General features: G+C 38.0%; 2 protein-coding genes across 3 annotated transcripts; one reads left to right on the top strand and one right to left on the bottom strand.

Annotated features, from left to right (window-relative positions):
* The first annotated feature begins 20,020 nt into the window (after window positions 1-20,020).
* LOC145778405 (centromere protein K-like) lies at window positions 20,021-27,052 on the top strand. Its single transcript, XM_082589885.1, has 4 exons — window positions 20,021-20,188; window positions 24,247-24,425; window positions 25,475-25,995; window positions 26,914-27,052. Exons 1-3 carry the CDS (start codon window positions 20,089-20,091, stop codon window positions 25,973-25,975), a joined length of 780 nt encoding a protein of 259 aa, XP_082446011.1. The 5' UTR covers window positions 20,021-20,088; the 3' UTR covers window positions 25,976-25,995; window positions 26,914-27,052.
* LOC145778404 (protein adenylyltransferase SelO, mitochondrial-like) lies at window positions 27,019-34,720 on the bottom strand. Of its 2 annotated transcripts, none has more exons than XM_082589883.1 (13): window positions 34,555-34,720; window positions 33,909-34,025; window positions 32,538-32,737; window positions 31,867-32,070; window positions 31,326-31,506; window positions 30,883-31,013; window positions 30,537-30,648; window positions 29,973-30,134; window positions 28,988-29,136; window positions 28,249-28,387; window positions 27,687-27,821; window positions 27,299-27,388; window positions 27,019-27,159 (listed from the first exon to the last, which is right to left on the bottom strand). In XM_082589883.1, the coding sequence occupies exons 1-13, from the start codon at window positions 34,660-34,662 to the stop codon at window positions 27,019-27,021; spliced, it is 1,869 nt and encodes a 622-aa protein (XP_082446009.1). In that variant the 5' UTR covers window positions 34,663-34,720. The 2 variants fall into 2 exon arrangements, with proteins under 2 accessions (XP_082446009.1, XP_082446010.1); XM_082589884.1 differs by having other exon boundaries at window positions 27,028-27,159.
* Window positions 34,721-60,782: the final 26,062 nt, after the last annotated feature.

Genomic DNA, 60,782 nt, shown 5'->3' on the forward strand with positions numbered 1-60,782 from the left:
ATAGATGATTCAACTAAAACGTTCAAACAGTTTTGAGATTACTGTGGCTAGAGCAATAAGTCTATAGTTACCTGAATCTTGAATGTCGCCATTCAAATTCTTTACAATCGAGACTAAGACAGTGTTCAAGCAAAAATTTGGTACAGTGCCATGACTAAGACACATATTAAAAAGTACACTAATATAAAAACAAATAATCAGCATAAACAATATGTTTAGCTGAAATTTTGTCAGCACCAGCAGCGCGGTTTAATGGCAGTTTGACAAGCAAGGAACCAATTGTGTCCATGTTGCAACAAAAATTGTAATATTTATCCCTAGAAGAAATACATGAGTTAACAAATTCTTTTTCAGTGTTGGTTTGGCTAGAGTTTAGCAAGGAGCAGTAATGATGTTTTCACATCTCAGCAATTGTTTCAGGACCTTTTGCTCCACCAACATTTACAGGAAGAGAACTCTTGTTGCACGTAGACTTTTTTACTTTCTGCCAAAATGACTTATGTGAGCTGTCCAAGTTGAGTGCTGAGGCAAGCACATTTGCTCTATGTTATTCAGAGGCATGATTGCAACGGTGAAAGGCTTTTTTAAACTCCTTTCGTTTGCTCTGCATCAACTCATATAGGTAACCATTTCGCTGTTTCCCATTTCTCACCTACATGATGTAACTTTCTCTGGCAGTAGCATGAGCTTGCTTAACATGATTATTCCAACCAGGAACAGAAAATATGTTACATTTCTTCTTTACATCAACAAAGATTTTATCAGAAGCTGCTTTGAGAGCATCAGTTATAATATTATAGAAAGAGTCTATTGAGGCAACATGAGAAGCATCTGAACAATGAGAATTATTGCATTTAATACTTTCAGTTGGCAAGGGAATTTTGGATAGATATTTTTAAATACAGCAATACACATGAACAGCAATTTTTAAGCATTACCTCAACCATAAATTAAAGGTAGCCTACTGTTTGTGAGATACTGTTGTTACACTGTAAATGGCTAGAGCCAGATTAGGACAAATAAAAAAGTATCAAAATTGTAGCCCTATGAAACTGCAATTTCAATTGAATTGAGATGCTGTTTGATAAAAATAAACTCAACCTATTTGATCAAAACCTGGTAGTAATAGTAAGTTCACTTTTCTATTTCGGTAATTCTTAATTTGCACATGCTTTAGACCAACAGAGCCCCACACATTCACGTTTTGCAGTAGCCGTACTAGACCTAACCAAGTCACCACAGATTGTATCCTTCCAGCTTACGGTGACGTCACAGCGATGTTGCCGTTTTTATTTTCGCAATAGAATGAGTGTCAGATTCGCCGATGTCAACGAAAGTTTGCAAGCGTGTAACTTAGTAGCCTGTTGATATTTTTTACAATTTTCTGGTCAGGAAAGTTTGTTAGTGTCACCTTTTCGGTATCTTAGGTAAATGTCGCAAATTTTTTTACCTGTCAGAGGCACTTTAAGAAGATTTGTTCTCTTTTTTTTAAACATTGATGGTCCTCCGACGACACTCCGAAATGGTCAAAAGTGTTATGCCTATGTTTTGGATCTCTTATAGGCCTATTCATGCTCTGCACTTCCAATGCCCATACTTAGCATCTTTTATGATTATGCCCATGTTTTGAATGCCTTATGCCCATGTTTTGAATGCCTTATACCCAGGTTTTGGATTTTCCATTCCCATGTTGTGTAGGGTTACCATATGTCCTCTTTAAAGACGATTTGTCTTCTTGTTTCCAGAAAAAATGAATGGTCCTCCAAAGACACTCAAAAATGCTCAAATGTCATATTTTTTGGCATTTTGAGCTTTCTTGCTGAATTTTTCAACAAGACTTATTGTCATGTGACTTTTCAGCGATGGTTTAAAAGTTATTTGATTTCCAAACGTTTTCTGCACCAATGTAAAATGCTAATTCTTAAATTTTTCAAGAAATTGGCATATTTTGTTGAACTGTTGTCGTAAACAATCTAAGGCGTTCATTGCAACATATTGCACGCCATTGTTTTGTCGTTATTGTAAATGATGGTCATCAGTGGTGAATGTTTAGGTTTATTGTCAATGGCAAATGTAAGCAGAACAGCGAGTGTACTAGTGAAGAAATTTCCTCGTTTGAGAAAAATGATCAACAAACTTTTGAGAAAGGCAATTTGTGACAAAATCAAAAAAATTGAGAAACCAAAAAATAAATATGACCAGAACAGAAAAAATTGCAAAAGAGTTTATCGTATTTATTTTACGGTCTTCACACTTTTACAAAAATTACTTTTGTACCCAATTCTATTTTACATTGATTCAACGCTTGTAGACTTTGCTGATTACCAGTTTGGCTTTGAGGCCACTCTATTTTTTTTCTGTAACTACCAAATAAAGTAAAAACAGAGAGAGACTGTTCACCAGGCATTTTATAATAAAAGTAATTTGCGTTCTTCTGGTGACTATTTACTATTTACTATTTACAAAAAATTACTTTAACTTTAACTTCACCTTTTCCATTCTCAGTGCGTCTTCTCTATCATTGTTATTGCCAATTCCCTTGGTTTCTGTCTTGTCTGATGACTTTTCAATGTTTCTTGACGGTGGCCCAATAGATAGATAAATTTACGCTGTTGGAAAGCAGCCTACTGGTTTTAGGCATTCACTGCATTCAGTTTAACCTCTAGGTGTCTTGTTGCGTGTTTTAATTCTGATTCTTGCTGCTTACTTTATTCATTTTATCAGTACGTTTTTGTGTTGTGCCATCGTTGCTGAACAGGTTGTGTTAACCTGTTTTAGCCACCTTGATAAAGTCAGTCGTGCTGACTGACGAAACGTCGGAAATACAAAAGCTAGTTATCATCTTTAACATCAGGAGGTAACCTAGTAAATAGTCACCAGAAGAACGCAAATTACTTTTATTACCAAATAAAGCTTAAAAAAAGAATTAGCTCTCTGGCTGAAAGCTAGAAGGGTCACAATTGGATGGTAGCCTCTCATAACATGTTCTGATTGGTTCGAGGCTTCAGTAGCAATGGCTGAATTTCTTCATGTTAAAGTGGCTTCCGATTGAAACGGTAGGGATTGAAACTTCAAATCAACTTTTCTTGGACACATATCATATTAACCTTAGCTTAATGTTAGTTATTGCCACTAATTATTTTGTACAGCACAAGATCTTAAAAAAATTCCTCTATCTAGTAAGGAAACTTCAGTTTTGAAGTGATCTTGATCTTATTGTTCTTCAAGATCAAGATCACACGAAAAAAGTGATCTTAGATCAAGATCACCAAAATAAAAGGGATCTTAAAAATCAAGTTCAAGCCCACCTCTGCCCACAAGCAATGGAGCGTTAACTCGCTTTGCCACATTGATGCGCAGCTGTTGACGCAAAAGTTCTCATTCCGTCCTACGCTCCATGGATCTGCCTTTATATTTTTTAAAATGAAAGGTTTCTCAAATTCCATAGAATGAAATTGTTTATTCGAATTCGTGCATAAAAGAACCTGTATAATCCTTTGCCCATTGATTAAAATCAGAATTTTCCAACCAAAGTTTCTGTGTTAAAGCGAAATTTTATCCAAGTTTGCCGTTTACCTGATGTTAAAAGTGTGGATGATGACACAACAAAGCTAATCTGAACGCTCACTTTAAAGCATGTGATTAAGTGCCTTCCCAAGATATCTGTGTGCCCTTTGTGTGTCAAACCGAGGCCATTTACAACATCAATATTCAATAAGTCAAAATGTCGTGGACTAATTTCAAACTTGTGATGTATCCACCACATAGCAATGGAAGTCAATAAGTTACCACCAGACTAGATTCGTTCATCCCCGACCTCGTCCCGGTCCCATCGACCTGACGATACAAAGGCAGGCATGGATGCGCCTCAACTGTCTTCGTACGAGTGGACTTTACCGCTCAACTGTGCACCAATGGGGAATGGCCTCTTCTTGTGAATGTGGTGATGAAGAACAGAACGTAGACCACATTATCAACGATTGTACCATCTTCAATCCACCCAGCGAAGTGGAAGATCTGCGTGTCTTGAATGATACTGGTCACAGCGGTAAATCATAATCTCTTCGTGGGAAAATTGTAGCTAACATAAAGTTCCCGGATCCGTTCGTCTGTATGTAATGACCGAAAGAAACACTCTTCTGAAAACGTCTATTCAAGAATTATATTTCTGTAAAATTAGCCTCAAGGCTGTCGAAATTGGGACGCAACACCGTACGCCACTAAAACTTGTCACTACAATACAAATTACTGAGATAAAGACGAAATTTCGTCCAGCTGGCAAGCACTAAGCAAAACAGTTAAATATGCGACCAACCTTTTAAGCAACAATTTTAAAATGACGAGAATAGATTGCAATATTTCAAACGCACGTAAGCAGCTTCTGTGACGTAATAATGATCAGCATTATGAAGCTATTCCAACATCTGTTGAATTTGGCTTACACCATATCTCGTAATTCAAGATTTAACGATTATGTAATGTTTCGCAGGTGTGACAAAGGTGATGCAATCTGTGCTTATTTCTAGCAATAGTCCATTACGTCAGACGCCAAGATTCAGTAGACCTGAACGGTTTTATGTGGCGTTTGATTTGAAAATTGTCCGTAACAGATACAACCGAAGACTGGCTGCTCTCCAGTAGCCTCCCAGTGTAGTCCGAGAGCATCATGGATCTGGCGTAGTAAAAGTATAGACTTTCGGCCCTACAGACTCACATGACGACCACATAAGTGTGTGCCTGGAAAGCAGATTTAGCTGAAGTGGCGAACTGGTCATTCTTTTTATGCAAAGTACAAACAAAAAGAGCTCTTTTATTACTTATGGCTCTGTCTGTGGGCCATCTTTTGGAAGTCCTTGTTCTGGGAAAAGCATGGAATATTGTTGATATGCTAGCTATCAGTAATTATTATCATTAACAGTCATCATTTACAAATGAAAATAGAAAAAAATGTTTTATTGCTTTTTTGCAAAACATCTGCAGCAATAATTTTACTAAATATTTTACAGAATCACCTAAAGCAGTCCCAACAAGAAGTGATGAAGGTTTGTTGCACTTTCTTGTACATAAATCGTTGTGAAAATATTTATCCTCAGATGAAGTAACCTTGTTTCGTTGATTGTTGATTGTTTATCCGTTGTTGTTGATTGTTGATCTGTTGTTGTTGATTGTTAATCCGTTGCTGTTGATTGTTGATCCGTTGTTGTTTATGGTTAATTCATTGTTGTTAATTGTTGATTCATTGTTGTTAATCGTTGATTCATTGTTGTTAATCGTTGATTCGTTGCTGTTAATTGTTGATCAGTTGTTGTTGATTCCTATCATAAACTGAATGAAATGGATCGATCAATCACTTTAGACACCTGTGCTAAGATTTTTCTTTTGAGTTTGGAATTGATTAAAAACAGGTACTTAGAAATTTTCTGAAGGTCATCTGTGCAATGAAGCATAGTAGAGGCCACAAATAATTAATTGGTGTGCGCTCCGTCCATGGCTGAAAATTTGAAATATCTTGTTTCTTGTATTTCGTTTGCACAGAAATTATTCCATCCAATAGATATCGCTAATCTAAAAGACTGAACCTTGGATTCAAAACAAAAACACTCCCCAGTTTTTTAAGGGGAGTGACATTCTGGAAGTCGCAAAACTGTTTTCGACTCTAGTTTTCTTGCCTTATAAAAACTTGTTTGAAATTCGTCACAATTAACAGTTTTTTTTTTTATAAATTGACTAAGCTTAGTGCCCCGCTTAACTTGGTGAGTTGGCTAACACACAGAAACAACAGAAACACAGAATTAATTCTTCGTAAAACAATTCTTCCTAAAGCATTTTTTTGCTTTATATGCATGCAGTTAAAATTTGATGTATACGAAGAAATGCTTTACGAAGAATTGTTTTACGGATTTCATTTTACGAAAAACAGTTTACCAACAATTGTTTTACGAACAATTGCTTACGAACAATTGCTTACGAACAATTTGCCTATAACCAATACAAATAGTGATTGGATGAAAAGGATCGATTCATCACTTCAGGAACCTGTGCTTAGCTTTTCCCTTTGAATTTGAAACTTATTAAGGACAAAATTTGCTCCCAATTTGCCTCTACTTCGCATGTCACTTTTTTCCGCTTCTACCTTTTTCTCGACCTTTGCTATGTTGATTCGTTGATTGTTTTTGCTGTGATGGTCAGAAATAAAAACAACTGAACTGAACTTCCCAAAGTGTTTACAATTCATAGACTGTTGTCAATTACATGGAGATTTCACTTTTTACAGATGCAAGAATAAAAAAGGCTGTTGAAAGAGTAAGAGAAGCCCAACTGGACAAATGTGACTGCAATTTGGTGCTGAGAGGACTTAGTACTCCCAAGCAGGAAATTCCTGAGGTTCATCCCCCGATTGTGGTAGTGGACATGTACGAAGGAAATGAGCTCTTATCGGAGGATACTTACAAACCAACGGCAGGAAATGAAAAGAGTCTCTATGACAAAAAAGAAGAAAACTTTATTTATGGAAGTGAACTATCTTTCAACGAATTTCTTCAACGTACCAAAGAAAACTCATTTATAACTTTAAGTGGATTTCCAGGTTCAGGAAAGACTACTCTGGCTAAGCGTCTTACGAGAGCCTTTTGCAAGGAGACTAATGGATTGTGTTTCTTTATAGAATTTTCTAATATAAACTATCCAAAAAATTACTTATTGACACTCAAACAACTTTTACTCGACAACGCGTATCCTGATCTGGAAGAGCAAGTCCACGAGGATGTGATGAAATGGGTTTTAAAGAACCAAAGAAGATGTTTGATCATCTTAGATGGGTACGACAGAGCAGAATGGTCTTTGAGCGAAGTTGAACATCCAACAAATCAAAACTGGAACGATCCTCAAACTATCAGAAATCTTGTGGCAAATCTGTGTAGGAATCACTTTCTAAACAAAGTGTGTGTGATTGTAACATCTCGTCCTCACAAAGTGATATCAATTCCTATTGCTTTGCGTCCTAATCTTTCCCTAATGCTTCTAGATCTTTCATTAAAATCTGCAAAGAAACTCTTTTTTGCTTTAGCTCAAGAAAAAGCAAAAGATTTTTGGAAGACTCTCAACAACACAGCTTCCCAGCTAATAGCATTTTGTTTAAATCCACTTATTCTGCAGCTGTATATTCGTGTTTGTAACAATCCAAAGAACAATGTCAGTCAAATATTAACTTTGACCCAAATATATACGACAGTGTTGCTTGAAATGAGGAGTTATACCCGCCACCATAACATAGAAGAAATCACTGACCAACTCAGCAATTTGGCTTTTGCTGCAGTTCGAAAGTGTAAGGTTGTCATAACTATGGATGAGCTAAACAAAGCGCGACTTGACATCGAAGACGCACAGGACTTTATGACTGCAATCGACGATTATAAGAGCAGCTCTAAAACGCTGAAGGGAAGTACCCGGTTGTATTTTCTGCATCAGTCTCTGTTGGAATACTTTGCAGCGCACCATATCGCCTACAGAATGAGCCTTACAGACTACAAAGAGTTCATTAAGATCCACATCTTCACAGACCAATGGTCGATGGTTCGAAGGTTCCTGTGTGGGCTACTCATAGACAACAAAAGTAAGATCTTGTTACTCAAATCGCTTTTTTATATCTTGATTTACTTAAAGTTCAGTTCGTTAAGCGCCTTGCTTTGTTCACAAAGAAACAACAAAATCAAGCAGCACTGGTTTGACTCTTGGTGTGTGCGCTTGAGCAACGCAATACGTGAAAGTAGCCTACTGGTTATTAAAACAATGAACTCTTTTAGGACGCAAACATCAAAAGACTAGTTGAACCAAACAATATGGCAGCTCACATTATTGCCCACTACCACAGCAAGGACGACACAAATTGTAATTTAAAGTAGCAGTTGCAACTTAGCAGTCCCCAAATGTAGCAGCCCCCAACGTTTTCGGTTTTGGGCTCAGAAGCGGATTTAACGAGTAGCCTTAGATTGGGGAGATTTCAACAAAACACAACGATGTTTATATTAATCTGACCTTGCAAAATATAGTTATTGTTTTGTGTTTTATGGAAGGCAATCGCCCCAATAGCCCCCTCCCTGGATTCGTCACTGACTAGACCAAACTAGTGATTTTATCAGCCTCGATGGGCTGGGTTAGGGTTAATTCAATTAAAATTAGTTAATCCGCTAGTAAAATTAGTGAAATAGTTCAGAACATTCCTAAGCACCAGTTCACAGAGTTTAAAGTAAATACTTAATAATTACCCACTATAATTGTAATCACTGTAAATTGCTGCATGGTAGCCTACTGCTGTCACTAAATTAGATTTCATATATTAATTTATTTGTATGAATTTATTATAATACCAGCTGAGAAACGGCTCGTGGGCAAAAACGAAACCGTTGCAGCCCTACTTAGGAAACCTTCATTAACTCCTCAAAGCATTATGACAACTCTTTTCTCATCACACCAATTACCAAAATAAGAATGGATTTAAATGCTTCAGTTTATCGTCAAATACGATTAGAAAGTTTCAAGTTTTCTGTGGTTTCAGTTATTGTAAAAATCGATTTTGCTACAAAGGTATATTTATATTTCCAGGCTTTCCAATATCTTCTGTTTCCTTCCTAAAAAATGAGCTGGGCGCTTCAAATCCCGAAGGTAAAATACCAAAGTGCAAGTCATCTGCGTCAGATGATATTGCTGAGTGCTCAGTGTGATATTTTCTAAAGGTTTAATGAAACATGTTTTCAGCAAACACTTGTCGTGCTTTTGAACAAAAAGATGCGAAATCTATACCGTACAGTATGTTAGCTCAGTGGTTAATCGCTCGACTTAAGATCAAACGACGCTGCTGGTTCGACTCTCGGGGTGTCCGCTTGAGCAACGAATTTCAGAACTGTTCCCCATTCAGCGGCACCTAGTGGATGGAATAATTTCCTGCAACAAAACTTCAACAATCGGAAACTTCACTCTGTCAATCTCGGTGACCGGCCCTGCGTCAAGAGCCTCCACAAGTATGCGAAACTACCAGGAATAACCTATGAAGGATTTGTCAGTCCGAGGATAAAGATTTAAAACCGACTAATTATTATTAAAATTCGTTAAAAAAAATGGACGCTGATGTGTCTTAACATCTGTTCTGGTTCCTCGATGGAATTGAGGATGAAAAGTTATAAAAAGGATCCTTCCTTGAAGATGCAACCGAGCAATTACACATCATAAGTAAACAAAATCTATCAGATTCAGAAACGTGTATGATTTATTGATGAAACTTTCACCACGTAAAGGCTTAACTCGTTATTGATGTTTTATTTTGTAAATCTTTCACCTCACTATTTTTACTTCGATAGCATAAATCGATGTTGTGAAGTCACATAAGTCATTACAATACCAAATCTTCATTGTACCGTAGTTTATCAGTAAGCTGTTAGTGATGACCACTGATTGTGTCACAATGATGCAAGCTGGAAACAAAAATTTCTCATCAGTTGAGATGTTCACAGATAGCGATAGGCGATAGCTACAACATCATGAATCTGATGACAGCTGCAACCAGGGTATGAGATGGAATGGACGACGTTTTTTTTCCATCTTTTATCCTGAGATTTCTCTTCCATTCAATCCTAAAAACTTCCATTTTCCATTGTATCTACACGTTTTGTGACTAGAAGCCGGAGGAAACTCAGGTGGAGTGTAGTAGCGATCCTACTATGTTCAGACATATAAGTTTGAGCAAGCTGTTTGGTGAAGCAGACTTTTTTCGTGAAAAGTAGGATACGAAATTCTTCCTCGCAGTTAATTGGAAATAGTTTTAAAACATACCATTTGCCTGTGCAAATGCTCTACAAAGCTTAATCTTCAAATTGTCTTTAGAAATTCTTGAGATGAAAAAGCAAGAACTTCAAGATTCAATTTGTGCTCATTTCGAAACCGCAAGTATGATAAATAAATTACGTAACAGAGTAGCCCAGCCGTTGTGCGTGGCAGCCAATAGCATGAACTAGTCAAAACAAACCGGCTATAAATAGTGGTGTACTTTGCCTAGTATTTTTAGTAGTTAATATTATTAGTATTGGAGTTGTACGGTAGATGATTGTAATGTAGAGTTGTAGCCGATATTATTTATGCTTGGGGCCGATTGGACAAAAAAGAGGTCATTGCTGTTTACAGTTTTGATTAGGCCTATAGCCTATACGTTGGAAGTGCTAAACCATTCGTTAAGTCCTTCAAGAATTTCTATCTACAGTCTCACAAATATTAGACGATTTAAATTGACTGTTTTACCTTTGATATCCCGATAAACTACATCATCAATCTTTCCAAAGCCTCTGTACGTGGAAGAGATAGAGAAAAGTGTCATAACAACACAACCTCGATGTAGCCCAGCAGTGGTTCGTGCACTTTTTCTTTGTTGGCACAAACTTTGAAACCACCAACTAGTTCTCGCACCCGCTTTTAGAATGACTCAAATTTAATTTTGTTTGCATATGTCAACAACAAAACCATTGTGCTTAACCTTTATTCATATTACTGACAGCAAAATACCACAATACGCGAGCTTTCTTCATGCAGAGATCTGAACATTTTTTTTTTATCTTGATGTTTTTTATCTCTATCCATCTATACGAGTTGTCTTCTCCTGCTTCCCGTATTGCGAGGGTTGGTGGCCATCAATCGTTTATTCTGTTTGATGACATTTATACCACGGGTCCTAAGGGTTGACCGAGACGAGATCTGACAATGCTTCATACAAAGTCTTCGAGGGTTATTTCCATGCACGAAAAGGACTGAATATTCTTCGTCCACGCGACTTCTTCCATGCGTTGCACGTGTCCGCACCAACGCAACCTTCTCCATCTCATGACATTTCCATTCTCCAAGCTGATGGATGCCAAACCTGGATCTCAGCTCTTCTATCGTCACCCAGTCAGAAACGCACTTGGAACGCATTCATCGGACCATGGCATTATTGCAAGATAGTCGATTTCGTTCTTCGATAGTGATGGGCCAAGTCTCACTTGCATGCAGTGGAACATTCCTCACACGCATATTATACACTATACAGGTGATCGCCGATCTACATCCTTATGCGCCATGCCTGTTCCAGGCTTACGAGTTTTTGCATCGTTCTTTCCATTTCTCTTGGTACTGTACTTGACTGTGTTAAGATTTTTTACGGTTGTAACGTGAAGATGATTCTTGAGGAAAGTGAGACGCTGTTTTCCACGTTTCTTTTTGATCTTTCTACAACTGCGGTTATCAAAGCGAATATCTTTGTCCATAAGGATAGGGATGAGTTCACGGAAACTCTTCCAGGCCAATTGCACCCTCACTGCGATGGCATCCTTACAGCCTCCCGATTGTCCAATTGCCAATCATGTCACCAAAATTGCAGCAAAATCCTAATTAGTAGGAAAATATAAATTCAAATCCAAAACAGCAGGAAAATCTTAATTTTCTAAGTATTCCTTTGTAATTAAACTTACTAGTTCAGCCTCCTCACACCCCTTAGGAACAGTACTTGCACCCCTAAGGGGTGCGAGTACCCCAATTAAGAACTCTTGTTGTAGCTAGAGTTTTCAACCCTCTCTGGCTACATCAATTACTTAATGATGACATTGTAGGTCAACGGAAGCTGGCGTTGCTTTGCAATGAACTGTGGGAATGTGATCATCCTGAGCTGACCAGGCGAGTGGTAGCTGCTTTCCCAAACCGGGTTTTATTTCAAAACATACCCATCTCTTCCAATGACGCACACGTCGTTTGTTACATTATGACGAAAGTGGATCGAGATCTGAAAGAAATTGTGTTGAAGAATTCTTCACAAGATAGCTTTTCTTTTGCGCATTTTCACAAAGCAATTAAAAGAATGAGAGGATCGGTGAGTTGTGCTTTGCTAAAGTAGCGAGCCCATTCTAAAATATTTTCAGTTTTCTGATGAAGGCTAAGGTTAAGCCGAAAACGTTTGACTGTTCAATTTATTCCTACACAACCTACATGAAAAATATTTTTTTACTCTCAACTTTGTTTTTTTTTGGTTTTTGCTTGTCCTCGACACAGAAATACGATTTATCGCCCAAAACTAAACTTTATCAATTTTCAATCTTACCAGATTGGCCGATTGGACATCAGATACAACAGCTTGAGCTCTGAGGACAATGATAAAATATGTGACATTCTTCTTAAAATTACTGACGTTTTGCTGATGAGGGAATGTTTTGCCGGTGAAGAAGGCAGAAGAAATGCCAATCAGGAAGAGAGAAGGAAACTGCAAAAGTGTTTGAATCAACTTCCAAATTCTGTAAGTTTCTTATTCTTTTTCTTCGCATGAATCATTCTCTTGGCCATTTCAAGGGTCGAGGAGCTCTGCTTTTCATCACCCTTTAGCAGTGGCGGCGACTCGATCTAACTTGGGCACGTATCGAAGCAGAACACATATCATTAAGCGCAGGGTAGATGGAACAATTGCAGATGGTGTGATTTGCAGTTTTGTCTTTCTTGCCACAGTCACAGATCGCTAATGGAGCCATTCCTCATTTGTGCAATGTGCATGCTGGAGCGGGATAGTGAGACGCCATTGCGCAAGCGATTAAGCCGTACCCAGGTCTTCATCGGCAAAAGCATTCCGGTTGGGTGGGGACCAGTGTAGAAGATGAAACTTTGAAGTCTTGAAGAGTTTCTTCCATTTCGATCCCCATTGGTGGTCCGCCCAAGTTGCCACACTGCTGGTTTGGTTTACAGCAATATCCATCAAGAGTTGCGCGGCTTGTACAAAAGGGTTTCTCGATTTCTGTCTGTGCAAAAAGGTTTGTTGGCTTGCAGACTGTTCGCTTCGAATTGTTGTTGTCGGGGAATTATTCCATTCACTAGGTGCAGCTGAATAGAGAGCAGTCATGAAGTGCGTTGCTCATCAGTGGCATATTCTCCGTGAAGGCAAGGCAATGCTCAAATTCAGTACAAACGAACAAAATATATTCATTGACAAAAAGACAATCTTATCCTTAAACGTCGGTTCAGTTTCAGCACGTTATTCAGTTTCATGTTTTATTTTCGATCATCAAAGCGAAAATTGAACTTGCCATAACATAGTAGGTAGAAGCGATAAAACGCAAACATTAAAGCGTGCTTGGGACCGAAATGATGTTGGCTAATAAATTACAATGTTACAAGCACGGTTGCTTCGTTAGAACTTTGTTTGTTGTTTTAGAAATTAGCTATCGTTGTACCCAGAGAAGATGGAAAAACAATCACTATTACAAAACAGCCTGTGACATCATGATGGGCTCAGGTTTTCAGCAGTTTTGGAGAAGTCTTGAATCCATCGACGCGTTGAAGTCAATGACGTTGAAGCTGGAAATTAAACAGCGGAAAGAGTCGAACTTGATTTTGGTGAGATACCTTCATCTCCTCATCAACCACAGCAACACTAATGTGCAGAAAAGTTCTATCCAACTGAGGAATGAAATCAAGTTTCATCTCACTGGAGTGTTTACGATGAGGAATGTCCTTCAAAATGGACCAAATATGGCCACTTTTCAAATTACGCAATGAAATAAGCTGTTTGAAGTTGATGGTTAAATTTTGAAGAAATGCAAAAATAGGCCTACCAAATAGCCTACTTTGCTTCTGATATCACTGTAGGCTAATTCTCAACACATTTATTTCTGAATAATTTTGTAATTCTTTTTATCAAGAACGTATTTTAATAAAAAACGGTATTATTTTTTCTTATTAGGCTACTGTATATTTAATTCAATTTATTTCTCTTTGTCGGAATGCAAAACTAGCTATACTGTGGAAACAAAATACACCAACAAAACGAAAAAATAGCAAAATCGAAATGAATGTCAAAATGTCTTACAACAACCAACTGCCAACTTTAGATCCCACAATGGTGAAGAAATATCTAAACACAACAATAAGATGCAATAAACTTCATAAATGGTTACGTTTGGATTTTCACTGTGAAAATAATCTAGTAATACTGATTTGCTCTGATAAAAAAAACTAGAATTTTTTATTTATTAGATTAGGCCTAATACATCCGCTTTTAGCTTATGCGCCCCACTAAAAGTGTCACATTTTTTCTGATTTGCAAAATGTTGTATGCTACCTTTTATTGATTAGATTAATAAGAGTAGCCTACGGTGATCTATCATAGTGTGGTTGATTTTTATATGACTTATGTTTGTTGTTTAAAGAAAGCTTGTAGCAAAGCGTAGGGCTATAATATTTTCAAATTAACAGTTGACCCTTTTTATGTGGTCGAAAAAGTGGAGCTGAACATCCCGTAATGTAATGTCCTTGGAAAAACGGACACGCAAGAAGAAACAGCCGATGCAAAGGGTGAAACTCGATGTCCATAGTTATAAGAAATTTAAGCATTAGTAGTGAGGAAAGAAAAGTGTGGTTAAAATAAGGGACTTTATATTATAATATAATGTCAAAGTTAAAGGTTAAAATTAGTTAGAGTGTGATGGAAAAACTGTTGGTTGATCAGTTAAAGCTTTAAATTAACTTCGAAATATGAAAGTTAAAGTAAACAAATATTTTGATGTTTTTTTTCTGATTGGCTCAAATAGGCTAAAAACAAACTGAACGTTTATAAACGAAACCTAAACTGTTCAATAAGTGATTCTCGGCAGTCGAGTGTAGCAAAAATTGACAGCGATTGATTCATGTTTCGTCCATGAGGCTGCTGGGATCAAAAAATCTTTATTCTCGGACTGTAAAAGCTTCTTTGAGAGCTTAATCCTAGAAATTTGGCATAGCCTACCTTTGAAAACTTTGAACCATTGATGCAGGCCCGGTCACCGAGGTTGAAAGATTGAAGTTTTCCGATTGTTGAACTGTTGTTGCCGGGGAATTATTCCATCCATTTGATGCCGCTGAATGGAGAGCAGTCCTTAACGTGCGTTGCTCAAGTGCACACCCCGAGAATTTAACCAGCGCCGCTTGATCCTGAAGCTTAGCATCGCACCACTAATTTATGCCACATAGTTCTCAACCGCTGCTTTTGTCAGTCAATTAAATCCTTACCTTTGTGAAAAGAAAACAACTAAACTAACTGCCAACTGTCGAAAAGCACATGTTTTTGGAAAAGAACCTAGGGAAAGTAGAAGTAGGAGATTGCTCACTCAAAAAGAAGGTGGACAACTGGAGGGTCATAGTGTTATGACAAAATTTGGTGCAACTACAGATTGAGGTCTACCGCCAGTGTTGTACGTTGACGCTGTGGCTAGGGCCGTCATTTTTTTTTTTAATTGACGGAAGTGATAGCGCCATCAACTATTTTGCCGATTTTAAGCGTCAAGCGCTATGCGTCATTTTTTGTTATCTCGTTTCACAATGAGAGTTGCACAATGTATTTTGGCCAGCGCGACTCAACCAAATTACCGTCTTTCACGTTGGTTGGAATGGCTACCTGGAATACAAGCAAAAGAAGTTCGCCAAATGGTGATCTGATGAGTTGAGTTGTTTTTTTATTTCTGACTATCGAGAACGAGGGATCAGACCGAGAAAGCGAAAAAGCAATGAATGCCATCGCGGTGGTTGAAGATACTTTATTTCAAGAGCTCTATGCCCCTGAAAAGAACGATTTTGTTGCAGTGGACCTCGTTAAAAGATTTGTATATGCTAAGCCATCACATTCACAGCACGCTTGGAACAGTGATGCATTTCCGAGTGAACGTTTTCAAGGCTTGTTTTTGAAATAGGCTACAACACACCAATACCGTCCAGCGCTGCTGTGCAACACATGTTTTCACTTGGAAAGGATTTTATGCGTCCCAAACGCAGCAGATTGTCAGACAAACGTTTTGAAATGCTTGTGTTTCTACAGGGAAATAACTAATAACTTAAGCTAAGCAGCTAATTACAATACAGTCTCAAAACATAACACCTTCTCTTTATTCATAGCTATTGCTAGCCTAAACTTGGTTGAAATACTTCCGTTTCGTCAAACCCTGGGTAAAATAGTGCTAGAAATTAGTGCTGACAATTTCTTTAAGAGCTTACGCAATACTTTACGCCGTAAAGTTTTTAGGCAATTCGCGCTGACGCCGTAAATTTATTTCATTGTCGCGTACAACACTGTCTACCGCCATATGTCGCATACCCAGGTGCAACGTGTTTGACCTGTGTACGAGTGTACAAAGTGTGTATTGCCAAAATAAATGTATGAAAATATGTGATATCATGCTTATGTAATGCTATACTAGTCATAATAATGCAGCAATAGATTTCATGCTACAGTGGTAACAGTAGTTAACCTCACACTGCTGTGGCAAGGTTCTGTCGATGTTCTAGCATCATAAACCTCGCGCGAAATATAGCATATCATTTGTTAAAAATGAATTTGCGTAAAAGCAAACAAAACTTTTTGCAGTTCTGCCAATTTTTAAATTTTGCAGTGACCTTCCAGCTGTCCATATCGCAAGAAAAATCAATAAAACGAGTCGTCCCGTTATTCCACTGTCCTAAAAGAACCGTAGTATTGATGGCTAATGTGGAGGCTAAACCGGTATGGTTAGCTTAACGCAATGCTCGCGTCGCGGTCAGAAATAAAAAGAAACTGAACTGAACTGATAGTGGGTGGTCAGGTATTGCTGACGCTAGAAAATCGCTCCTTCTCAATGGTTTAATAAATCGAAATGTCACAGGTCATGAAAATTGCACGCCCCAATGATTTTCGCGGTAATCTCCAAGAAAACTTCAGCAATCAGCTTCACAACTTCTTAGCACAGCTTCTTAGCTTCACAAGTTCTAAGCAGAGTTGCCAATTTGGCTTTTTTGAAGCCAGATTTTGAGAATCAGGCTGGTTTTCAACTCCCTAGGCTTCATTCAATTCAATTTATTTTTCATTGCTGGCGCAAGCATGTAGAAATGTGGAATGAAGAAGCTTCAAATGTGGATGTGGAATGAAGAAGCTTCAAGATCAAGCGGCGCTGGTTCGACTCTCGGGGTGTGCGCTTGAGCAACGCACGTTGAGGACTGCTCTCCATTCAGCGGCATGTAATGGATGGAATAGTTCCCCGGCAACAAGACTTCAACAATCGGAAACTTCACTCTGTCAATCTCGGTGACCGGGCCTGCGTCAGTGATTCAAAGCCTCTACAAGTATGCGAAACTGCCAGGATTAAGCTCTTCAAGAAGCTTTCCCAGTCCGAGGATAAAGATTCAATCAATCAAAGTAAAATCACAAATTTAGCACCAACAAAAGGGAAAGATGGCAAAATCAAAAGGTTTAAAATATGCAAAAACCATGTTGGGATGTCACTATCTTTAATTTGCACAGCCACAAAACCTGGAAATGAGATAGAAAAGATAAAAAAAAAACTATGTGAAAACGGTACAAAAATAGGGCTACAATTACAATGAACACTTGCCAGTGCAACAAGGGCGATTTTAAACACGCTTTAAACATTTTAAACAGCTTCAACAAAAGAAACAATAGGCCAAATATTGGCTTATTTTTTTTAATAAAAAAAAGCCAGAAAAATGAGGCTTTTTCTGGCTTTTTTCGTGCTTCATCGATTTTTTGTCAAATTAATAAAAAGCCAACATAATTTTGGCTTTTTTTGGCTTAATTTTATCTTTCCCGATTTTTGTTTAGAAAAAAAACTCAGTCTGCGACCGAATGTCGTTTTGAAGCCGAAACTAGAAAATTTTCTAGTTGCTTGTCTTTTCATCAGTAGCGTAGCCAGGAATTTTGGAAGGGGGGGTTTTGACCACCCAACAGCGGGGGGTCTGGGGGGGCTTCCCCCAGAAAATTTTGAAAAATTACTTTGAATTTGGTGCATTCTGAGAGCATTTTCAACAAAAATGCGGGTACGAATATTCCTGTAAAATGGTGCTGTCCGGTAGCATAGCAAAAGGATAAGATCATGTTTTCTTCGGCATTTTTTGGAAAAAAAGCAAAGTCTTTGTGTTTTCTTGTTGCTAATTCCTGGCTGAGATGTTTGAATGTTTGGTATTGGCAAAACTCGCTCTTTTAATGCAATTTTGTTTAAAACTAGTCACGCACGTGCCAAAGGGGGGGGGGGGGGGGTTGTAACCCCCAAAACCCCCCCCTTGGCTACGCCACTGCTTTTCATTAACTATGTTTCTGCATTGTCGCTGAAGTCAAAGTTCGGTGGGACACTATTTGGTTGTGCACTTTTTATATGTATGTTTAATGAATACTAATTGGCTTTTTCAGTTATTTTCTGCTGGCTTGTTTTAGGCTTTTTTTGTGACGAGGTCTGGCTTTTTTTTTGTGAAGACAGGTTGGCAACCTTGGTTCTAAATTTCTAACTTCAAATTTTCGTAATCTCGTTTAAGTTCTTTTTTTTTTTTTCTCCCTATGATAGCGAAAAAGAAAACAATACTTACGTAGCAACTTAGGAAAGTTCTAGAAAAAGATAGAAGATGTTACAACGTACGAGGCATTCCATTATAATTCAACAAATCCAAATAACCACTAAGTCTTCAATTTTGATGACTAAAACATATGTTATAGTATGTGAAAAATGAATCTCGGCAAAAAAAAAAATTTGAAAATCGGGCAAGTGGTTTTGGAGATATCGCGTTCTGAAGTTTTGTGGCTGCCACAAGGTGGCGCTGTTGATGTGCCCAATGTTTTTTGATTTTAGGGTTATATTTGAGGTAGAAAGTCGGTTGAAGTGTCTATTCCACCATTTTTCATGATGCAGAATTCAAAAATGATGTCAATTTTAGTCTACAAGCATTAGCTAAGGAGTTGTGTGGCATTTAAAAAAAATTGGGCGACCAAATGTCAACCCCCAAATTGTCATGTGGGTAACAAGATATCCCAAAAAATATTTTTGTTCTTGAAAGTTTCTTGCATATACTTCATGATAATATAACGTTTATTTATGAGACTTTTGTCCATTTTGCACAATGCAACCTTTTATCAAAGACTTGCATGAGAAGTTATATGATCTGTTAATGCAATATTTGAATGATGCGTGCTTATGATGTCACAATAACAAATTACAGATTTCTCCAAAAAAATGTTTTCATTGTGAAATTTGTCCAGGTAAACCAGCCCTTGTTTCAAAATTGCAGTCAAATTTTGTTTTCCTGGGTAATTTTCACAATGAAAAAAATTTTTTTTTGGGAAATCTGTAATTTGCTATTGTGACATCATAAGCAAGCATTATTCAAATACTGCATTAATAGATCATTGATATAAGGTTGCATTGTGCAAAAAGGACAAAAGTCTCATAAAAAATATTGTACTATCATAAAGTATATGCAAGAAACTTTCAAGAACAGAAATTTTTTTTGGGATATCTTGTTACCCACATGACAATTTGAGGGTTGGCATTTGGTCCCCCAATTTTTTTTAAATGCCCCATAACTCCTTAGCTAATGCTTGTAGACTAAAATTGAGACCATTTTTGAATTCTGCATCATGAGAAATGGTGGAATAGACACTTCAACCAACTTTCTACCCCAAATATAACCCTAAAATCAAGAAATATTGGGAACATCAACAGCGCCACCTAGTGACAACCACAAAATTTCAAAACGCGATATCTCAAAAACCGCTTGTCCGATTTTCAAAATTTTTTTTTTGCCCAAGTTCAAATTTTGAAAACAACAAAATCTATCAAAACCAACACCTTTTGAAACCTAGTGGTTACATTTCTTTCTAAAATTTGTTGAATTATAATGGAATGCCTCGTACTTGAAACGTAAATAAGTTGTTTAAGTCAAAAAACTAGCACAGTAATAGGCTAACGCCTCCAAAACTTTTTACAATCATCACGTTAAGTTTAATTGTTTGAGTTTTTCAATTGTGTTGGTATTTAAAAAATTTTTAAATGGATTTTTTTTGCCAAAAGGGAACATGGCTATGTATGTCAAACAAAATTGCATTTGGCTTTTACTGCACAAACATTTGTTTTAGTTCACTCAAGTCCAACTAAACTTTGTATCTGTGTAGGAGCTAGAAGGTGGTGGCTGACTTGGTAACCCTTTGTGATGTACTGTCTTCATTTCATTCAGTATGAATTGTTACTAGGGTCTAGGAAACTATGCTTGATTGATTCTCCTACAGACTAGTTGTAATTTAAAAATATGGATCTTACTGACTGCATACTGGAGACACAACAGGACTGCATTACCTTACAAGACAAAATAAAAGAGTTGAACTTGAATCGATTCAGCAAAGAGTCAGGTATCTTCAATGTTTATTTTTTGATGACGGTTTATTGATTGTTTAGGCTTCTTCGGTGTTTTTTTGTTATCAGCTGATTGTTCTTTTGAACCACCTCCTTTCTCGCTGACCCTAAATAAGTGGTAGTAGTAGTTTCGTTTGGCGTTTTCACACTTGAAGCTTGTTGTTTTGATGGGTCAGAAAGAAATAATCGTTTCTAGCACTAGTTGCAACGTTCATCTGATGAAATTGAAAGTAAAGTTAACAACAAACAAGATGGTTTATTGCTTCACTGACGTTTTGCGCACCATGACAATGCGCATCCTCAGAGCGAATAACATACAAAATAAAATTTCACCAGGTTATATACTGCAGTGCGAGTGAAGGCAAGAAAAAATAAAACCCGCAATATTTTAAAAATTGGCCAATGATGTGTGAGCGGTTACTTTCCACGTTAAATTACGTAAAAACTTCCAACAATAAATATAAAAATTCGAAGCAGTGACGACCAACAGAAAAAAAAGTGCGATTGAAACCAAGAGAAATAGAACACAATGTTTTAAAGATTGGTTAATGATGTGTGGTTACTTACGATGTTAAATTATGTAAAAAACTTCCAACAATAAACATAAATTCGAAGCACTGAAGACCACTAGAAATTCGAGACAAAATTAGATTGCAATAACTTTTCCAACTGTGTTTAAGTAGGCTTGAAGCCTGCATGTCGAGACAATAATGATTTATAAGGTTTTGGTAAAAGGTTTCCGTCGTTCCAGTTGAGTACATTGCAATGTTTGGATGTGATTTTGATGTTAAAGCAACTTTCTGCGGTGGTGCGTTGATAATAATTATTCGTTTTCAACTACACTTTTTGCTGATGACTCAAACTTTCATATGTCAGATAAATGCCTGTCATCTCTCCAAAAAAATGTCAATAGAGAAATAGAAAAAATTGATGTGTGGATGAAATCCAATAAACTTTCATTAAATTATAGTAAAACTACTTACCGTATATGATCCTCTGCAACAAAAAAAGTGCAGCAGAAAATTTTAGTCTGTCCATCAGTGGCCAATCCATCGAAAGGAAGAAATGTATAAACTATCTAGGTGTAACTTTGGATGAGCGATTGACATGGGATAGTCATATTATTAATCTTAGAAAGCAGCTTACAAAGGTCTGCAGCATAGCATAAGCTGAGATACATTGCCCCTTTAACAGTATTGGCTTTATATTATGCTTTGTTTCAATCCAAGATCCAATACTCGATTATAAATTGGGGAAGAGCAAACTCTACATTGCTTGCTCCACTACAAGTGTTACAAAACAAGTTCATTCAATCCTGCTTATTTTTGCCGAGGTCAACAAATACAACTGTTCTTTATCACCAATTTAATGTGCTCAGAATTGACGATATTATTAAATTAGAAACTGCAAAATTTATGTACAAATATGTGCACAAAATGCTGCCCCGGGCCTTTGCTGGCTGCTTTGTTTTTGTAAATGAAATTCACCATCATAAAACCCGTCAGAACCAAAAAAATGATTTATATTTGCCTTTTACAACGTCAAACTCTGGTAAGAAGATGCTATGTTTTAATGGAGTGAAACTATGGAATCAAGTACCAAAAGAAATAAAAGAAAAGTCTTACAATGTTTTTAAATTTAAATATAAATGTTTATTAAAGAATTTGTACAATGATCACTCCTGTACAACGTATCATCCGCTTATTTCTCTACACAATGTTTTTTTATGTTGCCTTGTGTTATTCCATTGTTAATGTATTGTTAATTCCAATGTTAATTTTTACAAATTAAAGTGCTGGTATTGTGCTACATATTATATATATACCGTATGTGTTAATGTTCTTAATTTTGGGTCTTTTGTTTAAATGTTTGGGTGGCAGGGCAGCTGACTTTGGTGACCTTTTGGTCTTTCGCTGCCATCCTTGTTGTGCGAATTATTTGTGTTTATTGTCTTTTTGCTTTTTGTGTCTTTCTTTTTCGCCAACAAAACAAAAAATAAACTGAACTAATTACTTTCATTTTTCAAAATTTTTGTTTCTGACCAGTTAATTTTGTGATCCTCTTCTAGCATGTGTGAACAAAGGGCTGACTTTTCATGTTCCATATTTTTGACAGCAGAAAGAAATAAAGTAGTTAAAATGATGTATATATCTAAGGGAACGTTCAAATATTACGTAACGCCTTCGAGGGGGAGGGGGGGGTTTATGCAAAGCGTTACGTTAGCGTCACATCGGGGGGAGGGGGTTCAAGCAAAACGTTATGTAACGCTTTCGAGTACGGAATGGTAGTTTTTTGTGCTGAATTCGTAGTGAAAAAGCATTACATGGGGGAGGGGGGATTGAAAAAAGCGTTACGTTGGCGTTACATGGGGGAGGGGGGGGTCAAAAATTCGGAAAAAAAGCGTTACGTAATATTTGAACGTTCCCTAATACTAACTAGTTCCAACCATGTTTGTTGTGTAGGACTGAATGGGCTTATCAATTTTGAAGTTGAATGCATGATTGATGATGCTAAACCAGTGGTTCCCAACCTTTTTTGGTATCGGGGCCAAATTTCAAACTTCAGAGCACGTATAGAGCCGCATGAAAACACTCAAGTATTTAACGCGTGATTTATGCAATTGGTTGCAAATTATTGGACTTGTTTTTGTGTTGATTTGCCTGTTTTGGGCTTGGTTTTTAGATTCACTTTCTTGTTTTCAAAAAACAACCTGACATCACTGTGTAAGATGTAAAATTTCACTGACAGTGCAACCTCTATGACACAACGACAATGCTGTTTGTAAACAATTTTGACTTCGTAAACAATTTTGACAAGTCAAAAAGTAATCGCCCTAATAATTATAAATAGATTTTTTATATTTTTTTGTGGGATTTTCAGGAGTCAATGAGAGCCACAAGAAGGTTAGCTTGGAGCCGCATGCGGCTCTTAGAGCCGCGGTTGGGAATCACTGTGCTAAACTGTTTGATTTACAAAAGTGCTTGTGCAAACGCACCTTGAAACTGATGCATTTGCTTTTTTTTAAATAATGGCACTTGAAAAATAGACCGGATTGCAAAATCGTGGATTTTTTTATTGAATTGTTAAAAATTGTGCAATTCTTTGTCTGCAATTAGTTTTGGGTTATAATGCAAATGTAGCCTATAACACATTTTTTTCTATGATGCAACCACAATGGCGCAAGAAAAAAGACAACAGCTTTTAGTTGAGTTTGTTTCTAGTTGTGTATAATTTTCTATCATATTTCATGTAAGAAATTGTATGATCTGATCATTCTCTATTGAAAAAAGTGAAATGAATAGAAAAATATTCACTGACACAATCTGAAAAATAAATTTGTTTTGTTTTTTAGTTGTCACTTTTGCTGCACAGGCCTATAATTATCCAAGAAAATATAAACAATTCTTTAACCGTAAAATTCCACTTACATTTTACTGCTTACGAAACACATCCTCTTATTGGATGGTAAAAATAGAGTAGGCTCATAGTAAGACATCTTAGTTTTTGAGGTGCTCTAAAGAACTTTACTAGTAAGCTCCTTGAATCTGTTGCCGAAATCATGCATTCCCAATGCTACTGGTAGTTCTGGCAATGTAATAGGGGATTGAGAAAATGAAGCGAGTAAGATGATTTTGCAAATATGTAGAAATTCATGTGTTTTTTATTTCTTTTGGAAAGCATGTGACTAAGTGGCCCTCTTTGGATCCGCTACTGCTTTGATAAATAATTAAATATACAGCAGGTTATAGGTGAGATTCATACGTCTTAAGTGTATGATTGCAATTACTTTCACTGTAATCAATTTATTTTATGGCCAAGGACACGCTTTTAACTCACTCTCTTGACTACCATTGAGCCCTGATCACTCAAAGCTGTCATCAGTTTGTTTTTGCAAAAACTTTTAACCCTGCTTTGGCTGCTAAAAACATCTTATTATATAATATCATCGTTATGTTACCACTCCCATCTGTGTCCACATATTTGCAAAATTAGCACTTTTTGTTCAGCAATTTGTAACCTAATCATACACAAACATTGCTTTGTGCATGCTCAGGTCAACCACCCTCAGGACACCGTGAAATTTTAATCGGAAAGTTGTCCCAGCTTAACATTGAGACTGATGTGCAGAAGAAGACGAGGTTTGTACCTCCAGTAAAGCATCCGCTTGCTGCTAGAGCTTTATTGCTGCAGGAAATGGACGAAACCATCAAGCAATCAAAGAAGATATTGCAGGTATGGGAAGTTAACTCTCTAGCAAAGAGGATTTTGTGTTGAAAGCAGTCTTATACTCAGAGTTACCAGTTGTGCGATTTTGGGCTAGTTTTAAGTTGTAAATAATTGGGATATTTTTTGTCTACTTTTTATTGCAATTGGGCTGGAAATTTAGAAAGCATCTGGCAACCATTTTCACCGTTTAAATTAATTTCAATTTTTTATGGATTTATTGAAATCTGTTTTCAGTGAGATGGTTGGTGCTGCATATTTTTAATAATTAAGCTTGTCAATGCGTGCACCTGTTGCTGAAAGAACTTTCAAACAAAATAGCCTACACTATATTTTTTCAATGCCATTGGAAACAATACTGAGAAATCTATATTTATTTTGCATAGGATTTCAAATAATCTTACTTTTCTGCCATAGCGTGGTTACTGGTCAACTTTAGTCTGCACAAACTGACGTACAAGAACTTGGTAAAGGATGTCGAATGTTTTCTTATTATTAAAGCCTTGCAACGCCTAAAAGCTTAAACAATAGAATAACCTCAGGTCGAGGAATGATCGATTGCGAAAAAACACGGTTTTTAATCTTTTCTGGCAAAAAATGAAAATAACGCACTGGATTTTCAGGCGCCTCACGACCCTCCGAAAAACAATTTGCGACACCCAAAGGTTTCCGACCCCTGGTCCAACCTAACAAATAGATGCCATGCAAGATAACCATGGTTGTCGAAACTGTAGCCCACACGCAACCCCGAACTAAACTATCTTACTTCATCATCAACATGGCAGTGATGACTTCAAACAGCATCACTGTTTCTACATAACCCGGTTAATATCATCATGTATTATGTTGTCAAACCCACGTCCTCTCGAACGCCGCGCAGATGATCGCTTGGCCACGCAACCGAAATTTGACAGCATTAAGGGGCAAATGCTGTTTGGACCACAGTAATGCTTGCGCATTACTTCCTTGCCCTTCCGGCCACTTAATCCAAATCTTCAACAACCAGGCGTAAGCTTGGATGCGAAAAAAATCAGTATAATATGCTTCTGTTCCTGCAGGTTGTCATAGCACGATGCGTGACTCTTAACAAGAAAATCGAAGAAAAGGAAAATTTGATTCTCCAACAAAATCAACTTCATGATGCTATGTCTGTCAGACTGGAAGACCTCCAATCTCATCGTTCGTCCGGAACTGATGAAGATACATTTGTAAAGAGCTTTGATGCTGAACTGTCGGCAAAGAAGAAAGCGTGTGAGAAACAGAGGAAGCAAGTAAAGAAAAAGTTGAGCGTTTTTGCAAACAAGCACTTTCCGTATCCCACTTTCAATGGTGACCAGCAGGGACACTTCAGAGGTACGATGCCACAGGAAACGTTACCTACTCTGGATGAACTAATCAACACTCTCATTTTGCTGGCAGTCGACCAGCCTGAAAATCCCTACCTAACGCTTGGTGAGCAGCATTGGAATCAATACATTGAGCTACTTTTGAGCTATGGACTAGCCACTCGCCATACAAGCGACATCAACAAAATCAAGCTATCGGAGATGCACTTATGATGACGTGGGCCTACTTTAAGGTAACTCACTATCTACTTGCATGTGGCATTATCTCACTGTGGTAACTGCTATAATGTGAATGGACAGTTTGTCTTTCACAAAATTTTGTCGAATTATTACAACTTTTCACGTGCTGCAAACCCCCTCCGCTGATGATTATATTTTCACTGGGTATTGTTACAGACTTACAGTTGTGACTATGCGATGAATATGTTCTCTTATTGCCTTGCTAATCAAGATGAGCTTGTAGTTAATTGATTAACTATATACGTGAAATATAGCGGTTGTGGCATGACTACTGTTGATACTCGCCTGTCAGAATGCAACAAATCAGGCTGCATAATTCATAAAAACTTTTTCTCGCTTATACCTATAAAATTATGTGGTAGCCACTTTTGTCCGCCCCGTTAGCTCAGTGGTTACGCGCCCGGGTGAAGGTCACGCGCCGCTAGTTCGGCTCTGGTCTCAGTCCGAGGATACAGATTCAAAAACCAAACGTAACAACTTCAGTAAGGCATGAACAATGAACATTTAAGTATCTTATTGTGACCCTTCTAGCACTCAGCCATAGAGTTGATCAGTGCTTTAAACGTTGTTTGGTAATTACAAAAAAAGATATGACAGGGGCTATTTGGATGACGTGGGCTCGATTCCAATCCCTAACCCTCTGAGTCTGTTCTACCTCCAACTTCCTACGTCACACACAACAAACCAAAGTTCGTTGTTAGGTTAAATTCGTACGTTTCTCAGTAGTCTTGCCGTTTTATTGATTTCATAAAACTGACAAAATAACCACACGAAACAAAGGTCAACCGCTATCGGGCTTGTGCCTGTTGTGGCCAACGTTGGGCACATTCCGTCATACATTAACCTCTACATGGGGTTCCAAAACTCGCTCATCACAATAATTAAGATGTGCAACATTTTTGTCGTTCTAGAATGGCACATGGCGATTTCTATCAAGCCGCACCGGACGCTTCAGGGTGAGGAAGGCTCATGTCAAGCGACATGATCGTCCTTGCCCTCAATAGCGACTGGCAGCTCTATGAAGATCAGGAAACCTTCAAAGACATCGCTGCAGCAGGAGGTATGGAGCTGTATAGGATGTTGTTGAAACCGAATTGTGGACAATTGACGTCGTCATCTTCGTAAGGGTGCTCCAGCCGACGAAGGATGTTGCGAACCTGTGAAGAAACAACTTGCGTTGTAACATTGCACAGTTCACAATATACCACTTACTCAACATTTGTATACCGTATTTCGACTTATCACCGGTTCCTGTTGTTGAAAAGTGCAGTTGTAATGTTTGATATGCTTGCTAACCTCGATGAAGTTTCCTTTCTCTGCCTCTTCGATCGCGTTCTGAGCGATGTAGTTGCGAAGAATATACTTCGGGTTGTTCGCGTCCATCACCTGCAACATGTTAACAAAGTGATGTCTTTCTGCGTATTTGTAATGAAAGTGTGTTTTTGACGTGAGCACTGAGGGTTGTGTAGTCTTTGTAGAGAACACATAATATTAAGTGAATGCGCTCTTTTGGCAGGAGACAGTTCCTACATTTAGCTTGCCTCGTTGACGTAACAAGGAAAATTGTGATTATCATCGTTTAGGCTCACTCTTGACTACGATATACTGACCCCCTCTACATTCCATGTCTCCTTCCACTACAAGTTTTTAGTAACAGGATTCAGTCAGATGGTGGTTGTCTCACCTGTCTGCGTGCTTGGTCGAACGAGCTCAGGTCAGTGGCACCATCGCATTCTTTGTCCAACCTCTTCCTATAACGACCCAGCCAAGTTGTCCACTTCTCTCTGTTTGATGCCATCAACGCTTTCTCCGTTAACTCCTGCCAAAAAAAGTTATTTCTAAGCCTCAATGTTAAAACAGTCCTTACTATAAGATAGGAAAGTCTAGGTCTAGAAAAAGGGACCTCACCAATAGAAGCGTTATTGGGTGTTCAGTAAACAATTAAGCATTGGAAGTAGAGGTATATGACATACAATATGTAATGTATGGTAGATTAAGAAATACGAAACTACTTCCGGCTTCTGACTCATCCAAGAATCACTTGTTTTTCTGACCTAGATAATCCCCTTTTTATAGACTACATTGGATCAGTGAAATTAAGCCTACTTTTAAAACAATTTGAGGTTTTACGTGGAAAGCAAGCTTATATTGAGATGTAGAAAATATTCGGATTGAGAATAATATTGATCTTTCTAGAGTGCCCTGAAAAACTTCACTTCCGTATAAGTCCACAAGGAAAATCATACCGAGATGTGTTCAAACTTTTCCGCCTTTTCGATCTCTCGTTTGATTGGTCCGTTCATTCCACCAATCATCTGCAGGAACTGTGGGTTCCGTTCCGCCATTTGTTTCAACTGCGCAATCTGTTGCATGTCGAAGCTGGGTCTGGGGGGAAATAATAACATCTTAGGGAACGTTCAAATATTACGTAACGCCTTCGAGGGGGAGGGGGGTTTATGCAAAGCGTTACGTTAGCGTCACATCGGGGGGGAGGGGGTTCAAGCAAAACGTTACGTAACGCTTTCGAGTACGGAATGGTAGTTTTTTGTGCTGAAGTCGTAGTGAAAAAGCGTTACGTTGGCGTTACATGGGGGAGGGGGGGGGGGGTCAAAAATTCGGAAAAAAAGCGTTACGTAATATTTGAACGTTCCCTTATAGGAGCCGCCGCGATATATATTAACAACAAAACTGTTATAAACAGTACGTTATAACTATGCGATAATTATTATATTTAAAAATATATAGTAATAATTAATAAGGAAATGTGGGGATTAGTAAAGTCATTAAGGCCCCGATCCCGCCCTAGACAAGTACAATAGTAGGCTACATCCAATAATCTCATCAAGTTGAAAGTTCGATTTCCGCTCCAAGGGTGAAACTCGGGTATTGCGTCTTCCACCAGGGCCTTAATAATTATTTATACTGAATATATTATATAAGCCTAACTTATAATTTCAAGTTCTCATTCAATGGCTGGGCTCTCACTTAGAAAACGTTTTAACAACGACAAGATCAGCGCAGCCTTCCAATAAAATTCCAAGAGCCTTTTCCTGAGTGTGGTCGTACTCAGTTGTCCCAGGAAGCGAAACCATATTAAGGTGTCGAAACGTGTTCGTATAATCCGCATAGGTGTCCTGCAGAAGATGATAATATTAATTTCATAAATACCAGAGACTGTTGGTAATCATCCATTAAAAACATTAAACATTTACAATTTATAACTTTGCTTCGAAGAATATTATAAATTAAAAAAATGACCAAAATACAGAACAATCGAATGCAAAGTATCAATACAAAATCCCTAGTTTTCGTGTACCGTATATAATCACGTGCAAGCCTTGCAGCTTCGTAAAGGTGTGAGTGCACCATTATGTATGATACAAAAGTTTCTTATCAAATCGATGTTCACCAGAGGCCTCTGAACCATGCATAAGTTTCCTCAGTCACAAGAACAATAAATTATCTCAATCAGATCTTACGTCATGTCGCTATCACGCCAAGACAAATTCCGTAGTGAAAATCATAAAGTTTTGTAATAAATCGGTCCGCCCCGATAGCTCAGTTGGTTAGCGCGTCACTTCAAGATCAAGCGGCGCTGGTTCGACTCTCAGGGTGTGCGCTTGAGCAACGCAAGTTAAGGACTGCTCTCCATTCAGCGGCACCTAGTGAATATAATAATTCCCCGGCAATAAGACCTCAACAATCGGAAGCTTCACTCTGTCAATCTCGATGACCGGGCCTGCGTCAGTGATTCAAAGCCTCTACACAAGTATGCAAAACTGCCAGGTTTAAGCTCTGCAAGAAGCTTTCCCAGTCCAAGGATAAAGATTCAATCAGTCAAATTATTCAGTCAAATCAAAAGATTCAATCAGTCAGTCAAATCAAAGTCCAGGCAAGACCACAGCCCCAAATTCGCAATGAAAATGTTTTTACAACTATACCTTACTTGACCGAAAACCCGCTACAGTACCTCCATTGCTTCCAGCAAACTCTTTATCAAAGCTTCATCTTCTTCCAGTTCCTTAGCAACCAACCCAAGCTTCTTTCTCATTTTATTCAAATAGAACGAGTTGAACTCTTTGTAGTAGACGTCTTCCAATGTTTGCAGCGACTTTTGTAGAGGAAGTGCATTCTATGGAGACAGAACTGATGAGGTAACAGAAGATGATGCTATGTGATTAACGTCAACCGTCATCGACTCATCGTGAGATCAGTTGAAGTTGGACGACCATTGGCCACTTAATGATGAGGCCGGATTAGTCTCATCTCGCTGACTTTTTCGGATGTTGCCAACAATCTTACTGAAATTGTCTAAAAATAACATTTTTTCTCATCTTTAACGACCTCCCGGAAGTGCTATGATGGGCTAGCACCTTTTCAGGCAGTAAAAAATAAGGAAGTTTTTGTATTAAGACATTTCAGTGACTTGCTAGATGCCGGACTGAATCTTTGACTGCACTCACAGACGACATGTGCGTCACAAAGCGAAACTGACAAATATAACGAATTAGGGCGCTAGGCAGCCATGAACTACCTTCAGTGCCTCAGCAAACTTTTTCAAGTTCCAGTGGCAAATCTCTGGTTGCTTCCTGTAGCTGTATCTCCCGTTCTCATCTGAGGTGTTGCACACGAAGTCTGGCTCGTATCTGAAAGCACACAGCGTTGTGATCTCGGGATAACCTTATGGTTGATAAAACTTAACTCGATCGATATTTCTAACCAAAGCGTTTTCAAAGAGACTTGAATGAAATATTTAGTCAGGAACTTCAACGATAGCCCCAGACAGCATACCAGTCGCTTTTTTACATTGATTCAACGTTGAATTTGCTGTCTGGGGTAGTGCTTATTAGTTTAACTAATGTGAATTGATGCAAAATAACCTGTCAAGAAAGCCGAACGGTCCATAGTCTATGGTCAGCCCCAGAATACTCATGTTGTCAGTGTTGAGAACACTGTGGCAGAAACCAATACTTTGCCACAGTGCCACCAGGCGGGCGGTTTTTATGCACACCTAAACACAAAAGCAACGAGTCAAATCCTTGAGTTTCCTTAGCACGCAACCTAATCCACCCTGATGTTTCGGGGTAAATACGAGGCTTCTTTGAATCAAGGTGAAGCTAATCTCAAAATAATCAAAGCAAAGATCTTATGCAACCGTATGTGATGCTGGTAAACGTTATTTCGAAAGGCGATGAAACCAACAGATACAGTACCACATATTACTCATTCTCTGAAGCATGTCCCACTTAAGTCGCTTTGTATTGTTGCCAGTGAAAGAGAAACGGACACACAAAAGTCTTACAGGTGCACTTCACAGCCTCACCTCTTCATAAAATTTCAAATTTCGGTCCACACGGGAATCTAAGTGCAGTTGTGATATGTGCGGAAAGAAATTAGATATCGCGTAATCCAACATTTGATGCAAAAGGTCATCTCGGCCGACGCTTGGTCCGGCTCGCCCTGTCATCGAATCCTCAGCTTTGAAGATTTCAAATGAACCGAACCTACAGAAACAAACAGTTGTGATGCAATTTGTTACGCAATCGATTTTTCAAGCATTGTCAGAAAAATTACCAAATAATAATTAAAAAGAAAGACTACCCAATTCTTTCATGGCTCTACAATATCCCCAAATAAATAAGAACATGGAAGTTTATCAGAATAAAAAATACCAAAGATTATTGATATTTGCCCAAATTGATAACACGAGAGCTTAAACCTCCCCTCCATCAATTCACCGAATCAGGATCGTGCAGTGGCAGCAATCGCCAAAACGACACAGTCATGAAGATACAACAACTACACTATTACCTGACCAGTGACTACAGTATAATGTACCTGACCAGTGACTACAGTATAATGACCTTAAAAATGTAGGAGCTATTCTCAAAACTAAGGAACATTTCTCTCTCTTAGCTCGCCCGTCGTAGAACATATCCCGGGGTATCAATGTATCAGATGTGACCAACGTTCCCGCCCTTGTGGTTGGCACACCCAGATGATGCATCGCCTCACTGCAGAGGAACTCGCGTATAGAGGAGCGCAGGACTTTCCGTCCGTCGCTTGATCTTGTGACAATAATAACGATGTTTTATGTTGCGACAACATGTAGTACACTGCGATCACAGATGCAACAGGAAGCAGAGAAGGGATATATACAGTACTATATAGTCATCTAGTTAGTTGCTATCTTTATTTTGGCATGACATTACGAGACACGGCCGCGTGCTCTGGAGCGGTGTCGAACCCACGTCCTTTCGAACGTCGCGCAGACGTTTTCACCACTCGGCTACGCAACCTACAAAGCGCACAACATTGAATATTACGTTTACTCCTTTCATAAGAGACTTACTGCGAGACCTACGTGCAGTTACACTACCAATCTGTGTAAAAATTATCTCGCTTAATTTACATTCACCAACAATGATAAGAAATTAAACAGCGAACAGAACCATATCCTGGTTTAAGATGGGTGACTGGTTTCAAATTTGGAACGTTAATTCACGAACTTGGTTGATTGTCTTCAATTTCCCACCTGGAATACGGCGTGGGGCCAGCTCCTTTCAACTGGATCTCCCACTTTTCATTTTTGCTGTTTGTGACTTCTCCAAGATAAATGGCCGCTCCATCTCCAAGTTGCCCAGAGAAAGCCCCAAACTGGTGACCGCAGTAGCAGTGAGCGGCAGTTTCGCTGCCTTCAAATTTTTTGTTTCCACTAAAATATTCCGTGAGCTCCTAAATTAAAAATAAAAACATTATGTATACGGTATGAAATTTCCTACTGCTCCAGTGCTCCTGCATACTAAGTGTGAATTTACGGCTAGTGACTGCTCAAATACCATGTACAGTAATAAACTAATAACCCCACACGGCCACACATGACGTTTGATGCCAACCTATGTAATGCAACATGACAGTTCTCACAATCGCCAAGGTCGTCATAACAGTCACGGCAGTGGTTTTCAACCAGGGTTCCGCGGAACCCTAAGGTTCCGCCAGTAAGTCTAGGGGTTCCGCAAGTTTACATTCAAATCCGAGAGTTTATTTTATTATTATATGCATATTGTTTAAATATAATCAAATATTGATTACGATAGGTTTGCCACTATTAATAAATTTGCTACACTTTAACACGCTCGCTGCGATCCCGAATTTTCGTTGTTTTTTTGTGGTGCGATTACCTTTAATCAACCGATCATGTTTTTGCATAAGGCAATTAAATTATTGAACAGGGGTTCCTCAAGCTTTTGGAATGTTTCATTGGGTTCCGTTCCACCAAAAAGGTTGAAATCCACTGAATTACGTGCTCATGGCCGTTTGTTTAAACACCAGCACTACATGAATAGACTTGTCACAATCACAACATAATGTCAACTCTAGGACTATGCGCTTGATGAAACACTTGAAGATAAACGGTAAAAGAAATAAAGGCAGACCAAGAATGATTTGGACAACAAACATCACAAACTGGACAAAATTAACTTAAATGAAAGTGCAGTACGCACAGCTCATGGTCGAGAACAATGGCGCATTGTATCCAATCCTCCAGCTTCCATACGAGGAAGAAACAAAATGATGATGATGAAACACTTGAGGACAGTTCTCCGTAATGCAGGCTGCGTCAGTAATCCAATCAGTAGATGGATTCAACACTTTTAGAAGTATGAGAAACTGCCAGGATTAAGCTCCAAAGAAATTTTCTCAGTCCGAAGATAACAATTCCCACAAACAATTGAGCCACCTGCTTCATCATTTATGGTCTATGGCATTTATCTAATGTTGTGGCTGGAACTTTTCATCTCAGACACGGTAACAGTTTGCTGCTGGTCATGAAGAATTAGTTTCATCTTTGTTGGACTGTTGGTGATTGGTGAATTACTAAGCAAAGTATTAAACCTATCCTCACTTCATCTGTTGCTGTTCTTTCATTAATGTCAAGAAGATGCAACGCAGCAGATCTGGCAACAAGTTTCGGATTGTCTACCGGTGTTGGATTTACGAGTGAAAAACAAGCTCCCGGGACCTATAAAAAATGATGCCGGTTATGCACTGGAAGTTTTTCTTCTTAGCAAAATGCTCTATCAAAATTTATTACTTTTACAATAAAAAATTTATTTATGATGCCCAGAGCCCACCTTTTCTTAAGTTCAGTGATTAATACTGCAAGTTCCATATACTTTTTTGAGTTTGCTTTAGCTTGCTAATATTGTAAATCATAAAAAAGTAAAACAAGTTCAGAAAAAATATCATATTTTGGTTAAAAATAACTAATGAAAAACATGCCATAAAATGTAAATTGCGATACAGTCATTGAATGTTCACTGCTGAATATCCATCCACTTTTGTGTCAGAGATGAACCAATTGGGCTGTTATAAATTCTCAAATAGCACTAACAGTCGTTTAGCGGTGCAGTTGTTGTTTATCTACATTAGTTTACAGTACCTGAGATATAAACTTCAGTGACAAATACTTATATTCATCCATGAGTGCATTTTTCAATACATGTTTTTATTTTAGATGTAACAATTTAAGAGATGTTTTATATTCTGACCTTTCGGGAACCAGGAAGCAATGATTTGTCCACAGGTAAAGCTCTTAAAGCCAAATTATCAAACTTTAAATGAGCAAGTTGCTTTAAGTAGCCCCGACTTGAACTCATCTTTACAAGACAACCATTCACACCCAACCTACAATCCTACATGCAACGCCTTTCAAACTTGACCAACTAAGAAATAATGCAAAGCAATAAACATGAAGTAAAACTCACTTATAATGCCCATGTCAAAACCAGAAAAAACAATTTGTTCTATGTAAAAATCCAACACACCAGCACACAAAATTGAGCCTGAAATATAACATACAGGTCTATCACTCTATCAGGTCCTTATGTAGAACACATGATTGCATCTGTAGTTGTCAGCAATTTCACAACATATGCAAACACGTATGGTATTATAATTACAGTCAGAACAGTATATAGTTTGGTCAGTGTACCGTATCGCTGCATGATGTTCTAATGACAATACGCAACTAGGATGCTGGAAATCAATACAATCACCAACCTTTCCATTCAATTAAGTACACTTAAAAGTGCGGTACCGATATATAACTGTACAAAGACTGTTCAAAGGCAGAGGACATGGTTATCAGATATGGTAATTACAACTCTGAGGCTCTGGCTACCTAACATCCCTTAAGCATGACATCATGTGAAGAGTACAAATTTAAAATCATGCATATGATACCGTACATTATAATCACACAAAGTTAGTGCAAAAAATGGTAAAACTATCAAGTTTAAACTAGCTACATTGACAAAATGATTTTGAAAAATCAGTAGGCCTATCGATCGTTAATGTGAACATCCATCAAACTAACTAGTTAGAAGAAAAATTTAGTCAATTTGACAAAATAGGCCAGTAGCCTAAATATCGAAACTACACTAAGAAAAACTGACTGGGCTAGAGTAACAGCTGTGCGGTAAATAGATCATAAAGACCTTTTAAACAAAACTTTTAAACAAAACTTTTAAATTTTGTTTAAAAAACTACACCTCACATGGGAATGTATAACCAATTGAATTAGTGGTATAAAAAAAATGAAATAAAAAAGGGAAAAAACTAGTTATCGACAAAAGTAAAGCAATAGTACAGTCAAAATCGGTTAATAGCATATCTGTTAAAGGTATAAACTGCTCTATAGCATAATCCCAAACCATTTCCATTCACTTACAGTGAAGAAAATTCAATGAGTAATCGCATAAGGGTGAATCGGATAGGAATTCTTGATTGATTTGTAGACTTGTATCACTTAACCGCATATTTCCTTTCACGAAGTGTTAAGTTGCTAAGATTATCCTTAGCAATACACACAAATCGTCGCAAGATCTTCCACAACCCGCAGCTCATTCCTCGTCCTACCTTGCAGCACTGGAAATGATCTTTATAAAAACTCTCAATCCAATCTTATGCCACCAAACAGAATTTGTTTATATGCCTTAAAACTTCTTTGTTAATTTTGAATTTTTATAATAAGCCAAATTTACATTGTTTTTACTATAAATATAGACAGATAAAACCAAGCAACCATACGGCATTTAACATCATACATTAATTAGAGTGAACATAAACTATTAGGCTATAAACTATGAACATTTTCGGCCATACTCAAATTAGCCCTTCTCAAGTAACAAAAATAAACTTGAGTATGGCCGAAAATGTTCGTAGTTTGTGTTCACTTTAATGTATGATGTTAAATGCCGTGTGGTTGCTTGGTTTTATCTGTCTATGGTTGAAGAATGAAGAAATTCACATCTCTACCAAAATTGTACTATAAATATTTCATAACTTTTAGGCAGTGGCTATTTGACCGGCGCCGGTCTTTGAATCTGAAACACTATTTGATCGTCATTACACACAGTCACTTTTTCTCTTTCAAAGCAAAAGACGAGAAGCGCGTATAAGTTCTGAATCCAACCATTTTATTCAACTCGTTACGTTGCGCGTGTGGTACGTCGCCGCTTCCTATTCTAGAGGGACTGAGTTCGATAGCGTTCTTTTTTTTTAACTAAATTTTGACCCGAAGTGCATTTTTGTAGTCAATTTTTAATTTGAGTTGCATTACATTTACATACCATTACCATTTTTTTAAAGAAGCATTGTATATAACTAACTTGTTGAGAGCAAAAATGTATTGCTTTGTTCGGCAAACACGGTCGCATCAATCAATCAATCATTTTATTTTTCGTCATTAACGCGTCCGGGACAAAAAAGATACTAACTACAAAAATCGATATAGACCTACCAGCACGTTAATGAACAGTAAAAGGTGGCAAAACCTTGAAAGGTTTAAAACGTGGCTGAATAAAAAATTATGTAGTAGGCTATACTTAGCACAATTTTGGTAAAGACGTCACTTTCTTCAACCACAGACATATACAACCAAGCAACCACACGGCATTTAACATAATCGATTAATCGACTTGATACGTCATATGATGCGTCTTTGCCTGGTGTAATTTAAACGCCATGTGATGTGCCTTTCTCCTATGTTCTGCCGTTCATTTTGCATTTCGTTTTTCAATTCAGTGTTTAGATCAGTTATTCATTTTCATTGTAGATACGATAAGCAGTTATTTTTTGTTACTTGATAAGGGCTAACGTGTGTATGGCCGAAAACGTTTGTAGCTTATAGTTTTGTTCAAGTTTAATCGATTATGTTAAATGCCGTGTGGTTGCTTGGTTGTATATGTCTATACTTAGCACGGCCACAAACGGAAAATTACCCAGAGAAATTCTCAAATTCCAGCAAATTAAAAAAACTCTAACTTTTGGTAACTACAAAAATTTATTGGTAGAGCTTTCACCGCCGTAAAGGCGGCTTCATCAGTACTCTTATTCAAATAGAATATTATTATTACTCACAATTTATTACTCACATTTGAAAAGACCTATAAAAATGAGCTGTAGACAACTCAAATTAAAAATTGACTACAAAAATGCACTTTGGGTCAAAATTTAGTTAAAAAAAAAAAAAAATAAAAAAAAGTGCTTCCGAGAAGTATCGAACTCAGTCCCTCTAGAGTAGGAAGCGGCGACGTACCACACGCGCCACACGTAACGAGTTGAATAAAATGGTTGGATTCAGAACTTATATACGCGCTTCTAAGAACGCGGTTTCTCAGAAGGATGTTGAGGATATCTTGGACTGAAAAGAAGAGTAATGACGAAGTTATGAAATTGGCAAATGCAGAAAGGAGATTAATAACAACAGTTAGAAGGCGTCAGATGCAATTTGTAGGTCATATTCACACAGGCCTTAAAACTCGTGTTTTTGTCCGGCAGCCATCGTGGCCTACCGAGAGCTCCTTCTCGGCGGCCAAATCTGCGTGCTTGGAGGCCAAAATAACGATAGCACAAGTAAATAGAATTAAACTTGCAACAATGTCAAAATGATCACTTAGTGACTAGTGTTATTGAAGTCTGGGCGTCCTGCTATAGAATCGTTGTACCACGCAATAACTGCTTTATCGGGATTGTAATCCGGTATTGCGGGACCATCTAACGACACTAAATTGTTTCAACTGCATACCGCCTTTCATAAAACCTGACCATTTATACCGTTATGATGTCACCATTTAGGGTGTGAACTGTGAAGTCACTAACCCACAGCCGAAACATTTCTCAACTCTGAAGACACGTGTTTTCCCCTCGGATGTCAACTAACCTTCCCGGACAACAAAATCCGTCATTTTTACATTGATTCTACGTTTGCAGTGGTTAAATCAGGGTAAAAATGACGAATTTTGTTGTCTGGGTAATTCTCCTTTTTAACAACGATTTCCGACAACATTGAATCAACATAAAAACGACAATATTGCCAGCCAATGTAAATTAGCACTTCGGATTAACACTTTGTTAAAATAAAAGCAGGGAATTACAAACAAGACTTATAGCGGGTGATCGCAGCTGGATATTTTCGATACAATAACAAATGTTTCCGCACAATCCACAATCATTCTATCGCAAAATTAAATAATTAGCTGAAGAAATCGGCGGCCAAATTGGCCGACTGAGGAGGTAGCACCGGCGGTCATTCAAGCACTACTTAGCGGCCATGGCCGCCGGCTGCTTTAAGGCTTGTTCACAGACATGGAGATTTGGAAAAATTAGCTCTATTGGGGATGATACAGGGAAAAAGAAGCAGAGGTCGACAAAAATTAACTTATTTAAACAGCTTGAATCAATGGGCCACAAACACAACAGTTAAAACGAACGATTTTATACGAATGGCAAATGACAGAGAAGTTTGGAAGACCATGATCGCCAACGTCTGTATCAGATCAGGCACATAATCATCATCATACGCGCTTCTCGTCTTTTGCTTTGAAAGAGAAAAAGAAAAAAAGTGACTGCATAGTGACGTCACGACCGGTCAAATAGTGTTTCAGATTCAAAGACCGGCGCCGGTCAAATAGCCACTGCCTAACTTTTAGGCTTATGTTATTCTGACGATAGCTCCTGAGGACAGTCAGACAAAAACCTGCAGCTCCGAACTACCATGAGCACCCAACATTCTACTCACAATCTTCAAGTTCTGTAGTACCACCAATCAACTCTTCAAATTTGTAGCCAAAAATGGCATATATGTTGTAAAATCTGGTTTCGTCGTCGTCATGTGAGCGTCTGGGGCCGAGGGTCTATCCTTTTACCACCCCAGATTCACGATGTTCCTGGACTACACTGAAAGGCTACTAGAGAGCAGCCAGTCTTTGGTTTCATCATCCATGACATGCAGACCTTCCACTCCGTTAGGTAGCTTGAAGATGGAGCAGTCATTGATAATGTGGTCTGCGGTCTGTTCCTCGGCACCACATTCACAGGAGGAGGAAGCGGCCATTCCCCATTGGTGTATGGCTCACCAGAAAAGCCCGACGCCCGTACGGAGACGGCCGAGGCGCACCAAATCCGGTTTGAAATGATACGAAACAAAATGAAATCAATCAATACAAAACCCACAGCTGTCAAAAACATTTTTGCGACTCGGACCAATGCTGCCTCAGCAAATTTGGAAAAAGCACAAGATTTAAGAAAAAAAGCACAAGATTTGGAGAAAAGCACAAGATTGCAAAATTGAACCTTTGCGACCCATTTTGTGCCAATTTGAAGAATAACATGACTCTGAAATCCACAGTTTATAGAAGATACATGCTTACTAAATCACTGTTCTCTTTCAATTCGTGGTCTTTAATTTAATATTATATCACAAATCTTACAAAAGGAGACATATCGATCAGTTTTGTCTTCTTGTATCGAACTTTTAAAATCAGGATCATTCAACCATTGACGATTAAAATGCTGTTTATACCACTTTTTTTGTTTTGGGACTAGGTAAATGATTGTCATTATTTGACGCTGATGTACTCTTTTTGCTGCTCTTGTTATCTAGCAACACAACCTCTGAGTTTGAACACGAGCACATATCGTACTCTCTTCAGATCAAATTTTTAGCTAATCTTGTCAGGCTTGATAACTCAATGTGTAAAATTGGTCAATATGCCTAAGTACGGTACCAGAAACCTAGTTACCAAAACCTTGTAGTGCCAGTCCTTAATTCTCTACCAAACTCAAACCATGGTAGCAACGGTTAATGTGACTTTGATTAAAAAACACAACATTTAGCCAAAAATCGATCGGAAAGCACAAGATCAAAATTAAAAACACAAGATCTTGTGCTAAAACACAAGCCGTGGCACCACTGACTCGGACACAAAACACAAAAACTAGCCAATTTTGCAAAAAAATGGGAAATTGACAATTTTGGAGGTGATTTTGATCAGTGCTGCCAGATGTAGTCAAGTCACACAAATTGCCCAAATGTTATGCTCTGGTTAAACCACAGTCTCTATATTACGACTGTGGTTAAACAACCTAATTTTACCAGCAATCAATTCGATGTCAAACGTTCTTTTATTAGTTAAAAACAGATTTGCTTACTGAAATATTGCATATCTTAGAGATTAGGCTATATATATCATTAGGTTATCAGAGCGGCTTTGTCCACCCCGATAGCTGGTACGAAGAAGAAGAAGTTCTTTTATTTTGCATCATCAGCACATGCGAAAAAAATAACAATACAAGATTACAATGTGAGCTAGGTTGTTTGCTGATGATGATGGGAGTGACAGAAGGACCGAACTGGTCATCAAATCTGCCCCCCCGTGTGGTGTCATGGCTTATTTGAAAAGGAACGGTGTCGAAGTTAAACGCAAATATTGATTGATTGATTGATATATTGATTGATTGATAGATATATATTATATACAACATAAAAAATAATACACATACGAAATTTAACAGTGCAATATAAAAAAACAGGAATACTAGAAATGATGCAAAAATACAAAATGGCATATACAATATACATACAATACTGTGTTATTCCATTGTTAATGTATTGTTAATTCCATTGTTAATTTTTACAAATTAAAGTGCTGGTATTGTGCTATATATCATATACCGTATGTGTTAATGTTCTTAATTTTGGCTCTTTTGTTTAAATGTTTGGGTGGCAGCTGACTTTGGTGAACTTTTGGTCTTTCGCTGCCATCCTTGTTGTGCGAATTATATGTGCTTATTGTGTTTTTGCTTTTTGTGTCTTTCTTTTTCGCCAACAAAACAAAAAAATAAACTGAACTGAACTGAATACAACACACAACACAGCATACTGGTAAGACAAAAGCGAATATACAGTAATTAGCGAGATGCGGTAAGAATAAGTAGAAGCAGTTTGATGGTACTATAGGCTACCAGCAGGGGCTCCGGACACTTCCTGAGAGTGGGGGGTAATTTAAGCAGACGTGTGAGCAAAGTTTTGACATCGACAGGGGGCTTATTAGATTATCGCATCACATATACTTTTGGGAGGTCGCTCCCAGACGCTCCTTACAACACGATCCCCTGCCTGTGCCATAACATCCGCAGTGAAAGAAAAATTTTCAGCATCTAGAGTCTAGGCCTACATTCAATTCAGAAGAAAAAAATAAAAGCTAAAATGGATTAACTTTTACTACAACCGAAAAAGACATTGAAACAGTGCAGCTGTAGTGGGTTTCGTTTGTGAGTGGTAAAAGCGAAATTAAACAGTTTGTAGCAGTGAGAATCTATGACGTCACACATAGCGCATTGTGATTGTGATGCGTATATGTTTGACAGGATACATAATTTGGCCAATGGCCAAAGATGACTTGGCGTTGTCTTGGCTGGTAGCCACTTTAACAAGTCGAAATTCGCCAACCAATCATAAGCTACGGTTTAAGTGACGTAAATAATGACGAAAAGAAGATGATAGAAAGCAAATTAAGTGATGGATTTTTTGTCAGCTGGTTGGCTTAGGGGTTAGGGTTAGGGCTAGAAAGTAGTCATTTCATTGACGCGGGTTCGATTCCCACCACTGCTATTGCTCTTTTTCTTCTGTGATTACCAAATAAAGTTCAAAACAAGCATTAACTCTCTGGATAAGTGCTAGAAGGGTCACAATTGGACGGTAGCCTCTTATAACATGTTCTGATTGGTTGGCGGTTGCATTGTAGTCATTCGCAGTGGCAGAATTTCGACTTGTTAAAGTGGCTACCGTCTTGGCTCTTGCGAGTCGGAGTTTCCAAGCAAAAACCTTCAAAGTGATGCAACAAAATAAAAACATGAAAATAAAACACAAAAGTAAACAATATTTTAAGTTATTTTGGCAGCCGATTGTAGCATCGAATAGACAGCGATAGACACGTGTTTCGCCCATGAGGCTGGGCTCATCAGTATCGCACCGTATTCTTGCCACTTGAGTAATCGACCGCCGCTTTACCAGTCAGTTTAACTCTTATCTTTGTGGAAAGAAAGAGCCAACAAAACCAGCAGGTGCCTGGGGTGGGTTATGTGAAGAAAGGCGTTCTTCCCGGCTATCAGCACAAGGCTGATTACTCACTAGCACAGCGAGCAGCAGTAAACGTTTAATTGGAGGTCTTTATGGCTAGCGTGGAAGCTACACCGTTCTGGTTAGCGAAGCGTTACTGCTGCTCGCTGTGCTAGTGAGTAATCAGCCTTGTGCTGATAGCCGGGAAGAACGCCTTTCTTCTCAGTAAACAATATATTAAAAATGAAATTTTTATATCTACATTAGTGGGGGGGTAATTTTGCATTAGTTCTCCCCCACTCCGATTGGTGGGGAGGTAATCACCCCCGCGGCCCCTCCTCTAACGGAGCCCATGGCTACCAGTTACTTATATTCAGACATTAAGTGCAGTTTTAATTTTTTAGAAAACATACTAATTGTTTGAACTTTTCTTAGCTGTTCCAGTAATTTGTTCCAAGTGTTTGTTCCAAGAAATTTAATTGAGCGTTGGCCAGGCTTTGTACGCATTCTTGGTTTAAAAAGCATATCTTTCTTAGCACCTCTAGTATATAGTTATGAGTTTCCTTACTATGACGAAAGTACTCAAAAAAATTGCTGGTAGATGTTCTTTATTGCTTTTATAAACAAACTTGCATACTTTTATTAGTGCAGGCCCTTAGGGGAATCTTTAGGCTAAACGTGTTACACGTTGTTTTTTTGCATATTTTTGCAGTCGGTCAACCCAACTTTGATTTTAGTAGGTGCCGCAACTTTTTGGGTCACGTGATCACCCCCAAATCGGAGATTTCCCCAGAAATCACGTTTCAGCTCTTTTTACGGCATTTTTGTGCAATTACATATTTGATTTTTGCACATTTTAACTTAACTCTTTTGTGCCCAGCGATTTTGCACGGTTTGACTGCAAAACCCAGGCATTTTTGCTATTTTTTCTCTAACTTTAACGAGTTGACACGCGTGACACCGATTGTGTATTTTGACATGGAATATCTCATTAGAAAGATAATTTCAATTTCTGACTATAAATGTTAGAACCTATTTTCCTGATACAACATATTTGAAGATGTAGTATTTTTAAAATGTGTACTTTTTTAACTTTTTTTTTTGTTAAAAATTTTGTGAAAATTAAGCATCTTACAAAAAAAATACCCCCACCTTTTCTGTAGAACCTAAAAAGATGTTTTTTCTTCAGTGGACTTCCTAATGATATAAAGTGTCAAGGAAAAATCAAACATGTCTTGTTCCTTTAGTACATATTTTTCTTTTAACTGTTAGATAAAGTAATCACACTTTGTCAAATTTGAGCAATTTTTTTTTTTGAAAAACACGAGAATATCAATAAAATAAGCATTTTACAAGGGACCAGTAAATTTATAGATATTCTGCTACAAAGACAAAGTTTTATATCACGCATCAAACAGCATCATTTTAAAATGATGCTTGGCGTTTAGCATTAAACCTCAAATCATTTTAAAATGATGCTGGGCGCGAAAGAGTTAAAAAGCACATACAAATAAGTGAGACAAAATAAACTCAAAATAATTTGATTGATGACGTCATTATGACGTCATCACATTTTTTTTGCTTTTTTAACCTATTTTGGTCGTTTGCTGTTGGTTTTAGTTGGAGTACCGGTTACTAAAACCATTTCACAATTCCTAAAAGTAGTTTCGTCATGATTGCATCTTTTATGACGTCATCATTACATTATTAAGACTAGACAACTTGAAATTCAGGAACCAAAGGTAAGTTTATTCCGAAAAAAGCGATCAAATACTCTCATTATAAGTTTTGCAAATGCTTAAAATTTTACAATTGCAAGCAATAACAATAATTCCAGTACAGTATGTCGCAATAACGACGTCATCAAGGGTATAACCAGAAAAGCAGCTACCAGGGGTGAATTTCCCTTTTAGTCATGCCACTTTAAAGTTTAAAATAATATGTAATTATGATCTACAAATCAAATTAATACACGACACCAGATGATGCAATGTCAGAGTCTTAACACTGTCAATTCAAGATGAAAATACTAGCGGTTTTCGATGTTATATTCCTACCATACGTAATTTGATGATAAAAAAATTCGTACGACAAGTTTTTTCAAGCTACAACATAGAATTTAGAAAGTCAAAAGCATTTCTTGAATGATCAGTGTAGATTGGAGATGAAACGTCAATGTGGATTGAAGATGAAACACCAGAGAGGATTGGAGATTTTGTGGTCGAATTGCATGTTTTGTACTCGCATAAACAAAGACTTGTGCATTTTATTTTCTTACAAGAACATCAAGAGCCACAAGTAGACTGACAACTACAATGATGTATCATTTCGTGAATCGATGATGCGGATTGAGTTGAGGTCCAAAACGGAACAAGCTGATTTGCATCATTATGTTTCCAACCCCAAGCTAAAGGAGAAGGTAGCCTAGTTGCTGAACATTTACGAGGCTTGATTTCCATATTTCAGCTTGATATATCGCTCTGCGTGTATGTTGTATCCACGGCCGGATTTAGCTGATGGGGGGCCCGGGGCATTTTTAGATCGGGGGGCACCCCTGCAAAAAATTTTTTCAAGCCTACGGCGCGAAAAATCACCTCTGCGTCTACAGTAGCATCAATCCAGCACTGCACAGCGTTTTGCAGAAACTTCAAAGGCTGAAAGGAAGAAAAAATAACACAAAATCACATTTTTTCCACGTAGGAGGCCCTTCAAAAGTCGGGGGGCCCGGGGCACCTGCCCCCTCTGCCCCCCCTAACTCCGGGCCTGGTTGCATCAGAGCAGCTGACGTTGGTGGCAGCTTTTCAATAGTGCAACCATTGGTAAACATCATACAACGGCATTCGTCTACATTCGTGATATTAGGACCATTGCCATAAAGAGCTATGACATACTTTTGTATGTCATTTATAGAACTAGGAGAGCTTGAGAAATGCAGAGAGTTAAATAAGCCACACATTTTGGTAAGATTAAGCATCCCACAATCCCAAGCCTTTGTTTTCCAAAGACGAAACAGTGTTTACAGATTTTTAATTTGTCAAAGCACGAAATTGCAATAATTACCACATTATCTACTGTTTTGACTGTGGCATCGGATTTTCCATGTTTCACATGGAGAAACATACGGGTGTCTGCCTCTTCGTGATCACACGGGGAAATCTCAGACATGTGCAATGTTTGATTGTTAATAGCTGTATCTAACGATGTAACAACAATCGTAGACAAGTTTGGATCGACTGAAGTTATCACAGCTTGTTGAACTAGTTGATATAACACAGTTTTGTTGCTGTCATTTCTCAAAAACTCAGACCAGTTGAGAGAAAGACGAGTATTACTTGTGACAGCCACGTAGCATTCAGACCTTTGCCTGTTTCTTGCAGAAGATAAACCTCAAATAGCTACCGCCATCACAGAACATGCCAGCAGTGTGATGTCAAGCAATTATGAAGTAGTGAAAGAATCTGCCTCGAAAACCGATCACTATGTCCTTGATGGAGGGTTCTTGTTGCATCGAGTGCCATGGAAAGCTGAAGACAGTTATGGGTCTATTGCACAGTCGTATGCAGATATTACCAGTGACGTTCGGTGGCTTAAACCATTGGGAAAGCAACTTGGAAATATGTTGCAGCAAGGTAGTAGGCACGAGGGGCGTAACCGTCGGGCGAAGCCCGAAGGCGTGTTGCCGAAGGCAACACTTCCAGCGGGGGGTCTGGGGGGCCTCCCCCAGAAAATTTTGAAAAACACTTCCAATTTGGTGCGCTCTGAGAGCATTTCCAAACAGGGACGGATCCAGGTATTCACGTTAGGGGGGGCGATGTCATTGACTTTCAGGCAAGTGATCAGCCAGGCACAAATAACGACGGGGGTCTCCCCTAGAAAATAAGATCGAGTTTGATGCGTTGAGAGCATTTCGAACACAAATAATGAGAAGTTGACATTTTATAACTTAAAAAACCTTCAACAATGCTGTTGTTTAACAAAGGGAGGGATAAAGAGCTGACATGCCCTTGCCATGTCAAGTTGAAGCCTGAGCAACCTAGCCGCATTTATAGTTGAGACTGAACGTTTCACTCTTGATTGTTTCACGGCAATTTAAAAATTGACCTCGGAAAGATAATAACAGGTAATTTTGTCTTCCCAATATTGATGCAAACATTGAGGTTATAGACTTACTGTATAACTTCGAGGTTTTATTCCTCTGACAAGTTTTGAATTGTTACAAAGAGCAATGAGGAAAGGTTATGCATACATTCAACATAATGAGCAACAAAAGTGGGAGCCAGGTCAAAACACTGGGTTATGCTCCACCCCCCGTAAAATCGCCACTATAGGCTAAGTATAGATTGTAAATTTTTGTTTTGGACGAGCGAAACACTACAATTTGTGCAATAGAATGGCAGTTAAACATAGTTAAATGACGACCAAAAGATATAGTCCTCCTTAAAACGTGTCATGCACTGTCGCTGCACCAGACAAAAAAAGAAACTAACAATAACAGAAACAACTATTTCTGTGGACTTCACAAATAAAACGAAAATAAAAAGCTACTTTGCCGGTACGGGTAATACTAACAGGTGTCGTACCTTTGACTACAACACTAAGTTAAGTTTACGGTTTCTACTGTTGGCAAATCGATTTATCACGGAGTCTGTGTCAATTAAAATGTCCCGATGCTGGTATATCGTAAGGCCAATCCATTCAGTCTTTCCTCGCCGATGCTGTTCCTCAGCCAGGTTTTCAACGACCGAAGAGATGAAAAGCTTCTTTCGGCTGATGCTACGCTGACTGGCAAGGTTAATAGTATTTTTAGAAGAGAGTCTACGATTGTGTACACGTTTTCATCACACGGTTGTAAAGCTTCTTCGGTAAGACTGCAGTAGTCGTCATCGGTAAGACTGTAGCAGTCGCCGGAACAGTTTTATTTTCCCACTTATCCTTCCATAGTTGGATCTCTGAACCTAGAGCAGATTCCACACTATAGGCCTATACATGACGTAACAAGCCGTTGTAGGCATTGCAAATGACTTTTGTCAATGCTATCGGGTCGGTACTTGAGCAATTTCGTGGTAGCAATGATGTTAGGTGTCAAGATGCTAAAGTCTCATTGAAAAAAATTGAGCTTTGCTGTTTCTAGATGCAATTTCAAGGTTGAATTTTAATGGTTTTAGTTCCACGTCTGACCGTCAAAGTTGCCAATAACCTGCTCTGTCCAACCAACTTATCTAGGCTAAGGGATTTATCGCTATGCTCTACAGTGCCGGCAAAAAGTTTAGAAACTTTTTAAATTTTAGTAATTTCGTTCGGTAATTAGACTCTGCGACGAAATAATAGCCTTATAGGCCTACTATGTTATTGTTATAGCCTACCCTAACCTAATCTTTGAACATGGCGAAAGACTTATTCAGCATTGCTTTCGATATGTTGTTTTCCAAATCGTATACATATAAATGAAGAATAAACCTACTTTCTTGGGTTTTAGGGGGGGCGATCGCCCCAATCGTCTCCCTCTGGATCCGCCCCTGTTTCCAAAACAAAATCTTCGGACTTTCCCAGTCCGAGGATAAAGATTCAATCAATCAATCAAACTGGGACTAGTCTAGAATGTTGGCTGCTTTTTTAGACTGAGCACAAAAACTTATTGTCAATGTCATCTGTAAGCATTTACGACATGCATTGGACTGGTGCACTAGTGAAGAGCAAATAATTAGCCTATAAATTAAGCTAGTCCATTCTTTAAGAACACAAGTATGTTTGCTCTGAACTTGTGATGTCAGTCTATTGACCCAAAGAATTTAAAAAACACTTGTGCTGTTTCAGTACTGATTGGTTAATGTACCCTTTGGAATTGCATGTCTTATTGTAGAATCTATGTTTTTTTTGGTAAGAGAACCAGCTTTATTTTCAGCGTACTCACACTGTTAATCAAAAGGGTGGAAACCTTGGGGTGGAAATTTCCATGGGTGGAAATCTCTCGCGGCAAGGGTGGAAAGCGAAAAGAATGGTGGATATTTCCACCGTTTAGAATTCAATCCACCCTAAACTGTGGAAATACACACGCTGTTAACAAAGAGGGTGGAAAGGTTGAGTTGGAAATTATTGAGGGTGGTTATTTCTCGCGGCAAGGGTGGAATGAAGGAAAGGGTGGATTGTTCCACCCATCTGAAATTTGTTCACATCACAAAATAGAGGTAATTAACGTTATAGCATCATATAGTAGCTTTGCGGTATAGAAAGAGAAGATTTCTACACTGTTTAATTTGAAATAGTTGCAAAAGCTTTTTCAATTGCTTTTGTAGCCTAATTCAGTGCATTGTTTCTGCAATAAACTAAACCAGCTCATTAACCCAAGGATAAATACAGATATGGTAACTGTGGGTAAAAGATTATATACTTGTAGCGTCTATGGCACAACATGTGTGTTGTTAGAAATGCTTAAATTGCTGGTGTAGGCTATAACTTATAAGCTTAAAGCGTATTCGAAATGAATTTCTTTGAATGAAAAGAAGCTTTATTTCATAATCTGCAGTTTGAATTGAAATATATCACTAAACATTAGGCTGATAGGCTACCAAACAATAAAGAAAAAAAATTAAAAAATTACCTTGAAACAAAGTTTGATTATGAGAGACCTTATAGGCTATTCATTCATTGAGCGACGTACTTTCTATGTTTCACGGTGTTCCACTAATAATTCAAGCTAATACAAATAACAAAAGTAGGCCTACCCATTCCAACCAGCAAAACTGGTTCTTTACATTGACTCAATGAAAAAAGTTTTGAGGGCTGGAACATGGATTTAAAAAGAAGGATTTTTTTTCCAAAAAGTTGAAAACGATATACAAACAATATCAACTTATTTTTCATTCCGACGTCCTAATCAGAACGTCACCCCATAAAATATTGCGTTAACAATAGCTAAGTGGTAAAACGCTATGAATAATGGCATATACCGCACCAAATGCTTTTTGCACTGCTTAAACAAAATACTAGTTCTTGTTTACTGCTTTGCAGTTGGGATTGAACTGATATTTAAAAAAATCAAGTATGTTTATTAAAATTACCGTTTTGGAAATACGATTCAATGAGAAAGAACTTTCTACAAGGAATCAAAATGAAAAGTTAGTGGGCATGCAATGATGCAATATAATCATATCCAATCAAGTTGTTGGCAAAAACAAACACATCAATAATGTTATTGAAAATCTTATTATCTGAGTGAGAAAACTTGTTGGAAATTCCTTCCTAGCAGTATTTCACAGTTGCAGATATTTTCAATCACGAAGACAGGACTGGTCACCAGGGTCAAAAGGACAAATTTGCCACTTTTTATTGTGTTGTTGTCTATAAATTATTTCACCCGCTTGGTGTCGCTAACGAGAAAGCTGTTCATGTCGCGCAATGCACAAATATGTATTCCGACAGCTGCTGAATCACCGCTCTTTCATTTCGAGAAATTTGGATTTGCCAAACTATTTCCAAAGTATTGTCGGAGCAAACAAACGAGTTCAACTATAACTAATTTACGAGAAATGTTTAAAACAAATTTTATTCTACGAAAAAAACTTTTTTTACTGGTATGTCATAAAAATAAGTTTGTTTCAAGCAGTACTCAACTTTACTGTACGTTTGTAAACAATTGTAGAAACTGGGAAGCTTAATAGTTTTAGAAATGAGGAGTGTTCGAAACAATCTTTGCAAGTGAAACAAAATTCTCTTATGTGAAATCTGCTTTGAAATGAAATGAGGACAAATTAGTTTACAGGTACATCAAAACGAAACAAATTTCGAACAACACACCTAATCCTAAGCTTGAAGTTCATCAATAGCAGTTTTATTACAAAAGTATAACGATATTGTATGATTTCAATTTGGCCTAAGTTTTCTCGAATCTGCGATCAAATTTGACTTGCTGCGTCATCACATTTGTTTAATTATTTTTTTTTTTATTTAAAGTAAATTTTAATGCAGCATTATATGATTTCTTGGGAATATGAATAATTTGAAGTATTTTTTTGCAATTGAAGTTGAATGCAGCGTTCCTAGCAATTGAACTTGAACCATGAATCTATTGGAAAATATTCTAACTTATTTTGCATGTGTAGGGAACGATCATATTTTATCAGGTTTGTGACGATGATGGCTGCATGTTTTGCTCACCATCGGAAACAGTAAACACAGTGACGCAAAACAATAGAATTTGACAAATTAGTTGAATTAAGACAGTCGAAAATAGTGTTGCGGCAATATAAGGATTGTAAATTTATGTAAATATCGAATGACTAACTTTGAAATTACAGAATCAAGACCAAAACAAATATTGATTGCCAAAGCCAATTGCTCACCATCTCGACGGAAAACTGTGTTCTGCTGAAACACATCAGCTCAAATCTCACAAATGTTGATGTTGTCAGAAATCTGTTTTTCCCCAAACAGAGCCCGTGATTTTTATGACAGAACAACATAATAGCTGTTCGACAATTACCTTGACATTTAATCCAACCAACAAAGATGAAAAGAGGCAGACCCCAACCCTTAGACTAGGAAAGAAACTTTTTACAAAGAAAAAGAAAATAATATACATTTATTATAACGATTTCCCCATGGGACATGCACGACTTGAAGAATGATGTTGGGAACAATTTTTCATTTGCAAATGACGATCAGCGATCACAAACTCTGAAACACAAGATCTCTCGCAAGTTTGAAAGAATCGAAAATAAACTACTCTTAACGTTAATCGATGCGCAAAAATATATTAGGTTTACTAATGGCAAAAAGAAGAAGGTCATGACATCACTTATTGAATTCTTCACGCACACTGCATAAGACATAATCAGACTGAAACAGATTTATTTTAGTCGAGCTTTATGTGTTGCGAGAAATACTACAAGTTAAATGTTTCTATCTGTGACATGAAAAATTTTAATTTGAACTATCAACATTTTGATACACATCGCTTCCAATATTTGGTTTTGAACAGAGTATTTTCAGAATACCTGAGAACGACATTCTTCTAAAAGCGCCACAATCAACATTAATGACACTTCCTACTTTTCATTCAAAAGTGGACCTCATTTCTTTTTTTATATTTGGCTATTGTGTTCTTTTCATGTTTTTACAAAGGATTGGTTGACTTTGTAATCATTTTAGCTAATTCATTGTTTTCGTAACACACTGAAAACCGTCCCAGAGCGAATCGATCTATCAGCTTTCCACAGAAACAGGTCTTGTGTGATCATATAATCTCTTTTGCTTTCTGCTTAACCTTATTTCTGCTGTGTGCATTAAGGCGATGTGAAATTTGAATGGACAAAATCGAATTATCACACAGGGTGACTACTGTTGTGTAGAGTATTTTTGTGAAGTTTTATGCAATAAAATCCAGTATCCGTAAACATGTAAGCGTTTTAAGGTCAGTATTTTCTAATTCTTGCAAGGTGATTCCACAAAACATACTATCACAACGCATCAATCCACGTGATCCAGATGGCGCGCTCTGAATGGCTAGTTAGGGAAAACGCGTTGTGTGCCGCACACACGCGAGCGCGAGCGATTGCTGTCTGCTGCTGAGAGATTTATAACTTGAGATGCTGAATTGCTGATTATATATTATTGAAGATAAGGCTGCAAAATTCAGATAAGAAGTTGTGTTCAGCCGAAATGTTTGCTATGATTTTATACTTGGTTGTTAAATCATTCAGGCTTCGGTTCAAAGTCAGTTTAGGCTAGGTTTTCCAAATTGTGTAAAGTAGGCCTAAGAGGCAGTGTCTGTAATTATCAGGTCTTCTGGAATAAGAACTGCTTATTCAGGTGAAGTTGCTGTTTGTGGTTCTGCATTTTTTATATGTAGCTTTGAGAATGACACTAATAAAGTTCATAGTATTACGGAAGGCTCAGACAACTAAGTTTTCAGCACTTAAATTCTTAGTTCTGTGTACTGTAAGTGGGCTATGTTTTTTTTCAAAAAATACAATAATCTCTTCACATATTATCTTTAGTTCATAAAGCTAACCTTGTTGTGAGTAGCATTGTTTACTGTTAAATCATGCCTAAAAGTTCTAAAAAGAGAGTAAGAAGCTTGGAAAGCTCTTCTGTCATTGGACCCTCCAAGGAGCTTCCCACTGCTGATTTACCAACACTACGATATGTTCTTGCATTCTGCAGCCTACTTTGTTAAAGGTGATACTCAAGTACTTTATTACTGCAACTTTTTCTCTGACAGGTTTTAACTAAGCTTGGTAGTGACATAAAATATAGACCAACTCGTATACCTTTGTATGGATGAAGGGTAGTTGTTAAAAATACTAACATATACCGTAGCTTGCATGAATGAACAGTACACGTAGGCTACAATAACCAACTAGCAGACACTTCAAAACTTTAATGTGTTGAAATAATTAATTGCACGTTTACAGAGACAGAGCACTCACAAGGAATTAATTTTTCAGGAAGCTGGAAAAAAAGCTAACTATTCTCTTTTCAAATGAAGATCGCATTCCTAAAACAATTGAGGTTTCTCCTCTCCCAACGTTATCGTGGAGTAGAAGCACCGTTATACCAAATTGGGCTTCTTGACAAAAGGACAACGAAAACGCTTCAAAGGAGAGTTAACAAAAAGGTAAGTTCTTACATACGGTATAGTTACAAACTTTTTTGGCTAGTAATTTTCTATGAAGTGTAGGCTAAGGCTTTATAAGTATATTCTTTGATAACAGGGTCATGCATAGACATGTCCCATGCTGTGTACTGGGGTTGGTCAGTTGTTGTCATTGACATGGCTCTTCTAACAACATTTGTTGAATGGAGCCATATGAGAAGGAGAATGGGTTACTGCCCATTCTACAACCCCACTTCACCATTGCAGATGTAGTGCAACCAACTCTAGATAGTAGGTGGTTTAAGGATTTTTCATTTTCCTAAAGCATTTCCTCGTGGGAAAGTGATTCAGATGTTCTGATTTCTATGTCTGTAAAGGCAGGCTTGTGCTTTCACTAAAGCTAGTCGTGCTATGGCGAGAAGATTTTTCTTGACTACCGTATCACTGTTTTTTACTGCCATTTGTCCGAAAGAGTATTATCTGTTATGTTTGGCATATATTGTTTTTCGTTGTGACAGTCAGAAATAAAAACAAACTGAACTGATTTACATGGATTATTTTGTGTTCTTTACATTTATCATTCACACAAAAAACTTGTTTTTCAAGAGCCTCAAACAACAGCGAGGAGATGATTTCGCTGCAGCAAAGAAGTCACAAGTGATAGAGGAAGAGAACTGGAGAAAAACAGCAGTTTTCTGCAGCAATTGATGAAGAAATTGACTCCTTTCGAACCAGCTGCACCTGGTACATCTGAATGTGACAATGCCCCGGTATCCAGTGATGATCCTGCTCTGTGATCTTTTTCTGTGAACATGTTAGAAAATATTCGCAAAGGCAGTAACTCTTGTGATGTTTCTGTCCGCATTTTTACCCAACCAAAATTAAATTTGGATGCCAACTCACTGTGCTCTTTGATTGGGACCATGCCACGCTTACTGAGTCTAGCCTTGCTTCACACTTGACCATAGATGAACTAAAGGGTTTGATAAACACAAAATTTGAATGCCCTCATTTTCCTGCCCATACTCAGGCTGTGCAGCGTCTCATTTGGGAAGTCACTAACGACTGTGGAAGTGTTGCTGGCCTTCAACGACTGGATGGTTTCATTTGGGCGAGAATTGCTTCGCGTAGGGTCTTGCCGAAAGCAGACACGAAATCTGACTTATAATGTTTTGATATTCACCATTGTTTCTTGTTCATTGGCTGTATTCTTCATACGTTTGTGCACGTTTTACAAGCACATATAAAGTTGGTTGGTTGATGTGTAAGCTACCATTGGAGAGTTGCAGTTACTATATCTGTCAAAAAACAAATGTAAATCGGCGAAAACAATCGAATATTAATGCAGTGCGTTGTGTGATTATGTAATACATATTACTACAACAAAACCAAAGTGTTATCTTATGCACAGTGCATTCCTACTCTTGCCATAGAAGTGAAAAAGGCTTTAATATCATCAGTTTTTGCTGACCAAGCAAAAATAGGGTTGCCAGGTGATTGTTTAATATCTTACCGTACACCGCCAGCCTTTACCTAAAAGGGCAACTAGCAGTGACATCATATGTAATTGTTGTTGTGGTTGTTAAAGTTGGAAATTTTTACAATTTAAAAAAAATAAACAAAGTTTTTTCTTCAAAAAATTTGTACCTGGCAACTCTGTGCTGGCAACAAATGCCAAGGACAAAATCGACTACATGTTTAAGGTTACTGAATATTTTTGCGTGAAATTTTACAGAAATACTCTACATAGCAATAGTCACCCTGTGTGATAATTCGATTTTTGATTTTTCAAAATTTTTTGATTTTCACATCGCCTTAGTGTGCATAGCTAATTCATTGTTTTCGTAACACACTGAGAACCGTCCCAGAGCGAATCGATCTATCAGGTCTTGCGTGATCACATAATCTCTTTTGCTTGCTGCATTTCCTTATTTCTGTTGTGTGCAATAACGTTGCACAACGTCTTTGTATTTGTATTCTTTATCTTCGTATTGCGCTACAGTAAGCTGGTAATCACAGATGGCTTGGAAGGCTGTTGTTTTAACTTCAGTTCATTTCATTTCGGTTGTTTTTACATACTTAGACATCAGGGCCTCCAAAAACAACAAATCACAATTTACAACGAAGTTACGCACTTCATATATTTTACAGACCTTTCTCGTGATTTACATTATCGTTTCGAACTGATAACTTGACAAAACGAAATAGCTTGGACTTGCCTGCGTTATTCATACATAATATAGTAAGGGAGAGGAAACAAGTTAATTTTGTTTCTAATAGCCCCAGTTAGCTTACAAACAACAAAATTGTAGAGCTAATATAGGTACGGTAATATTGCATAATATAGGTAATATAACTGCATTCACAAATATAGATAATAGCCTGCGACCAGGCCCGAATTTAGGGGAAGCAGAGGGGGCAGGTGCCCCGGGCCTCCCGACTTTTGAAGGCCCCCCCTACCTGGAAAAAATGTGATTTTGTGTTATTTTTTCTTCCTTTCAGCCTTTGAAGTTTCTGCAAAATGCTGTGCAGTGCTAGATTAATGCTACTGTAGACGCAGAAGTGGTTTTTCTCGCCGTCGGCTTGAAAAAAATTTTTGCAGGGGGGCTCTCCCGTTCTAAAAGTGCCCCAGGCTCCCCATCAGCTAAATCCAGCCCTGCCTGCGACAGAACAACACATCGCATGCCCTAGAAATAAAACAAAAAGTGACATCAACTGCAGGGCCGTTAAGAGGATAATTTAGGCCCGGTACCAATGAGATCCTTGAGCCCCAAATCAGGGCACTTCTAAGAAAAAAAAATGCATTGTATCCAAACAATACGCGGTGGTTTCTTCATGTTCGCTGGCCCTGAGGCAGGTTACAGGCCCCTAAAATCATCCCGGGCGTGTCCACAAGTATTTTCTGCACCCACGTCAATGCTATTGTTAACATGTAATAAGCTTGTCACACACATCTGTCACAAAGTTAAGAGCTGGACTTTGTTGTATCTGGAAATTCTTCATGGACCCATGGCTCACAATTCATGAATCTAAGCGTTGGATCCGATCCTCATCTTTACTTTCATCATAGACCAAACCAGTATAAAATTTGTTGAAATATTCTTGAAAACATGTTTTCCATACGCTTGTTTGTTGGACTCATTCAAGTTTAATATTGATGGTGTGGTTGGCGGGTTGCTAATAATACTTCGTCCGTTATCGCCAGTAAGAATAATCCTTCAGCAACTTCAGTCGGAGTTGTAGGCTATTTCAGATAATATCGGTGCTGACAATGCTGTCATCGAAAAGTGCAACTTCTTGTTTAGTATATCCTCTGTTACACCTTTATCATTACCTAAGCGTTCACAACCGTTTTCTGGAGAGTATTATTATGAAAGATCTGTCATGTCTTCTGGGCAAAACTAATCGGTCTCAAACACAAATCAGTAAAACATTGATAAAAAAAAAAAATAAATAATGAAACTATCTAGGCTATAAGCCTTTTCACTTCAGTGGTAACAGTAAGAGCTTTCTTAATGCTTAGGCCTACTTAGTTGGGTGACTGAATGTCCTTAGAGGTGTAATATTGCAGCCTCAAAGCCAATGGTTGCATTTTATGTATGATTGACATGATTTTGATGTACGTTACAGTGCAGAAATAGCTTACAGTAAATTTTCATGTTGTGGCAATCTAATACAAGAACAATTTTGTTTTTTTACTCGACTTTAAATTCCAGATAACATTCTCACACTATATGCAAATACAGTACAGCCTATACTTTGCAGTCGGGCCATTTCTTTTTTCAAACATTGATAAAGATATTAACCACCTAACAAGCAATCAGACGTCCAAAAGAAACAACATCCTGCAGAACAGCTCTGGTAGCTACTGTAGGCTATAGTAGAAAAATTGGCTTTGTAACCGACACGATTTCTTTGTGTATTCGGGAAAAATCGAACCATTGCCTGATCAGCCAGACTTTGGAGCCACCCTGCAAACATCACAGTATTGGGCCGATACTGGCCAATACTGTGATGTTTGCTGAGCAGCTCCAATGTGGTGGTAAATTTATGCAGATCTGTTCCAAGGGGTCTTGACCATTTGCTTTACTTTGACGGATGGTTTACATCTATTCCTCTTGTAACCTATCTGGAAAAACCAAAAATACACTGTTTAGGGACTGAGGCAGTTAATCAGCTACCAGGGATCACACTTTCCAGTGAGAAAAATCTTTTGAACTCTAGACGGGGTGCTCATGATGAAAAGAAAGTTGTGGTTGATGGCACAGAAGTGCGTGTGGTAAAATGGATGGGCAACAGATCTGCCACTTTAGTCCACCTTTGCCTCTGTTCAACCTATGGGAGAGTGCAAACCAGCGTTACCACATCCGACGTTTTAACATCAGATCTGATGTTTTGAGCAAACTGTCTGATGTCTGATTTTTTTATATTGAAATCTGATGTTTGAATCAGTCTACAGGAAATGAGCATTCTCACGGCCTTAGATCCTGTAGTTGCAGCAACGCGAAAGAAGACTCGACCTTCCATTGTGCCTCTTGTGCGAAGGTTTCACCATCTTTTGAAAGAAGAAGATCTTGATGCTTCAGAATATGATTATGAATGGAATGATCTTCCGAATGTGTTACTAACTTGGAAAGAAGATTTTAAAGCCATGTCTCCACCACTCCTTTCTAGTGTTGTGTGAAGAATGTGAAGAACGGAATTGGAGAAACTCGATTTCCGATTCTTGCAAAATTTTTTACACAGTTATTGGTTCTGTCCCATTCCACAGCAGAAGTTGAGAATTTTTAGTGCTGTAAAGGCAGTGAAGACGTCATCAAGAAACCGACTTGTCTTTAACACTTTGAAGGGGCAACTCCTTGCACATCAGTTAATGTCACGATCCCATGGAGGGTGCACAAAGTGGAAGCCCTCAACAAGTTTAATTCAGGATATGGAAACTGGAGGACCATCTCGGCGATATGGAGTCCCCCACTACTTGCTTACTACGTCAAATAATTGTGACTGTTAGAAAGATTATTTTAAATGTGTGAAAAATGCCATGCATACAATGCAACTATACCATGGCAAAAACTGGCCAGTGTTACAACGGATGATTGTTGATCTTTGACAGGAAAAAAAGTTGGTCTACTGAAGAGACTGCGGGTGACCCTGTAGCAGAGGTCGATTGCACCAGGGTGCTGATATTTCTACATTGTATAATACACCAGGAAGTGCTATGTAAAAGTGTGCTTCACATGAAACATGTTGGGGATCCAGTTGTAAAAGTAGTTAATTTCATCTGGGTGAGAGGTCTAAATCACAGACAGTTCATTAAACTTCTGGAAGAATGCGGCTCGGATCACAGTGATGTTTTGTATCATGGGTCTACTACTGTACAGTGGTTGAGTTTGTGGAAAGTTCTGAGACGTGTCTGGGACTTGAAAACGAAGATATTACGATTTTTGGAGATAAAAGAGAAAGATACAGAACATCCTCAACTCAGAAACTCCGAATGGCTATCAGATCTGGCGTTTTTACTAGATCTCTTTGAACATATGAATGAATTGAACACCAGACTTCAAGGGAAGGGCACTTTTGCTCACGAACTGTAGACAACAGTGAAGACATTCAGGGTGAAGCTAAAACTGTTTTCTCGCCAGCTCAATCAGAATATCACAACACACTTTCCATCACTCGAAACTATGACACCTTAGATCACTGATTCTCAACGTGGTCCAGGTGGACCAATAGTGGTCCACCTGAAATTTCTGTTGGTCCACAGAGAGTTCTATAAATCCTTGATAAAACGTTCTTCAAAATTGTATCATTTATTACAGTAAATTATGTAAGGACTGCATAGTGCATACAGGAGTAAGAATATTAAAGCTCAGCAGTTTTTGAACTTATTTTACTAGTTGACGAGTAGGCTAGGCTATTAAACTGTTCAAGGCATAAGTGAAGTACAAGCAGGCCTAATAAATAAATCATATGTTGCTGTAATTGTTGTGGTGTTATTGGTGCACGAAGATTGTGCTTCTTCATGGTAAAAACTTTCTTTAGGGAGAGTAGAGCTATTCCCTGTTTCATTGAATGCTAATTAAATTATTTTATGAATGTCACATGTTATATTTTTTCAGACGATAGATTAGGTAACTGTATTCTGCAGTGCTCTCAAATTAACAAAATGTTAGAAGCTCCTGTTGCTAAGAAGGCAAAACTGAGACATTACCATGACATTACCAAACATTACCATTCTATTGAAACAATATGTGCATGATGTTTTGTTAGAATAAAAATTGAAATTAAAATTATGTGTGGTGTACGGTATTCAAGTAGTTAAGGTTGGGTGTGCAAATTAAGAGAGTTTGCTTAATTAGTTAATTACGTGTTATTTTATACAGGACTAAGATTGAACACGCCCTTGAGTTTTCTGACCTATGTGTAATACAGTTTCAACTAGTGGCGTTCATGAGGCGTCAACATATCAAAGTGGTTCATCGAATATTTTTCTTTTAAATATGGTCCATGGGCCAAAAAAGGTTGAGAATCACTGCCCTAGATGATGACAATGGAGAAGTACACCAATATGATATCTGCACTAAACAATGAATTTTGTCGTCGTTTTGCAGACGTTCAGGAACTTTTTGCTAAGTTTGATATCTTGTCATCACCCATTACAACTGACTTTAAAAAGGTGCCAATGCTCTACAGCAGGAGTTGATTGATTTGCAGTATGACTCTACCCTGAAAGGGAATTCCAATCTAAAAGCATTGACAAATTTTATGCGTCACTGAATGAGTCTAAGTTTGCCAACGTGAGAAAGATGGCCATGAAACTACTTGTTCTGTTCGGGTCTACATACATTTGCGAGCAAACATTTTCGACCATGAACATTAACCACTCGGCAGCAATGGCGAGTGGTTAGCGCGTTGGGCTCACAGTCGAAAGCCTGCATGTTCGACTCCAGCCACTCGCACTTGCTGTTGTTTCTCTGGGCAAGAAACTTTACGATAATTGCCTCTACCCAGTGATCGATTTCGAGTAATGGGTAGTACCAAATTTAAGTCATAAGTAAATTAGACAACCGAAAACAGACATTGCCGTCGGCTGCAGCGTGGGTCAGGTGTACGTCGGAAGGCGTACACCGATGCATAGCGCTCAAGTCCGCTTTCCCGCAATGCAGGATAAAGATAAACAAACAAACAAACAAACAAACAAACAAAGCTGCGATCCAATCTCACAGATGTTCACATGCAGTCTTTACTGAGGGTTTCTACGTCCGACATGCAGACAGAGTTCAAAGAACTTGTTGACAACTTTGATCGACCACATATGTCTTATTGACTTCAGCAGCTGCTATTGAAGTACATTACATTAATTGTTAACAAATTCATTAAATACTGTTTTTCGTCTCTATGCTTTAAACTTAAAGTTTACATTTACATTAAATACGATTTATTCCTTGTCTAGGTAGATAAATACGCGATTAATGTAGCGATAGTAGGCTACTTCATTTTCCCATATCAGGCCCGCCGACTGGAGAAGTTGCCCGCCCCTGGTTTAGGGACTGAGGCAGTTAATCTGCTACCAGGAATCACACTTTCCAGTGACAAAATTTTTTTCAAGTCTGGAGGGGGTGCCCATGAAGAAAAGAAGTTGTGGTTGATGGCACAGAAGTGCGTGTGGTAAAATGGATGGGCAACAGATCTGCCACTTTATTGTTCACATTTGCCTCTGCCCAACCTATGGGAGAGTGCAAATGGTTTGACAAAAAGAAAATATTCTAAAATGGTACCTT

This window comes from Aplidium turbinatum, chromosome 10 (genome assembly GCF_918807975.1).
Source record: "Aplidium turbinatum chromosome 10, kaAplTurb1.1, whole genome shotgun sequence".
Classification (NCBI taxonomy): domain Eukaryota; kingdom Metazoa; phylum Chordata; class Ascidiacea; order Aplousobranchia; family Polyclinidae; genus Aplidium; species Aplidium turbinatum.

What these genes read in the sequence shown, in the direction of transcription:
- LOC145778405 (XM_082589885.1), top strand. Translation starts at nt 20,089, where the DNA reads ATGGATCTTACTGACTGCATACTGGAGACACAACAGGACTGCATTACC. An exon ending in TCGATTCAGCAAAGAGTCAG is followed by an intron (nt 20,189 to 24,246) that starts GTATCTTCAATG and finishes GTGCATGCTCAG; the next exon opens with GTCAACCACCCTCAGGACAC. An exon ending in AATCAAAGAAGATATTGCAG is followed by an intron (nt 24,426 to 25,474) that starts GTATGGGAAGTT and finishes CTGTTCCTGCAG; the next exon opens with GTTGTCATAGCACGATGCGT.
- LOC145778404 (XM_082589884.1), bottom strand. Translation starts at nt 34,662, where the DNA reads ATGAGTTCAAGTCGGGGCTACTTAAAGCAACTTGCTCATTTAAAGTTT. An exon ending in AGTTTGCTGAGGCACTGAAG is followed by an intron (nt 30,135 to 30,536) that starts GTAGTTCATGGC and finishes CTGTCTCCATAG; the next exon opens with AATGCACTTCCTCTACAAAA. An exon ending in AAAAGTTTGAACACATCTCG is followed by an intron (nt 27,822 to 28,248) that starts GTATGATTTTCC and finishes TTTTTTTGGCAG; the next exon opens with GAGTTAACGGAGAAAGCGTT.